Source organism: Ostrinia nubilalis, chromosome 24 (genome assembly GCF_963855985.1).
Source record: "Ostrinia nubilalis chromosome 24, ilOstNubi1.1, whole genome shotgun sequence".
NCBI classification, from domain to species: domain Eukaryota; kingdom Metazoa; phylum Arthropoda; class Insecta; order Lepidoptera; family Crambidae; genus Ostrinia; species Ostrinia nubilalis.
Genome location: NC_087111.1, coordinates 10,746,060 through 10,818,148, shown reverse-complemented (window position 1 = coordinate 10,818,148; position 72,089 = coordinate 10,746,060). Strand labels below are relative to the sequence as shown.

The window sequence follows — 72,089 nt, the reverse complement described above, 5'->3', positions numbered from 1 at the left end:
CAAATGGATTCCCCCAGTAACGCCGAGTGCTAAGTGGCTGTACGGAGCGTGCAATATAAACAGCTTAAGTATACCTTTCCCACTTTGTTTTTCTTGTATACAGTTTAAATGAAAGCCTGACTGTGTATAAAAATGTTTTCTCACTTGAGATGAAAAAACAAATGACAAGGATGCTAACACCAGTCAATTGACATAGGTACTTTTTACTAAAGATATTTTATAGAAAAAACTAACTCGGTTTCCAATGCTAGACAGAGTGCAGAAAACTACACAAAGTAGGTAAACATACACTTTACATGTATGTCCTTTAAAGGAATAGAACCTACCTAAAAAGTGCTCCTCATCATCATCATTTCAGCCATAGGAGGTCCACTGCTGAACATAGGCCTCCCCTAATGATTTCCACAGTTGGTGGCGGCCTGCAACCAGCACCTTCCTGCTACCTTTATGAGGTCGTCGGTGTGCTGAAAAAGCTCTCAACAGAGTCTATCTCAAACCACTCAATGGTCTACGAAGGCATTATAAAACTCATTTTAGTATTAATTAAACTTTTTCAATTTAAAAAGAAATAGCCCTTTGTGTTAAGAAAGGCTTCATTCACACCTGAATAAATTATTAAAAGTGAGATGAGGGAATGAAACATCTAAGAGATTGGAGGTACTTCATCATCATCATCTCAGTCATAGGACGTCCACTGCTGAACATAGGCCTCCCCCAACGCTTTCCATGTTGCCTGGTTGGTAGCTGCGTACAGCGCCTTCCTGCTACCTTTATGATATCGTCGGTCCCACTATGTGCCCTGTCCATTGCCACTTCAGCTTGCTAATCCGTCGGGCTATGTCAGTGACTTTAGTTCGTTTACGAATCTCCTCATTTCTGATTCGATCTCGTAGGGAGGTACTTAGCGCTAAAGTATAATTAGATTTCATCATCATCATCATCATCGTCATTTCAGCCACAGGACGTCCACTACTGATCATAGGCCTCCCCCAATAATTTCCACATCGCCCAGTTGGTAGCGGCCTGCATCCAGCGCCTTCCTGCTACCTTTGTGAGATGCTACAGTGTTTTCAACCGACTTCAAAAAAGGAGGAGGTTCTCAATTCGACCCGTATGTTTTTTTTTATGTTTGTTACGCGATAACTCCCCCAATTATGAACCGATTTGAACAAATCTTTTTTCGGCGTATAGGTAATACCTCAAGGGTGGTCCCATTTAAATTTAATAATAGAAAAAACAACCGCCAAGGGTGGAAAATTGGGGATGAACTTTTTTATACGCAATATCTCCGCCGATTATAAATCAATTTCAACTATTATTTTTTTGTTGAATAGGTATTATCAAAAGGGTGGTTTCATGCGAATTTGAAGAAAATATTTCACCCCCAAGGGTGGAAAATTGGGGATGAACTTTTTTATACGCAATATCTCCGCCCATTATGAACCAATTTGAACGATAATTTTTTTGTTGAATAGGTATTATCAAAAGGGTGGTTTCATGCGAATTTGAAGAAAATATTTCACCCCCAAGGGTAGAACTTTTTTTTAATTTTTAGTTTTTTTTTTGTGTTCACGCATTTGAAGTCGGTTTTATTTTAAAAAAAAGTTAATTATACTTAATAATATTCGTTAAATCAAAGTATTTTTGCACTCTTTTATTTAGTGGCCAGAGGGCTTAGTGTGAGTTTACATCAAACGTCCTTACTAGTGAGCGCGTTAAAAAAATATAATGAACATTGTAGTTCTTGAAAGTCCGCTAGGGGCGCTGTACGATCCGTCATACATTTATTGACATTTTTTTACGCGCTCACTAGTGACGTTTGATGTAAACTCACACTAATCCTCGGTGCTCTACTACCTTATTACACGCAATTTTTCAACCGATCTAACTTGCAAATGTTAAAAATGTTAATAAATGTTTGTTAACTGAACCCTAAAGGATTTTTCCAGACAGTTAATGGGAAATATGGTAATTGCCAGTCGAAGGCAACAGGTTTTATCGCGGAATTGTTCACTATCTCAATATTTTTGAGCTCGTTCTAAAATGGGGCTTATTTGCATATAGTGTTTAGAGTTTATGTTGAAAATATGGAATAATATTTTCGTTTTAGCAATAGTGTCACTCTAAAATAAATTGCAGTTTGTAAATTGGGTTCTAAATAAAGCTTACTCTAGAATGATACTATGTTTATGATGAGACTGGAGACTGTATGTGTACTAATATACTACTTTAGGCACTACCAATAGTAGTAGGTACTTTTGATCTACATGCACAAGTGACTCCCTCTGTCTGCTTATTTGGGTACTATGTACTAAGTAAGGGTATTGTAATAAGTATTAGATCATCATCGTATGGATGCATAAGAGTCATCATCGGGTCATTTAATCTCAACTACCTACAGAAACACGACCCTCTAATTTCATCATCATCATAATTTCAGCCATATGACGTCCACTGCTGAACATAGGCCTCCCCCAATGATTTCCATAATGACCGGTTGGTAGCGGCCTGCATCTAGCGCCTTCCTGCTACCTTTATGAGGTCGTCGCTCCACCTCTAATTTTACTAGAAGCAAATTCAAAGGTTCGGCCTACACTCCCAACGTTAGACCAGGCCTGTTCATCTCCGCGAGTTTACATCGAAAACAAAACACGCACGATGGCCCACCTACAGGATACTATTCGACAAGGCCTCACATTCGAGCGAACATTGACTCACGCACGCGTATTCTTGTGTATGATGGAAGAAAATAAAGAAAATGGTGTACTAAATACTGTGCAGTATTTAACTGCCTAAATAATAATAAAAACACAGAATGTACTTTTTTAAGTTGCCTCAAGACACTAAGAGGTAAATAAGTAGTTAATATTATTCATGATAATTCATGCTAAATCATGTTTTTCCTCCGCCATTTTCCGCAGTTTGGCACCTCACGTCACATCATTTTACCGAAGTCAGCCCTATAGCTTCGGCGCAGTGCCGATCACTGACGTTTGTCAACAAAATGGTGCTTGACTCTTGAGACAGGCTAAATTACACCATATTGTTCATGACATTGAGCATACATTTTTTTAAATACCTTCGCGGAGTAAAACTTCTGTACGTAGTACTTATTATTATTCTGTGGTTAGACCAACACGGGTTGTCAAGGCATGATTTTCGTATAATTCTTCAATACTCACAACTGAAGAAAGCAATATCACTTCGCTGTTATCTTTGTAAACTATTGCTTATAGGAAAGTAACAACTATCAATTTTTGCAGTCCATTGACTCTCATAATACATTTGGGAAGAGGACACAATAAAATTAAGACAACCGGTCGCTTATTTGCAAACTTCAACCATGCAAAACAACAATAAACGAGTAAGAGGGCCCGCGGAGGCTTTGCGAGAAAAAAGGAGAGTTTATTCTTATTTATAAAGTAACAAAGGAACATCGGGGTGGGGAAGTATCGAGAGATTATAATACGCCTATTTACTAAAAATACTTATGTTTAGTAGGTACTCAAAAACACAGCTATCTGAAGTTACCTCTAATTTTTCAGTGATTTGTCTCCTGTTTGGCAACAGGGTCAAGTCAATATTTTAAATATTTCAAACTCCATGTCACAGATGATAATAATTGTATACTTTTGTTACAGGTAAGAACGCTGTATTATCTACAATGAGAAAAATTTGCTGTAAGTAGGGTGATTGCTATAGTAATTAGCCTGTACATAGTTATTGGCCACCTTGACTAAAATAAAAATAAACAAGCATATGTACGTTATTAAGAGTGGAAAAGAGACACACATACTTTCTCTGAGCAATACGCTGTCCAATGTAGTATGTCAGAGTAAGAACAGATGGCACTCTAAACAGCAGAAGCTTTCTTTCGACAACGAGTCGTCCGAGTAGCCGCGTGCTTGTCAAAATTTTAAGGAACATAATTTATGAATATTGTTCGTAATTTAATTGTTTTTCCTTATTATAGTAATTTTTCACTGTTTTTTTGTAAAGAGAGAAATGGTAGCTTATGTAGATAGATTAAGTTACTTTGTTTTGGAATAAAATAACTTCAAAATTATACCGGCCAATAACTATACCACGTTTCAATTTATTTCAGTTATTGGCCATGGGTGGCCAATAATTAAATTTTACTTTTATTGTATTTTTATTCAAGATTAAGTTAATTTAACCCTTAAATATTTGATATTAAAATACTAACGTCCTAACCTATTGGGATCAGTAATTAGCCGGGGGGCCAATTACTGTCACTTATGCACGGCCAATAACTATTTTTATTGATTTACTTTACCTAGATTGTTACAAGATGCCGTAGGTACCACAGTATACTAAGGTTGGTATAAGTAGTTGGAACAGAAACAATCAGTTTAAAAATAAAACAAATAATATCTGAAATGCAAAACAATGAACATTTTTTTATTCTCTATCGTTTGTGGGACTATTATAAGCAAAATTAATTGGAAGCGGAAGTTACAGATGAACCTGAAGCTATAAGTCGGGAGAAAGAATCAACATTGAGTGAAATAGGAGATCTTCAAACTAGAGATAAAGAAAGAGAGACGCTTAGGAGAGACAAAAGACCCTAAAACTGGGACCCAAGAAGATGCGATACTTGTAGACATAGATCGAAATGAACCGTTGGCCCAAGAAAAGGAAATAACAGTTAATGAAGCAGCGTTATCTGAAAATAGAACACAACAAAAAATAAATTTGACGACCTGGAAAAAACTAGGACTACCAATACTTTTACAGCAGAAGTACACCCACTATCGGCTAAATTGACGAAAAAAAAGACAATGATCACCAAAACGTACATTAAGTTGAAAGAAATAGAACGAAACAACTTTGATTTTATAGAAATAGAAAACCAAAACTGTAAAGAAACTTTAGAAGACCTAGATATTCAAGATGAACTTGCATCACGCCAACAGGCAAAAAAAAAAAAACAAGTCTGAAGGACTTTCTACGGATTCCCCCAGAGCCAGCTCGAAAAGGGAAGAGAAATATATCGCGATTACCGTATCACATATCAGGTCAGAATATCAGAGGATTCTGGAAGAAAAAGCTAAAGAAAAAGAAATCCTCGAGAAAGAAAAAAAAGGAACGGAAAATTGAAAGAGAACAAAAAAGAGAGGACAGAAAACGGAAAGCTGAAGAAAAGAAAACTGCTAAAATAAAAGTAAGAATAATGTATCTGTATCCAATCAAATCTGTAATATTTGCAAAAAGCTTATAAAAAATAGACTTTTAGTATGCTCTGAATGTCACCGTGTCTTTCATAAATCTTGTGCAACAGCATATTCCTGAAGAAGAAGGAGACAGTTATCTTTGTCACAATTGTTACAATGTTACTGAATGTACTGACGATGATGAGATAGATGAAGAAATCGATAAGAGTGATACTGATGACGAATTCTTAGCTAATCTTAAGGAAAGACAACATGAGTTAGGATTACAAAGCGTGAAGTTTCAGTGATTTTTATGGGTTTTTTTCGGTGGCTAATAACTGTACTTCTAGGAGCCAATTACTGTGTTTTTGGGGCCAATAGCTAAATTTAATGTGATCTCTGATATTTTTAAAATTATTATTGTAATTCTTATCGTATAACACCAAATAGGTACTAGCTTAAATAGCAGCAATATTGTTTTCTCATAATAAAATATAAAAAGTAAACAAAAGTCGAGTTTTTGTCACATTTTACACAAGTTAACTTACACAACGCTCTTAAAGGGCCAATAACTGTAGCAATCACCCTACGTACCTAGGTAGAGAAAGGGAATTTTATTTTAGCCTATGCATTTTGTCTATGTCTATTAAATTACATTAGAACACACATTGGACAATACCTTTTGCATAATAACACCTATTACAACTCAGAAGATGCTCTATGTGTGTTTTCAACTTTGTTTTGTTATTTAAAATTACCTCCAAAACAACAGCATTCAGTCGAAAATTACTAATCCTTCGAACTCGAGTATGAGCACGCGCGATCCACAACTTAAGATGCGTTACTCACAAGTGTCAAAACAGAACAAATACATTAAGAGTCCCCGCATACTACAAACTTTTAACCGATCAGTAGTTGGTCGACTTCTAATTTGTGTGAGCCTTCCTTATGAATACAATTTATGTGTTTTCATACTTGTAAATCCCGATAATTATTCCGATTAAAATGAGTCGACTCTAATGCCCAGCTTCCACCAAAGCGGAGAGAAGACAGGAGGAGATGTGTGTTTTGTATAACCAAGCTGAGTGGAGAAGAGATTAGTAATAACGAAATCTGATTAGTAATTTAAAACACATCTCCGTTTAGCTCCTCTCCGCTCCGCTAAAGTGGTTTTAACAACTCTAGCTAGGTCTCATCTTAACAGCGACTTTGCAGTATTCCTCAGAGGAACTCGCGGCAAACTTCGGTAGGTATCGGTGCGCTGATATTTTTACATCCTATTATCTGTTCTGTAATTTAATAACTCTTATACACATGACAATAGGACTGCAAATGATACGGCTTTTTGGAGAATTAAACGCGCGATAATCATTCAATTGTTTTGACAACGAATTCTATATAAGGAGGAACATTTTAGACACTTATTCGTTTCAAAACATAATCAAAAATTATGTTCAAAACTCGATTCAAACTCATCATTTTCTGATTAATATCACAAAAATATTATAATGCTTTTTACTAACTTTTTGTCTTCTCATTATAATGTTATAGCATGCTCTTTGAAAATCTGAAAATCTTTGCTTGTCAAGATTAAATTTCGTGGTCGATAAGTCATTTGCCTAAATGATAATAATGATGTAACTTTTAGTTTTCCAACACAAGTCAGTTTCTATCCTTCTCTAGAGGTAAAAGCTACTTATATCTATACCAAAATTAATTTTTAAACCGTAACAAACAAACTTGCTTCCGCATTCATAATATTAGTGAGTAAGTATTAGGGGCTCTCCCAGCTCTATACAAATCCAGCCAAGACCTTACAAACTTGGTCCGAAACTTGGCCGTATTGATGTCTGCTGACGTTTTTACGTCTTTAGGAGTTTCTGAACTTTAATTGGACCTTCGGAGACATACATGGGTCAGGATCGGCGGATTTATTGGCAACCATTTTGGGTTCAAACGTATGAAATACTTGTGAAAGTTTGTGAAGTTAAACTGATGGAATAGACTTGAATATTTTTGGGCAGTTGTTTTTAAAGTAATTTTAATCATGGAGATAAAATTAATGCCTACACTTTTCACATAAAAAACCTACCATTTATGTCAGTAAAAAGAAAACGTAAAGTTGATGCTATACACTCAATGAGGATTAATATTTTAGACGCAGGTAAAAAGATTAATTGAATATTTAAATTAGTTTTATGCATTGCAATAATACAAACATTTTAGTCAAAGCATACATTCCAGTCACTATCCGCAACAAATTGAAAAAGTGCGCTAGATTAATTACGAGTAGGTCATCATCATTTCAGCCATAGGACGTCCACTGCTGAACATAGGCCTTGCCTCCACCAATGCTTTCCATGTTGATCGATTGGTAGCGGGCTACCCTTACGAGTAGGTACCTCGTTGGAATTTGACTCCATAATGAAAACTGTTATACGATTATAAATTTATTAAGCACCAAAATTTATTTTGGATAGGACAAGGTTTTTTTGTATAAAACCTTAAAAGTGACTCACACTCAGAAATCTTTCAGCAATCAGCTGTAGGCCAACTACGAGTAAGAACTTGTCATGGCCTGCTATGTGATTACCAAGGGTAGCGTAATGCTGAGTGAGGTCCCATTACGATGGCCGCCGCGATTGCGACACATTAGTGGCATTGCCTGACTTAGGTGACCTTTTTCTCCATTTTACTTGTGTCACCTGTGTTATTCTAATAAAGTTATTATACGGCATTTACTTTATATTTTTAATATTTATCAAACCATACAAAATTGAATTTGCATTAACTATACATTTTTCTGGGATTTTGGTGTATTTGCTAAAGCCTAGGATAGATATTAATCTTTACCATAGAAACACTTCAATGTTGTTCAAAATAATAAGTAAATAGTCCAAAGGTAAGTGAAAGATATAAGACTCGTGTGGATCAAGAACAATGAATTCATGTTAACATTTTTGCTTACAATACTACTACTATTTTATAGAGGCTAGACTAGTGAAGGGCCGTTATTGTTTTTTCTTTTTAATGGGAATTTTTAAGACAAGTTTTTATTAAAGCACCAAGTTTGCTAGCACAGTTTAGTATTCAATTTTGGATACTCGAAGACTCTCGTTGTTCTCTATTCTTCATTAAAAGGTAATATATTTTCTGCCTAATTGTTTATTATGGGCTTATCAAAACACGTTTTAATTATTCCCGTTGAACACCAAAATGAAGATTCCTTATCCCGCACATAACCTATTCAATGTAGCCATTAAGTAATTCATGCTAACCGCCCAAAGTCTTAATATCCGCCGTCACTCAAAACTGTAATATCACCGGAATTACAGCCATTAACGAACTGAATCACAACGAATTACAATTGTAATCTCATGGTTATTACGCGATTACTCAGGCGACAGGGCTGCCAGATTGTTTAATTTTTTTAACGACAAAATCTTAAGTCGCTAATTTTGTAAAAAAATTAAGATACCAAGTTTTGTAATGATGTGTTTTATTGTATTGGAATGACTAAGCCTAAACGCTGACCACCGATGTTTAGTTGGCCGATAGTTGGGTCGGGCTGTTAATCAGTATGGACACGTATGAAAGTGCACACACGCACATTAAGTACACCGATTAGAGATCGGCCGATTCTTCATACAAAATGAATCGAGTCCAATTTTTCGGCCGACTAAAAGTTAGTGGTCTGCGCCTACGCTAATACACGTTTACACATACACACACATTAAAATGACTGAACAATTATTAATCTACTAGTAATAGCACATAGTTTTCAACAAGACATTTACGAGTACCTAAGTGTCATTTCTAAGACCTTAAGATAAAAGTCACTGAAATTAATCTGACCAATACGACGAGTTTATGTAGTAGGTACTTTATTACTATTTCTATAATGCTGACTAAGTGAAGACATTTTGAAACGACATAGTTACATGTGTGAGACATGGCTCCATAATCATATCGTCAGTGGAAAGGAAAAAAGACTAAAGCGCCAAAACCGTACTTGTGGGAAATGAGGATCAAAGTTTTTTTTTTACGAAAAAAATTCGTATCTCTTTTGATATTAATGTTAAACAGTTCTTTTAAAATGCAATCGTGTTCTTGATTTTTTGCCTAAATTTTAATGAAAACACCAGGTTTGTAGCTCTTTTAGATCGTAAAATAGGTGTCGCTTTAGAAAAAGAGTCATGAAAATTCATTAAATGTTAGTCAGGGTAAAACTGCTAACCTCCATTTATAATCAAATATCCAGCAACCAATAAGTGCTAAATAGTTTGAACAACCTTTTTGATAAAAGAGAAAAAATACTTAGTGAGATACAGCTTAATAAGTAAGTCGAAGATAAATTACTAAACTACAAAATAAGATAGTCGCATGCGCCAGCGAAAAAATGCGTAAAAGCGATATTATCCATGGAGCTTACATGAATATTTGCTTACTTACGCAGACCCTATAGAACGAATATAAGCAAATGTTACTAAACTCTTACTACATTAAACGTTTTAAGCAAAAGTAATGCTTATAGATTGAATAGGTATTATGTTTTATGACAAAAAATGCTTAATTTATCCTAACATCATGCATAATTTGATTGTCATTACTTCTAACCGGGTACGGGAGTAGTAGGTAATTACTATATTTTGAATTATAGTGAACAAACGTAGGGACACTTAACAATTTTAATGACCACCACTAACCACTGGTGGAAACCTTTGGTGGGATGGACATGGTGGGTGGTGACTTACGCGGCCACCACCATGTCCATCCCACCAAAAAAGCCAAACCACACACTGATAGTCTCATCGACGGACTTGAGCATAACCGGCGACAATGTCATAAGACCGTCAGAACCACTTTTGACTTCAAAATCAAAGGTCTAAAGGTGGAAAAGGATGACAATCTAAAGGCCCAAAATAAGAAACTCTACAATGCTATGGATGGAAGTGTCGCCCATTCTCTACAAACGCTTGTTCGAGGCGGGGGCAGTCCACATAGGTCTGGAGATAAGACCGGTAGAAGACCCCACTAGTGAAATGCGCCAAATGCCTCTGTTTTGGACATACAAAAGCCCTATGCAAAGAGGAAGAGGAACTGCAGAGGAACTTACTCAGGGCTAAACTGTCCAGCCTGAAAATAAGGCACACGACAATCGTGGAAAAAATGCGAGGGCGAGAACTGACACATCCAACATCCACCACTACATGGCATTCAGTGATAAAGTGATGAATGCCCAGAAAAACAAAAGTAGGACTACTTACATAGCGCTTTCCAGAACAGCATACTGCTAAGAACATGCAGAGTTCAAATCTCCTAAAAGACCGTGTCCGTGGTCTTTTGGGAGATTTGATTTGATTTGTGAAAGCTCAACATCATCTGAGCTAACCTGAGACGCTCCAAGCAAGCCACTGCCGAACTGCTGCAAGCAGCCGAGGACAAGGATATAACCTTAGCACTCAATCGGCAGAAACCAGTCACTCAGTCTTCGGTGACCGATTGAGTCATTCACGACCCCTAACTGGGGCAGGCAGGCTAAAACTAGGAATTGTGTCCGTGTATTATGAGGGAGACAATCCAATTGAGCTTTAGATATAACGCACAAAGCGGTATGAAAAAGCTAAACACCCAAAACATCATTATAGGGGGAGACGTGAACGCCTAGAACCAATGGTGGGGCAGCGTTTCCGAAAGCTTAGGTGAAGCTTACAGTTTCTTCTTTCAAAAAATATCGACAGGGCAGATTGCGCACAAGCAAAGTGGATGTGTCAGCGTGCAGTAAGCCACTACTGGGTAGGATTAAAGAGAAAGTGGACAGAACGCTAGTCACTTCAGACCACAACGCCATAACCTATTCTCTCTGTCTAGGTGAAAGTGCGGCAACAAGAATACGCACCGAAGACCAGCGAGGCGCAAACAAAGAGTTGGAATGAGTTCTGCTCGACACACGAGAGAGAAAACATGTGGGATGGAATCTATGGAGTCATCGGGAAAGCTCCAGAGAAAAGAGGACATGCTCCTGAATGGTTTTAACGGCAAGACTGGGCAGAGTGCCCAGAATAATCGGCTGATCCAGATTATTCCGTGACAATAGATAAACCACACCACACGCGTCTCCGACAACTGATAGAGAGCGAAACTTTAGAAGAGCAAACAGCAAACGATCCCCTTTTTACCGAGGCAGGAGTGGAGGCCGTGCTTAACGTGCAAAATCTAAAGAAAGCCCCGGGACCGGATGATTTCCCGCCGATATTTATGTACCAGAGCTATTCGTAGCGAAAGGGAGATATTAATGGAAATTGCAAACAAATGCCTATCTATAGCGTATTTCACCAAAAAATGGAAGACGGCTCACTTCATCCTCAAGAAGCCAGGGAAAGACTTATCTTGCCATTAGTTTGGGAAATTTTCTTGATAGAGCAGCATATACTGCAGGCAGGTCAATTTGACGGCGCGGCGCCCATACAATAGTGTTTGTTACCCTTTTTTCTTGGCTTGTGGATCTGAGACGTGGTCGCTTATATAGGCCTCATAAGAAGGCTCAAGGTCGCCCAAAGAGCGATGGAGCGTGCTATGCTCGGAGTTTCCCTGCGTGATCGAATCAGAAATGAGGAGATCCGCAGGGGAACCAAAGTGACTGACATAGCCCGCAGAATCGCTAAAATCTAGTGGCAGTGGGCGGGGCACATAGCTTGCAGAGCTGATGGCTGCAGGGGTAGAAAATTTCTGGAAAAAGAGTAGCAACCACGAGCCGGAAGACGTGGTGTGGGCAGGCCTCCCACTAGGTGCACCGACGATCTGGAGGTGGTGGTTGCAGGAGGTGCCTGGATGCGAGCGCGGGCCCGGTCTTTGTGAAAATCCTTGGGGGAGGCCTGGCCTTGGGGGATCCAGCAGTGGATATCGTTCGGGCTGAAACGAACGAACACTTTTTTTCAATGTGTGAGTGCATTGAATCCACCGGCATAAATGTGTGCCCAGGGAGCAAATTATTTATTTGGATAGTTGCAACATTCTTGCATCTTTGCAGGCACTTGTGAGTGACCCGAGTGAGTAGTGTGTGCTTATAGTCACAAGTGTGTTTGAGATGTCTTTGTTAATAATACTTAACTACTATAGTTTTTGCTTTGATTAATGCTCTCATTTTCGCTAAAATACTTTAAAGCTTATTAAAAAAAGGCTACTTTTTGCTAAAGCGCCAAAATTAATCGAATCTTGTTCACTTACTTTTGCTTACACGCCAAATCATTTTGAACTACAACCATGAATAACTACTAATATACCAATGAACTATAAAACTCAAAAAGCTCGAATTGCTAAAGTAACAAGTCATTCGAGTTCTTAAATAACAAAAAAATACTTAATGTTGTGAAAGCAAAAATATTTTGCCAGCAAAAAAACCCTTACGCGACACTTGTTGCAAAAACACTGAAAACACGTCGTTTCAGCAGCGACGAGGGCGGTGATTTTAGAAATACTTAAAATTTTCAGAGTGCTAAAGCGCCAAAAAAGTCATCGGATTGAGTTGAAACCTAGATAGATCGACGCAGAAAAAAAAATCCTATCCAACAATGTATATAACTCATTTTGGCCAAAATGGCGCTTTAGTCCTTTTTCCTTTCCACTGACGATATCCATTTTTACTAACGGCTTACCAACTCATGCATGGAATTATTTATTTTGTTTCGGGCGGATTAATATTTCATACTAACTATTAATTTTATTTTGTCGGTGTTATTCAAGGAATATTTCTAAATTATAACCCAACATTCTATGTTCAGACGAAATTTCTATTACAATATCGCACTTAATACTATTAGATACTGTAGTATTTGGGTTTAACTGATATTTTTTTGTGATACTTTGGTCATCTAAGTATATGTTGACTAAGGCTGAGTTGTACCATCTTATTTTAACTTTAACAAACGTTAAAAATCTTCAAACTCCATAAGAAAAACACCATTTATCATCATAGTCACGGTAAAAGTTACTCGTATGAGGTGCACAAGGCTGGATTGCACCAACTTACTTTAACAGCAACTATGACAAAAACCGTTGTTTTTTTTTGACAGATTTTTGACGTTTGTCAAATTTAAAGTAAGATAGTGCAACCCAGCCTAAGTGTCACTAAGTTTTTTGACATTGACAACCCTAAAAGCCATTGTACCGTCGGCAGAGGCGCCTTAATGGGCATATTATGTGGTATTATACCGGTAAGAAGTGCTCGGTTTTGCAAACGGTACTTCTAAACTCACTACGACTCATTGAGGTGTTTGAGGTTACTTTTACTGAAGTTGTGGAGTTACACGATATCGAAGATAAAACTAAACTAGTTTGTGGTGCAGATAAGATGGCGGTCGCAGGTTCAACTACCGTAAGGGACAAGTTATTGTGTGATCGTTTCTTTTATTCTTTAGGTACTAGCTGTGCCCGCGACTTCGTACGCGTGATAATAGTTTGAATAATGTTTCCCATTTTTGCAGTATTTTTCTTTACTGTTTCGCCCCTGCTTGGCTGTAGGGTGATGTTGTAATATGTGTAGCCTCAAGCCTTCCTCAATAAATGAGCTATCCAACACAAATTTTCTTTTCAAATGGACCAGTTGTTCCTGAGATTAGCGCGTTCTAACAAACAAACTTTTCAGCTTTATATTATTAGTATAGATAGTACTTTGTATGTTAATACAATGTTTTTAGTAAATTGTTCATCTTGACTTCCCGTCATCTAGACAGACCTTCCTTTAAAATCTGTTGCGTTGTTTTAAAGATCTGAGCATACATAGAGATAGACAGCGGAAAGCGACTTGTTTTATACTAACTATGTAAGTAGTGAGTAGTGATGAAATGTCCTTTAAAATGTTGATATCCAAAACTATTTGTGAAGCCCAACTCCGTCCCAAAATATGTATTACAACACCCGGTAGACGAGGCATAAAGCCGCGCTCTAACGTTTTAATCCCCCAAAAGCGAGATGAGAATGATAATATCACGGAAAATAAATAAAACGTCTGTATATCCCCCCTCCGGGTTACACCACAGTGCAAATATACAGTAGAATGTACAGTCTAGGTCATACTTTACATTTTGTTGCAAACTCGCTCATATCGGGACTATTCCCACCTCTCGTTCCCACCACTGCAACTCCTGTGTAGCTAGGATCTACAGCTTGACCGCCACAAAAACCCAACCAATGAAGGTCAAGTTTGTCCCGGGGGAAAGTTAAATTGTCATTGGACCCGCAACGAACTTAATCAGAAGAACATCGGAGGAGTCGCTCGCTCATATATATATCAAAGTTTGTAAATTTATGTACCATCTCTTAATGTGTTCTATTAACTTCACAGGAATACTTAATTCTAAGAGCCAAAGCATACGATACGTTGCGGCACTGCATCATAAAAATTTCGCCGCACCGCTCATATGCCCGTTACAATATTTCTATGTATGACGAGGCATAGACAACGCTGTGGTATTGCACCACCACCGCAATGCATCGTGTGCCTTGACTTTTACGTATAACTGGGTTGCCTACTAAATATGGAATAATATAATAATAATATGGAGACATACCTAAAACATGGATTATTTTTCTACCAGTTATAATCTTGTAAACTATTTGATATAATGTAATCTGACTTTCTGCGCTGCTTTTTTGCTACCCACATATGGATGGGCCACATCTTTGTGGTGTGTAGACGTGTACTGCTGGACTTGAGCCTTCAAGGATAAATTTTACAACGAATAGTCTGCACTGTTCCCAAGGAAGTACTTCCCTGAACCTTCACTAGATCGTCGGTACCCCACGTGGGATGCTTGCCTTTTTTTTTTTTTTTTTTTTTTTTTTTTAGGTGGTCGGAATGCATTTTGCGCACCGTCTCCCAGTCGCGAGGGGCTGCTGGGAGGTGTGTGGGGCTCGTCCTATTTAGCGGACCCTACCCACTAAACCTATCCACTATAAACCGTGCATCGTGTGTCGAGGAGGAGTGGGAACCCGTTTGGTCGACTTCCACTCCCCCTCCACGCACGACCTGGCAGTTGCCGGGCCTCAGGCAATAAGGCGGAGCATGTTTGCCCCCAGACTGGCGGGACTACAATGTAGGCGTCGGGGCCCCTGACCCAATGCCTACGGTCTCGCTGCCAGAGGTTGATGGAGGAGGGCAGCGTATTGCCTTCTCCGTCTACCTCTTCGCTTTCTGCGGATCGGGTCAGCGAGGGGATCCTCCTCCCTGGCCCGTTCCGAGGCCTCCTTTTGTGACATAATTTCTTCACAAAAAGAGGCCATCTCTTTCCAGGCAGTCTCGTTTTCCAGCATGGCTTTAACTATGCTGGAGAGCGAAAGGTCTACGCCTACCGCTGAAACCAGAGAGCGACGCTGCCGAACCCAAGCCGGACAATCCACGAGGGTATGGTCCACCGTGTCCTCTGCAGCGCCGCACTCATGGCATTCAGGGGTCGGTTCCCTCCTGGCGATGTGATGCAGGTACCAACCAAAGGCCCCATGGCCGGTTAGCATCTGCACCAATCGGTAAGTGAGGTGACCGTGTTTTCTTTCTACCCATTCTTTTAGCACCGGGCGGATTGCGCCAATGGTACGCCGTGCGAGCCTTCCGTACTCACCGGCATCCAGGTGCTCTTGCCTACATTTAGTTTTCCTGACTGTAGTCGTCACTCGAAAACTTTTTTGTTACAAATTATTGACCATTAAGAGCCTAATGCCCATTTTCACCATCAATCCCTTATTTTTAAATGACCCCTACATAAACAAAATTCCTATTATTTGTTACCATAGGGGTCACTTAAAGATTCTCCGGCCATTATCGAGAGAGGAGAGTACTGGCGCTCTGTAGTACTAGCTTCTCGCCTAGTTCAGACTCCAGTTCTCTTACAATCTTATCCTGTTTAAATAGTACATAGCAAGTTGTGTTTCACTGTATTATTGGATTGTGAAAGAAATAAAGAAATGCTTATTTATAAAAAAAAAAAGATTAGGGATTGATGGTGAAAACGGGCATAATTCTGCTTGAACATTACTTACTACATCAACCTTCACTGTGGCAATATATCCGGCACTACATCTGTGTCACGCTGCGTTTGCTATGAGAGGGCACTACATTACTAGTTTTGTACCGTTCTACGTATGTTTGGGGCGGGCAATTATTTCACACAATGTTTATTTAACAATGGGAGCTAAAATGTGTCAGGAGTCTCTACGTGAAGCTGCTCCAAAGTATTATATTAATAATAGAGGAACTGTGAACATGAAGTTACTTGAACTGTAGAGTAAACTAATGTAGAAGTGTCGTTACAGAACTTCTTCGTATAGAAGTGGTTGAGACTAAGCGAAAGTACGCTCTGTCCTTACTTAGTCCTAAGTAAGTATCAAGAATTTGTAAATGGAAATGCTCTTTTATATGAAAATCGAAATGAGAATAAGCAACTACGCGTCCTAACGCTACGCGCTACGATGCGTGGTGTAGCCTGCTAGTGCTACACTGCTACGGAATCGTAGCAATTATATTCTTCGTAGCATCTCGTAGTATACGTAGCAAATGTTGCTCGAAGTTAAATTTGTAATAACGCTTAAAATTAAGCGTTACAAAAACCAAACTTAATCTATGATGATGCCGAATCCATACTGCCCCTTTCCAGTGAAAAACGACCACGGAGTGTGCTCACATCCAGGCCAGCCAATAAGGGCAGAGCAGTAAAGAAAAATGTTGCAAAAACGGAAAATATTATTCAAACTATTTTCACGCGTACGACGTCGCAGGCACATATTAATATGTTTCTAAAATGTTATCTTCCAACTAAAATTTATCCATTCAAAATCTATTCCTAATCCCAAAATAGCTCAATCAATACATTCCAAAGATCATAAGGCCGAGGCGTTAAGCTTAGACGCGTACTTTGCTCGCTCGACTGGAATAATCTGAAGTGATCTCTTATCTCCGATGAGGAAGTAATCGTGTTAAGATACAGATAAATTAATAATTAACTTTTTAAAAAAATAAAACCGACTTCAAATGCGTGAACACAAAAAAAAACTAAAAATTGAAAATATTGCGTATAAAAAAGTTCATCCCCAATTTTCCACCCTTGGGGGTGAAATATTTTCTTCAAATTCGCATGAAACCACCCTTTTGATAATACCTATTCAACAAAAAAATAATCGTTCAAATTGATTTATAATCGGCGGAGATATTGCGTATAAAAAAGTTCATCCCCAATTTTCCACCCTTGGGGATTGTTTTTTCTATTATTAAATTTAAATGGGACCACCCTTGAGGTATTACCTATACGCAGAAAAAAGATTTGTTCAAATCGGTTCATAATTGGCGGAGTTATCGCGTAACAAACATAGAAAAAAAAAACATACGGGTCGAATTGAGAACCTCCTCCTTTTTTGAAGTCGGTTGAAAATATCTTAACGCCTTGAAAATCGGATAAGTTCAGGATGATTTTGAGCTTTTGCGTAATATTGAAATAGAGAAAATATGTGACGTTGAGACCTGTATTTATTTAAGTTGGGATAAATAAATAAATAGATATTATTCTATTTGTAACTCAGAAATTTTTTGACCTCTTTTTTGTCGATGAAAATGAGTCTAGTTTCACCTAATTTGGTATGTGCACTTTATTGTGACTCACACTGTATTTATGTATGTATGTAGCATATTTGTCTTTGTTTTTTCTTTGCACTAGAAGTACCGCCAAACAAATTTCTTTTCTGCTCAACCCAAAGGTAAACTGGTCGAGAACGCTTTAGTGCATTAAGTTCGCCTTATGTACAAAGTTATTTTGGCATTTAAATATTCAAGCAACTGGGATTGCAGCTGTAACTTGATGGGTTTGATGATCATTTTATTTAATGCACGTTTCAAGTTGTTGATCAGGGTTTTGTTATTTAAAGTCTGTATTGAGAAAATACTCCGAAAACTTGATTTATGATGATGTTAGGCCCATATCTTGCCTTGATACGATACTTTATTTTATTTATGCTCTAAATATTGCAGCTTATAATACTAGCTTTCCGCCCGCGGCTTCGCCCGCGTGGAATTTTGTCTGTCACAGAAAAACTTTATCGCGCGCGTCCCTGTTTCAAAAACCGGGATAAAAACTATCCTATGTCCTTTCCCGGGACTCAAACTATCTCTATGCCAAATTTCATCAAAATCGGTTCAGTGGTTTAGGCGTGAAAGCAAGACAGACAGAGTTACTTTCGCATTTATAATATTAAGTATAGATTTCTGTAAGCAAAAAAGGTCTTGTCTTAAAAGCTTTGAGTTGTAAAAGACGCCATATTTATTTACATTACCCACCTTGTATGCTTTCTTCGAAAAGTGAATACGCAATATTTCGTAGAGCAAGAAGTATGCAAATAAAAAGAAATCTAGGCGAAATGTAAAAAGGCTGAATTACAGGTCTAGAGAAAGGCCTTGAAGAAAACACACGTTTTATCTACATATCACGTAGGGCGGTGTGTCTGTATTTTTTAAAATATTCACAAGACAAACTCTAGGTAGGTACTATTTAGGTTTGAAAATATGTAAACGAACAAAGTATACGTACGATTTTATGATTATAGTTCCCTACGTGATGTCGTATTACATATTTTAAGCTAGTTTGCAAAAAAACGCAACCTAACGCTTACATACATTAATCGCATCGTGTAGCATTTACGAGGTAGAGACGTGTAACACTGTCGCCCGTATTCACAAACGATGCTTGCTTAAGTGAGTCAGAAAATCGAACGCACAGCGTTGAATAGAACTCTGTGATTGGTTTGTGTCACCCTCTTGTTGAGAGAGATGATGTTTGTAAATACGGGCGTATGTCGCGTTGATACGTGATGCGAGTAATGATGGATATTAAATTTTTAAAGAAACTTACTCGTTATATCCGGAAAGATTTAACAAATGCGTCAAATGTCTCTGAACATACCTACATTATTATGACTGACTCAATCAGCGAACATTTGAATGACTTTGACTTTTGACTTATGGTCCTATGTCCCCTAGATGGGGCAGAGGGCGTCCACAACAGTCCTCCATCTCGTTCGGTCTTAAGCTTCTCGCTTGAACATTTGAATGGATTGCCTTTAAAAGCAAGTTACTTACAGTGAAGACCATGTTTGTGTCTGTTGCATTACCTTTCAGTTCAGTTACAACAATGTAACGTTTTTACCAGCGTCTATATCAAGTTGAACACTTGATATAGACGCTGGTAAAAACGTTACATTCATCGCCTTGAAACCGTTTTCTGACAGCCCAGTTACAACATATTATGTGTCTGACAGACCAAGCCGTACCAAGCCCTAGTGCATCTAGATGTTATTGAAATTCCACTTCTGTTCCAAGTTCCAAGACCCAAGAGACGCGAGCGTATTTAATACCACGTAACTTGGCTCGTGTGAAATAAATCGTTTTTGTACTGTTTGTTTTGCGAGTTGAAGGTTTTATTGAGATGAAGGATCGGGGAGACGTGGCTGAGTTACTGGGTATTGAGGGATATCAATATGCGTGGGTGAAGTGAAATAGTTCTTACGTGCACTGTATCTATTACGTTTTTAGACAAAATCTTCGGTCTTAGGTCTAGACTTATCTTAGTCAGTGCCTGAGGAATGGGAGCTCAAAAACACCTTTGAGACATCAAACGTCAACGAGACTTCAGATTTCTTTTAAATTTGTATACTCGTACTCTGTCACGTCATAAGTCCGTTTGTTAGTCGTATACCTCGAAATCAAAAAATCCTTGTAGCTTTTCACCTATTCGCATTTCACCGTGATAGCGTTTTTTGTTGCAGCGTGTAATATTGGTAGTACATTTTGTTACTAGCATATATTTTTAACAGATTTTTACAACAGTAGCAAATTTTGATGTAGCATGTATTATCAATAGCCTATTTAAAGCCGCATATATTTTGAATAGATTTTTACAACAGTGGCAATATGTAATAATAAGCAAATCTTTCCTTATTTGCACACCGTTTAGACCTACCCTGGACTACGACAAACATTTTAACACCAAAATCAGCTCAATCGACCCAGCCGTTCTCGAGTTTTAATCAGACTAACGAACAGAATAACGCATTACAAACAAATATCTATCAAGGTGAAAAGCGACTACAGTGAAGACAGGCAGGAAAGTAAATCTACTATGAATTTTTTAGACAATTGTAATTAGCGATCAAAAATTATACTACAAGAATAAAAATCTATTCAGAAATTTTGATATCGCGGCGAAATGCGAATAGGTGAAAAGCTACGGATTTTTTTTTGATTTCGAGGTATACGACTAACAAACGCATAAGTCAATGTTACCTTTGCCGCTCCTATACCTGGCATTGACTCAGTCAAGCGCTACCTTAGAAACACATTTAGGGAGCCTTTAAATTAGAGGCGTGAGAATGCGCTGCGGTGGCACCACTGTAGCACATAACGGTAGTAACGCTGCAACTCATCATCATCAATGATGATGAAATGATGGTATTTCTGCCACAGGACGTCCACTGCACATAGATCTCCCCCAGTGATTTGCATTTTTTTGACCGGTTGGTAGCGGCCTGCATCCAGCGCCGTCTTGCTACCTTTGATGAGGTACATGAGGTACGCTGCAACTGCGCTTCTAGAAATTGTATGAAGAAAACTAGTAGTGGTGCTGCAAGTGCCATAGTGACGCCACGGCAGCGCTTCCTCACGCCTTTAATTTGAAGGCGCCCTAAGACAGTTATTTAACTCCATAGTATTCCATGATCATTCTCTTCAGAGTTAAGATCTTCTATGAGTACTATGCAGACTGAAAAAAGACACGACATCTGACATGGATGAACAATCGCATCGAATTTTTCATGGTCAAATGTTTCAGTAGCCATAGAGAAAGCTTTTTTTTACACCTATAGATCTTGGAAACGTTGTCATATCCCTCATGTCCTACCCTATGCCTCATTACAACATTCTTGAGTTAAATATTTCATACCTCTTATATTTTTTATACTTTTTAAGCCATTTCTATCGGCTTAGGATACGGTTCATTATCGCTTGACAGGTGTTGCTCCATCACTTTCCATAGCACATTGTACTTTAATACCCACTAACAAGGTTCACTTTTGCCTGTCTCGTTAAGGTAACCTGACTCCAAGCACCAGGTGCTCTAGAGTTTATTAAATGGTAGACGTAAAGCCTTCACAATTAAGTTTACTTTCTTTAGAAAAATGTATCAGACTCCTTGGGGAATACAAATTGATTTGATTAAAAGGTTTGCATAATGAATGGGTATATTTTTTCGGGGTTGTATTAAATATTAATAAATTTCAACGAGTAATATTGAGATTTTCTTTGGATATTTCGTAATAAATCTTTAATTTTTAAATCATAGTAGTCCAGTACGCTAACCAAGCCATGCGACCGACCAATATTCTCATATGAAGTTCAGTCATAAGTTGCCACGATATGTGGTCTGTGTACCTACCATGAGTTTACATTAGGTGTGCTCGCTAGCGAATACGTCAAAAATCTCTATGAAGATTTTGTTTCTTGAAAGTAGCCGCTAGGGTCGCTGCACAATATGTCATACAAATAATGTCATTTTTTTACGCAGTCGCTAGCGAGCACACCTAACGTAAACTCATGGTAAGCACACTGGTCGGTATATGTACTCGAAATTGTACAATTTAAATGTACACTGTACAGGACAGTCTGATGTACTATCGATTATACTTACAGTTTATTCTATAAGTTTATAAGTCTATAAACATATTTTACTTTATTTGTCTAGTACCCATAGTACAAGCTTTGCTTAGTTTGGGACTAGAGGCGCAGTGTAAATGTCCAAGGATATTAATTTATAAATTTTTATTTTATTTACCTTAGATGATACAGTAAAATTTAAACTAATATTATTAATGCAAAATAAAGTAACTCGGTCTGCAACTTTTTTACGCTTAAAACTACTGAATCGATTTAGATGAAAGGTATAGATTCTGATATTTTTTGAGGCTAAGGGAAATGCAATAGGATAATTCTTATCTGGTTTTTTAAACAGACATAAAATATTATGCGCGATAGTCTTTCTTATGACAGATTGAACTTCATGCAAGTGAAGTCGTGGGCAAAAGCTAGTAAAATACATTTTATGGCGATTTGATAGGTCATAACAATATGCATGTTTATGGCCTTGCATATATTGGAAGCACTCACGTCGCCTTTGATAAATTAATTTAAAACATCCGGGCAGCCCAGCAAAACACCGTAAGTTACTTTTCTGTGGTTTTTGTAACTCTTTTGTCTGTATTTTACACCTTTCGGAATTAATGAGGTTTGTGCGTTCGCTGTTTACTTTTCATTATAGTCCGCTGCTTGGTGCACTGTCTTTGTTACAGAGTTTTTTCTTTGTCTCTGGATTATTTAAACAGGCAAGAATTATTCTTAAATAAGAGTACGGTGGACATCTTTTATATTTAGAAGAAGTACATTTTTGAGACGTGTTACAATCTAGTTTGAAATTAGAAAGATTTTTGTTTCGCTAATTAGTATTTCAGTAATTAAGGCTGGGTTGCACCATCTTACTTTGACTCTAACAAACGTCAACAATTTCATACATAAAACACCGGTTGTCGTTATAGTTACGGTCAAAGTTAGGTGGTGCAACCCAGCCTAAGCTCTAAGTTTTTTTGTTATTCTTTTACCTTTTATACATATATACTTGGGGAAGGCCTTTGTCCAGCAGTGGTCCGCGTAAGGTTAAAACGAACGAAAATAATATAAGTCCGTCGTCACACCAAATTTCCACACTGGCATCAGCCGACACTCTTTGGCTGTAGGTACCCATTATTAAAAAATATAAGCAGCACTTCTCACTTTCTTCCCACATTATGGGTATCTTATAAAAGAGGAACTAAAATCTTGTGCACGTACCATAGTAAATAACTTACTAACTTGGTAAATAATGTTTCTATTTATTTTATTTCATCTAAAAAGATACAGCAGCCTCCACATTCTAAACCATTAGCTTCGCGCCAAGATTTCTAAACGCGGCCCCGGTTGAAACTCTGATGACGTCATTATTCCAGGCTCGCCTGCAGCGAGAACCACTCGTGGCACTCGTCCCGAGGGCTCAGAGCATGTTTAGGTATGTGTGTTAGTGGGGCAGGATGGGAGCGACAGAAGTGCGATGAGTAGCCTCGCTTAGGCTTAAAGTCCGGCCACCGAGTAGATAGAATTTCGTCCAATGACCCCAAGCTACCCATCCTTATCACTCGCACGTAATTATATTGCTGTCGCGAGTGTGCGACGGACGGCCGCGGCCGCAGTAAGTGTGCGAGCGTGACAGCAATATAATTACATGCGAGCGATAAAGATGGGAAATTCTATCTGCTTGGCGACTGGACTTTAGGGTCTCCTAAGAATAGAGAATCCAGAATACTAAGTTGTACGCGACATATGACGTCAGCGTCAAACGTTCCTTTGATGTTCGTTGTCAATACGCCGACGTCTGAAAGAGACCATAACAGTACTTAAAAACATTTTTATTTATTTATTTTACTTTTCTTAGTACGCATTGTGACGCGGCCTGTGTGACGATGTACGCGGCCTATGGCGTTTAATAGGAGACCACAAACTTCTGATGACGTCATCATTCCTGACGCGCCTGCACTCGTCCCGAGGGCTTGAAGCATGTTTAGGTATGTGTGTTAGTGGTGCAGGGTGGGAGCGAGCGAAGTGCGATGAGTAGCCTCGCTTACTGAAACTTAACCCTCTGTCTAGCGCAGTCGGGTAAAAAAAACCGGCCAAGTGCGAGTCGGGCTCGCACACCGAGGGTTCCGCCGTACAAACGTAGCGGTTTACAATTTATGACGTATTAAATCAAATTACTTACTTGATTCCGTTGCGAGTAGTGGCGAATTTCAAAATATGCGGTATGATTATTTTTCCTATATTTGCATTATAGGTAGGTACCTACCTCAGCGTTTTGAATTTTTGCGTTGATTTAGAATTTCTCACAGTTTAGAGGCAATTAGATTTAAGAAGTGTTTGATATGAATTTCAACTTTAATATCTCTACGCGTTCATGTGAAAAAGGGTAGGTAGTAAGTTTATAATTATTAAAAAAATATTTTATGTCATGTAAGCAAAAATAATATTTTAAATTTTATATAACTTCAAATTTATCATTTTCGCAATTTTTCCTTTATCTGTACTATATAACGTTGCTTCGTGCCGAATTTCAAGATTCTGAGTTCACAGGAAGTACCTTGTAGGTTTTGATTCCCTAGCGTGTGACGGAAATTCGTCTAAGGTGTCGGTATAAACTGCTGTATCTTTTGATCGCGTTAACTTAGAAGTTTGATTTTTTTACTTCTTAAAGGGACAATAGATTTAGGTATTTGGTATAAATTTCAATTTGATACCTTTATTCGTTCGTGAGAAATAAGGTAGTAAGTTTCATTTTATTAAAATATTTTTATTATATTATATAACTAAAAAAATGTAATTTTCGCAATTTTTCCTATATTTGCATTATATGACAATGCTTTATGCCAAATTTCAAGATTCTGAGTTTACGGGAAGTATCCTGTAGGTTTTGATTCCTTTGCGAGTGTCGAAAATTTGTTGAAAATATCGACATAATCGGCTGTATCTTTTGATTGGCTTGGCTTAGAAGATTGATATTTTCACAGCTTAAAGGGACAATAGACCTGAGTATTTCATGTGAATTTCAGCTTGATACGTTCACGCGTTCTTGAGATAAAGGGTCTTGACAGACGGACGGACGGACAACAAAGTGATCCTATAAGGGTTCCGTTTTTTCCTTTTGAGGTACGGAACCCTAAAAAGATCGTTTCAACCAAATGACGCCCAATAATTCCGGACACAGGGTTCCTCCAAAGACTTCGTCAACGACCAGTGCTGCGCTGCCCGCATTCAGGTGCTTCCCATAATTTCTTTGCGGGTCCAATGACAGTTTATTTCCCCCGGGACAAACTTGACCTTCACTAGTTGGGTTTTTATTGGCGCTCAAGCTGTAGATCCTGGCTACACATGCAGGAGTTGCAGCGGTGAGAACAAGAGGTGGAAAAAGTCCCGTATTATGATTTACTGATTACTCGTAATTTCGTTGCGGGTCCAATGACAGTTCAACTTTCCCCCGGGAGTTCAGTGGTCTTCGTTTACTGGACGATTGGTCAACGTGGATGTGACTGAAAAGTTCACCTACAAAAAATATCGAAAAATGGGCCTTCTTCAACAATTTATATTGCGCTGAAAGCCTGAATAGGTAACAGCCTTGTTAAGGAGAACTTCTAAATGTGTCTTTTGAAGTATAGTTTTTTTAGTTCGTGGAGCACTTTAATATTTTTTTCATATTTTCTTTCGAAGTTTTAGGCCTCAGCCTCGAACTTAGCGGGCAGCGGGGCGGGAGCGGCGGCGGCGCTGGAGCGGGGCGGGCAACGCAGACCCGTTCTCGAAACAAGCGGGCAGCTCGCGCGGCGCTTTAGCGGCGAAGTGTTGTGTTCGGGGTTGTGTTGTCGAGATATTTGTTTTTATTCGCAAACGAAATGTCTGAACAACGGCGACAATTTTATTTCGATTCAAATTTATTCCTAACGCTCGATTTATTGTGGGCAAAAGAAGGAGTGCGCTGCCCGCTCGTTGCCCGCTCCCTCGCCGCTGCCCGCTCGTTGCCCGCTCCGGCGCCGCTGCCGCGCCGCTGTTTTCGAGAACCGGTCTATTTGATTTTACGCATAAGATCCTGCCGCTCCCGCGCCGCCGCCGCCGCCGCCCCGCTGCCCGCTAAGTTCGAGGCTGAGGCCTTAGTGGGTCTCAAAGTGCTTAAGGACTAGCTTTTGAAACATACAATACTGCAATGGTTAAAACATGAAATGATTTTGGTACATAATAATTAAACTATGTATTTGTAGTTAAGTTGGTCTTATCTCCTTAGGTCGAAGAGATCACTTCTTATTCCTAGTGATAAGACAGCCTAAAGGACGAAGCACACTTATCAACCCAGAAACGGATCGTAACCGTATCAACTCGAGGCGGTCAGTATTCTTTGTGTAAAACTCCGTACTGCAACGCACACATATCCTCACTGTAACGTAAACGCGATATCTATTAATCCCTTTCAGAGTTGATAGTGTCCCATGACTTTTATAGTTCTCTAAATTATCAGTTTTGTAAGTTGTGCAATAAAGATAATACCAGTTCATACGTCACTTTTTATGAAACCAGTAACTTAATGTTGAAATAAGAAGCACCAAACCTTTTCCCTCTTCCACCTTGACCCACATGCTTCGTCGACCGTTAAAAAAATATGATCAGCGAAACTTCAGCAAATTGCTCTAGAAGAAAGGTGGTCAAATCTCTATGACAAAGTTGCTCAAAGTTACGTCTATAAGTCAATATCAGCTGTAGGTAGGAATCTGTGTCGACGCCTGGACACAAAAGTCTGTCCTCATAAGTTCCCCGCGAAATATAATGTTGGAGGACAATACGGGCAGAGTGGTGCGTGGTGTAATTGATAAGAGACTAAAGCCCGGTCCGTGAGCACGTAGAATTTTGTCCAATGACCCATCCTTATCGCTCGCGCGTAATTATATTGCTGTCGCGACTGTGCGACTGGCACCCGCAGTGAGTGTGCGAGCGCGATAGCAACATAATTACGCGCGAGCAATAAGGATGGGTAGCTTGGGGTCATTGGACAAAATTCTACGTGCTCACGGACCAGACTATAGCTATATACAGTGTGTCCGGGCATGTAGTGATCAAACTTTAAGGGCGTAATCTATGGACAATTTTATCGATGAAAATACTTCAAATTTGGGGCCTGACCCATTTCTCGAAAAATTACATCGATTTAAGTTTTTAATTTTTAGTTTACACCTCTTCTTTAAAAAACAAGTGAAAGCGTGGGTAGCTTAACATTAATAGGCAAATATTTTATATCATTCGATAGCCAATAAAATTATCTAATTAGTAGAAGAAGAAAGCAGACACAAGTTTCATACATTTTATGGAAGTAAGAATGGATTTAATTAGAAAAATACATTACTTTTTTCACTTCTTTTTCAGTTATTTTCCAACACAAGAAAAACCAGGTCGTTAAGGTATGTTTTATTTGCATTGTATTATTAGTATTTGAGCTATTCTATAGCGCACGCGACATGCGAAAATGCACTGCCTGAAAGAATCACACAACCTATTCCGATTACTATGGAAACAGCTGGGAAGGGGTATCTTTGTTCAACAATTACGTCGAAACTAATAGACGTAGACTAAGAAATTTAATTTAATTCCTTTTGTAGAATAGCTCAAATACTAAAAATACAATGCAAATAAAACATACCTTAACGACCTGGTTTTTCTTGTGTTGGAAAATAATTGAAAAAGAAGTGAAAAAAGTAATGTATTTTTCTAATTAAATCCATTCTTACTCCCATAAAATGTATGAAACTTGTGTCTGTTTTCTTCTTCTACTAATAGATAATTTTATTGGCTATCGCATGATATAAAATATTTGCCTATTAATGTTAAGCTACCCACGCTTTCACTTGTTTTTTAAAGAAGTGGTGTAAACTAAAAATTAAAAACTTAAATCGATGTAATTTTTCGAGAAATGGGTCAAGCCCCAAATTTGAAGTATTTTCATCGATAAAATTGTCCATAGATTACGCCTTTAAAGTTTGATCACTACATGCCCGGACACACTGTATAGTGTGGTTTGGTAAAACAACGCCCATCTCCTCAGGGGTGGTAGTATACGACACTGATGCCAAAAAATAAAATAAAACATGGAAAAATTATACTATTAAGCGGACGAGCTATCAGTCAGGCCCCCCGCTCTCTCAGGATGGCGGCCGCATGTACTTAGTAGTGTAGCGGGGTACGCGGGGGTGGTGCGAGCGGTAACAAGCGCGGGCGGTATTAAATTTTTATTTATATTATTTTTTGTGTAATTATTTTCACCACCCCTGAGATGGGCGTTGTTTTACAAAACCACATGCTGTTTATTGAGATGATTTAAAATCACTTTATCGTTTCAACTATCACACTTTTCGCAATAGCGTAAGGAGATGTAGACCAACCTTAAAAATGTGCTGGTGCAATGGCAATGGAATGGTCTTAGAACAATAGTCTAAACTGTAAGGCCCAGAACAGACGGTGAAACGAACTGCAACGAAACTGCAACTGCTAGTTACTTTTGAGTTGCATCTAAGTTTCTGCCATAGCGTCCGCTAAGAGACCACACATGACGTGACCAGTTTGAAACTTCCAGTTTCAGTTTCATTCATCAAAATTATCAGAAAGTTGCAGTTGCGTTGCACCGTCTGTTCTGGGCCTAACTCTTTTGTTTGTAAACTCTGAAATTCTGGTTTAAAAAGTTTGATTTTTTGCCCGCTTTTACATCCTGACTTGCACCAGAACCCAAGAGTACGTTAGCGGAAGAAACTAATTCCTTAACATAGCTCGAAGTTTATTCGTTAAACTTGCGCTGACGTCACGGCGACGGGACGTGCCCTGGCGCTCTTTGTATATTGTACTTTATTCTGGACTCTTTGGAGTTCTTATTTGATTAAAAATACTGAGTCGGTGCAGTAGTAGCTAATACTTTGATTTTCAAGTAGCAGTACCGATTTTTTTTATTTTGGCGCTCGATTTTTTAGAAACGAAGAATTCTATCAAAAATTTGAGAAAAATCTTCTGCACAATGAGCCTAAAAGACTGGGTCAAGGATTTGCATTGTAGCCTAACCTTTTTGAAAAAAAGTAACAGCATGGTGTTTCAGCAGTTAGAGGTAAGATAGCCAGTTCCTCTGTGGTTGAGGACTACTGACTCCACCTTCAGCCTGATAATCACTTTCTATTTAGTGAGATACAGCTTCACTTCTCTGCCTGTCTTTTAATTGACTGAAATAATTATGTGCTTTGCAAGACACGCTCGTACCTAGCCTTTGTAAGTCCGATCATATATAAATAGTTTATTCGTAAAAATAATCGAGCTTTACAAAAGCTTTGCAACAGTAGGTACGAGCTTTTTTCAACTTTTTATGCTAGAGTTTACATAGTCCTTTTAGCCTGAACTAGGTTGATTTAAATAAGACATAAATTCTACTAACTACTACAACTCGTAATCTCAGTTCTTACAAATCGTAGAAGATGTCACATTTTCCAAACTTATTTTAACCAGTAAAAATATGGTAAACAGCCCACAAAATTATGCACAATCCTTATCCTCATTATTCAAAACAAAATGAAAATTCCACGATTTCCCTAATAACAAAAACTGAACATTCTGACCCGAACTCGTGTTTACCCCTAGACGACCCGTTAACTCGAGGGTAGGCGGCGAAATTATTCACTTTAACGTATAATAAAACTGAAATAGCTGCGCCGCTAGAGGGAGCCACCGCGATTTGTCATAGTAAGTGACGCGCGCTCCCCAGGGGGCGCTGCTAACTAGTTGTGTTTATCAACCGACTTCAAAAAAGGAGGAGGTTCTCAATTCGACCCGTATGTTTTTTTTTTTCTATGTTTGTTACGCGATAACTCCGCCAATTATGAACCGATTTGAACAAATCTTTTTTCGGCGTATAGGTAATACCTGAAGGGTGGTCCCATTTAAATTTAATAATAGAAAAAACAACCCCCAAGGGTGGAAAATTGGGGATGAACTTTTTTATACGCAATATCTCCGCCGATTATAAATCAATTTGAACGATTATTTTTTTGTTGAATAGGTATTATCAAAAGGGTGGTTTCATGCGAATTTGAAGAAAATATTTCACCCCCAAGGGTGGAAAATTGGGGATGAACTTTTTTATACGCAATATTTTCAATTTTTAGTTTTTTTTTTGTGTTCACGCATTTGAAGTCGGTTTTATTTTTTTTTAAAGTTAATTATTGCTAGTTTACTACGAGTATAAATCTAGTCCTTAACTCAGTCTGTGCCTGAGGTAAGGGAGCGGTACGGGAGGGGTGACAGAGCGTGACAGAGCATTTAACCGCCTCTGTGGTCTAGTGGTAAACCCACCTGCTTCAGACGCAGAGGTCCCGGGTTCGATTCCCAGAGGGGGCAGATATTTCTGTTCTGTTTGGTTGGTGGTAGGGCTTATTCTAAGTCCGCCTGGCTAGCTACCACCTACTTAAGTCTGTCGCCATAACAACAATGTTGACAGCATTGTTGTGTTCCGGCAGTTAGAGGTAAGATAGCCAGCTCATCCGTGGTTGAGGATTCCGGGTGAAGCTCGCTTTCACATTCGGCCTGATCGTCACTTACCATCAGGTGAGATACAGGTCAAGAGCTTCCTCGTTGTGTATAAAAAAAAAGTCGTACATCGCATGAGACCTCAAGTCATGTCATGCATGGTAGACTTAAAACTGTTGAAGTTTGGCAGAGAAATTAACTGAAAATACTTTTCATAAGTAAGTGGCAAGCTCAGCTAGTAGAAGGACAAAATATATTTCCTCTTGCTTAGTAATGTATTCAAAACTTTTAAAACCAGCGTCATACGGTTCAAAGTCCCACAAACAAACAGACCTCCATAAATTGCAACTGAGTAAATAAAACATTTTATTTCAACAATGCGACGAGTGCACAGAAATAAGTTAATTATTTCAAACCAACTTGTAAAGGCTTTCCACACTGGATGCGGTCTGCGGTCAGGTCAAAGGGAACGCAGCCTGCAATCTGCATCATGTAAGAAGAACATTGTCGGTCAGTGGAACAGTCCGCAGTCTAGGAAAGAATCTGTCTGTCTCAATAGTGACTGAGTTCCTTGCGCTGCTTCTTCTCAGCACTGGCCCATGTATTGTCCCGAAGCAATGGTAGGGTGCGAAACTTATTAAAAACTGCGTTCGCCAACCCGTTTGCCAAGCGTGGTTAGTATCGGCAATGAGGAAAGCAAAGACGTCCTATGGCTGAGATGATGATGATGATGAATGGTAGGGTTAATACTGGGACGTGTAAAAGTGCTTTTTAAAAGCCTATTTGCAAAAATAAATGAGTTTTTTTATGTCAACGGTCGTGACAAGGCAATCTGTCAGTAGTGCGGTTTGCGATCTTTGCTCGTGCCCGCACGGTCAGATCGCATCAATACAAAATGTTTAGAGACCGACAATGTCGTTCATATGTGTTTATATTGACCTCTCGCCCATGGCGACTTTTTGCAGCGATGCAGGTAGCGATTCTGTCGCGCGTTCGCATCGATACGTGTGCCTTTGCCCAGATAAACGCGCTTCTGTCGCAATGTAAACGCAATACTGTCGCAATGCAAACGCGATTCAGTAACCCTCCCTCCGTTCTTTCCCCGATGTCGTCGGACACGGTCGCGCGTTTGCATCGAACAGTCACGCTGCTGTAGCGCGTTAGTAGCGCGTTGGCATCGCTTTTGTAGTGCGTTGTAAATGCGACTAATCCGCGTTAGTAGCGATGAACGAGGGACGTTTACGAAACGTGCGACAGCATCACTACAAAAATTCGCCGTGGGTTAATTCCCTTTGATCTGAACACTGACCGCAGAACGCATGCAGAGTGCCAGATCCTCAACTTTAATCCGAAAAACGGGAAATTCGCTACAAAAGATGGATAGAGTCGACTCGTACACATTATTTCATTAGGGGCTCTACATGAAAGAGTCAAATACATTCGTCCTGAAATAAATCAAATAAGCCAACTTCGCTGCAGTTCGAAGTGTGCGCTATTGTGTAGTGTTTAAGTTGGAATTTAAACTGCTGGGTTGGATGGCCGGTGGACGTGTAGTACTGGAGACTGGGTGGAAATAATGTTTTTTCTTGTCTAATCTTTACACTGCTGGATGAAAGCCCACAGATCTTACAAAGATTTAACCGCCTATGTGGTCTAGTGGTAAGACCACCTGCTTCAGACGCAGAGGTCTCGGGTTCGATTCCCAGTGGGAGCAGATTTTTTTGTTCGGTTTGGTTGGTGGTAGGGCTTGTTCTAAGTCCGCCTGGCTAGCTACCACCATCTTACATAAGTCTGTCGCCATAACAACAATGTTAGCAGCATTGTTGTGTTCCGGCAGGTTAAGGTAAGATAGCCAGTTCCTCCGTGGTTGAGGATTCCGGGTGAAGCTCGCTTCCACCTTCGGCCTGATCATCACTTACCATCAGGTGAGATACAGGCCAAGAACTTCCTCGTTGTGGATAAAAAAAAAAGATCGGTCCTGCGCTGCCAGCACCCAGGTGCTTCTCGCGACCTTCACCGATCGTTGGTCCACTTAGTGGGAGGCATGCCTACACTACGCCTTCCGGCTCGTGGTCGCCACTCAGAAACTTTTCTGCGCCAACGATCATCACCTCTACAAGCTATGTCCCCCCCACTGCCACTTAGTTTTGTCAATTCCGCGGGTTTTTACGTCAGTTATCCTGCGGATCTAATCATTTCTGATTCGATTAAGCATAGGCTTAGCTCCTTAGCATTCGAGAATTTCTTCATCCCTATGTATTAGTATTTCTATTTGCACCCTATCCCCTAGCCCACACGTGTTCACCGCGGAGCAGTGAAACAATAAATGTTGAAAGCCAAACAACTTGTCGGCCGCCGGCCTGCACGACCCATAATGAATATTGCTTGTAGTTTTATTAAACTCGGTTATTGTTAAGCGTGTTTGCATTGATAATGCGATTTTTGGTTCAGTTTTAACTATCTGAAATGTTTAATGGAGAGGGCTATGCTTGGTGTTCCTTTGCGAAATCGAATCAGAAATGAGGAAATCCGTAAACAAACTAAAGTCGCTGACATAGCCCGACGGATTAGCAAGCTGAAGTGGCAATGGGCAGGGCACATAGTACGCAGAACTGACGGCCGATGGGGCAGCAAGGTTCTGGAATGGAGGCCGCGTACCGGTAAACGCAGCATGGGACGTCCACCTACAAGGTGGACCGACGACATCGTTAAGGTAGCGGGGAGGCTACCAATCGATCAACGTGGAAAGCATTGGGGAAGACCTATGTTCAGCAGTGGACGTCCTGTGGCTGAAATGGTGATGATGACGATTAATGTTCTTCCAAAGGAACTCTTCCAAGTAGTGTGGTTCCAGCAGATTAAATTAGAACGACCCACAGTCTTCTTATGGGTGTCGAAAGGGGCGACTAAGGGAGATGTATGCTAATATCAGGCCTGTCCAACTCTATCGAGCATTAGGAGTGTAAGCCAAATCAATCATGCATCCATCAATGTTCGTGAGAACGTAACTGTTACTACGGTTAAGATCCATGCATATAATAATATCTATTGTATCTGCCTGTTTTCTATGTAATCTATGAAGTCCGACTCGTATTATTTTGAAGGAAGAAATTTTTTAGCAAAAAAAAAACTTTAATATTATAAAAATTTAAATAATTCAATAAATTGTTTTTAATTCTAACGGTAACGTTTGATCATAAAGTATGCCTTACATTGTGAACTCAGTTTTTACATCTCACTCGATTACAGTACAAAACACATATAGCGAGAAAATCCAAGGCCAATGGCTGATTTCTCCAAAAAGTTTAGCAAAAAGGCAAAATTCCAGATGTCCTCCATTAATCGGTTTCAAATTTCCAGTGGGGTTTATGGAAAAGAAATCAGAGCTTGGCTAATGGTATCCACAGGTGCGGCGCACCTAGGGTTGCCAGGCGTCCGGCTTTAGCCGGACATGTTTGGCTTTTTAGGGTCTTGTCCGGCCAAATATTGCCTTGTCCGGCCTGTCCGGCTTTTGTTAGGCTTTTTATTTGGTTGCCGCGCCAGGCGAAAGTCAAGCCACAGAATCATATGAAGCGCACGCATCAGGATGTTGGTTAGCAACCGATGATGATAGTACTCACTTATGAGCTGACACTAATTGCACCCCCCCCCCCCCGTCACATGTCCGGCTTTTAGGGTAAAATGTCCGGCCAAATGAAACACAAAGTCCGGCTTTTGTGATTTTGGACCTGGCAACCCTAGGCGCACCTGGCCGCCTTCCAGAACCTGCACTATTCCAGACAACTTTTATGGACGCCTTGTTATAACTATTAGGGGCACAGGGCCTTACCAAGAAATATCGTTCTGCATTTTGGCGCAGATACGAAGGTCTTTGGAATTTTTGGAATAAATACCTATTACCTTCTCTGTTTGAACATTATCTAGCTAAGAAACTACTTGCATCACCTAGTCAAAAGTTGTCACCATCAAACGACACAAAAAACGATATAATAAACACGAAATAAGAAAATGTTTGTAATTTAACAAAGACTCTTTAAATAGTACCTACTTTTTATTTGAAAAATTAAAACGTTTGCTTCAGGTAGGAAATGAGCCCACGGCCTTTCGTTAGCGGGGTGCCTGCTCAGATCGCCAAATTATGGAGACTAGGTAAATCCGGCAATCTAAAGCTCATGAGTTCAACTCCTAAGGCAGTAAATCTTTTCAAGTGAAAATTGATCTTATATAAATCAACATTCTCTCAAAATAAATAAAAAATTAAAACAAATATGCAAATAGCAAATGCAAAAGTCTTTAATCACTCGTATCAGAGGGTGTCTAGAACAAAAAAAAACTCCCATATTATCCATAATAACCCCACGTTTGAGATACAAAAGAAACGTTTTCACTCACATACACGCATTATCCTACAAGCGTTCAATAAATTCAATACCAAAATTATAAGCCACTAAAACGTTCCGCCGCCATGCTCTACAATTTTATTATGAAACCCGACACAGATTTAAATATTCCAAAGCGGGAATCAGACCATTACGCTCAGTGAAAGGCAGTGTAATGGGTATTCTTATTTAGCCGCGTTTTTGCATAGTCCACTTTACGAGCTTGCGCTTTGGGCTGCGGCTCTGTGAACAGCGGGTATAACAAGCTGTTTTAGAAGGAAACTGCATTGTGATTCTTACGTCGACGTCTTTATCCTCTCTGGCGCAACGTCTTATTGCAGAGCAATATTTTAAAAGGTTGCATCTTAGATCTACAGTGGCACGAGGTATCATAAAAATTACTTTTGCTCTTACGCCATAGTTTACCATTTTGGGCGTGGCCTCGCTTAACAAAAACACTGCTAATGGTAGTTATTTAATACCATTGAGTGAAATACCGTCAAACTTTTATAGCGTTAAAAAACACGTAAAATGTATAAAAAAAAACCTCCAAGGATGGGTTCCACTGAAGGCAGCTTATTTCAGTTACTTTTAAATGTAATATTCCAGATAAATTATGTTTTATTTTTATCTTCGCTCCGCTTGTAGCAAAACCACAACCGATCCTAGCTAGACTAGTGTTTGCTTTGACGCTACGTTTAGTGTACTCGCAATTGGGTTTCGGTATCTCTACTTTGCAGGCGGTTTGGTAAATATGCAGCCGAACGATTACAGCTGGACAAAATAATAAAATGTTCCCAGTTTTATATAGCTCTTTATCGCCCGCACTAATATTTATAAATGCAAAAGTAGCTCGATTTAGCTCTTCACGCTTAAACCACTGAACCGATTTTGATGAAATTTGGTATCTATAAAGTTTCGACCCGGGAAATGACATAGGACAGTGTTTATTCCGGTTTTAAAAGGGGAAAATTAAATCAAATCCCATCAAAAACAATACTTGTCAAAAAAACCAAGTCTCGCAACTCAGTTGTTCTACGGTAAAAAGTTGTGAGATCCATGTAATACCAAGTCCAGGCCAGGAAATCTTTAACGTTTTACATAAATTATTGACTTGGCCATCGCACTAAATAATTTAATTTACACGTGTTTTCATGCGATGACCAAGTCAATATATTTATGTAAAACGTTAAAGATTTCCTGACCTGTACTTGGTATTACATGGATCTCACAACTTTTTACCGTAGAACAACTGAGTTGCGAGACTTGGTTTTTTTGACAAGTATTGTTTTTGATGGGATCTCATTTCTTTTTGTATTTTGTAGACAGCAGTTATGTATCTAGAAAACTGGACCGAAATTGAAAAATTTCACTCGACTTGGCGGTTGCACTACCGTGCCCCCAAATATTTTAGTTTTTCCTTGATTCATACACCAAACACTACTTATATTCCAAATTTGAAGCTTCTAGGTCTGCTAGAAGTGCCTTAGAATTTTGATGATCGGTGAGTCAGTCAGTGAGTCAGTGAGTCAGTGAGTGACAAAATTAAGTAACTTTCACCCGTTATAATTCTTAAACTACTGGTTCAAATTGAATGAAATTATAAATATACCGTGTCTTTACAATGCCTGCATAGCTAATGAAAATTCAGCCTTCTAGTTTTATCCACAACGAAGTTACAGGCGGTCGAAAATGGCCTGAATTGCTTCGAGAAAAGGATGGTACGGCCGTGCCGCTTTTTTGCTCGACTTGGTGGGGGCACTGCCGTGCCCCCAGATAAAATTATAGTTAAAATGTTTTATTGCGATCTACTATCTATTGATTTGCACATTGCATGTTCTATCTGGAAATCGAACCCAGAACCTCAGAATTTTGTAACTACATTATTTGCCTGTCGCAAATAAGACTTTTACTTTATTCTTTCGTTAATTGAAAGAAGAAAGAAAGAAAGAAGAAAGAAAAAATGTTTATTTGGTTGGACAATATATTACACCAAACTATCGCAGAAGTTGAGTGTTGTTTATCTTTAAAACAGTAAACGTGGTGTAGCCCCCATTATCTCCTCTCAACCATGCCCTAGGGGGTCGTTGTGGCTCCGAAAGAACTTAAAAGCTCTGTAACATCAACTTTATTACATATTTTATGCAAAAAACAAATTCTTAGCAACACACAGACGTATTTCACTGCGTATATTGTAAGCAGTAATTTATACGAAAATCCTCATCCATCTTCATGTGCGCTTCATCAAAACACAATGGAGGTTGTGCCAGTAATCTTTGTATAGAAGATAATTATATCTCTATAGGTCTTTATTACAAATAGATTTACACCGCGGCTTCGCCCGCGTGAAATTTTATCTGTCACAGAAAAACGTTATCGCGCGCGTCTATGTTTCAAAAACCGGGATTAAAACTATCTTAAATGTCCTTTTAGGGACAAAGAAACTTTGATTACATGGGGGTCACTTAAAAATTAGGGATTGATGGTGAAAACGGGCATAAGTCTTCCTGCCAAGACAGCAATATGGGGGCCCCATTGTAATTTAGAATCTGGAATACCTAGAAAGACAGTTGAGTTTATTAGACGTAATTCCCATGCCCTGGAGTACCTGTGGGTCTAGACAAAGTGCAAATTATAATCGCAAACCAGTCGAAAAGTGGTCGAAAAGCCCCTTTTCAACCGACTTCAAAAAAGGAGGAGGTTCTCAATTCGACCCGTATGTTTTTTTTTTTTTTTTTTTTCTATGTTTGTTACGCGATAACTCCGCCAATTATGAACCGATTTGAACAAATCTTTTTTCGGCGTATAGGTAATACCTCAAGGGTGGTCCCATTTAAATTTAATAATAGAAAAAACAACCCCCAAGGGTGGAAAACTGGGGATGAACTTTTTTATACGCAATATCTCCGCCGATTATAAATCAATTTGAACGATTATTTTTTTGTTGAATAGGTATTATCAAAAGGGTGGTTTCATGCGAATTTGAAGAAAATATTTCACCCCCAAGGGTGGAAAATTGGGGATGAACTTTTTTATACGCAATATTTTTAATTTTTAGTTTTTTTTTGTGTTCACGCATTTGAAGTCGGTTTTATTTTTTTTAAAAGTTATGATTTTTTGTATGGAGTTTTGACGGATTCGATTTTCGATTCGATCAAAAAGTGCGTTTTGTCTAGGGGGGCTGGTGTGACTGAACCGTCACACCCGTGACATTAACAAGGGGCACCACCACAATATGACATTAGCGGAGGGCGTTATATCAATACTGGGTTTAGTTTTTTATTTTTTCCACCTTGACGTTTCAGAATCATGGGACTATAGTCTTACTACATCCAGGTCTATTGTGACAACGTCTAGTTGCACGTTTTGATGTGGTAATAAAAATGTGCCATACGTAACACTGAGAGACTGGTACACGCGGCGGCACATCGGACTGTACATTTCTGTTGGAAAACAGACCCTATTACAACCACATAAGCTACCACAATGGTTACCTTGATGGCTCGTCTGTACAACGAATAATAAATGGCGCACTCCTACACAGTATTTTATTTGTGAATAAAAACATTTTATTAATATTTACTGCAACAAACCCAAGTAGGTTATTCACCTACTCGACACAAGAAACTGGACAATGGACATGCCTGTGTCCAGTTGGTGAAACTGAAAATTATTATTACTTATTTATTATTTATTCGTCATCTGGATTCGACACTTAAGATTTTTACATAAATTAAGTCACTTCTAAGTTTTTGCCAAATACGCGCTAAAAGCAGAGTTTCGCCAACCGGACACACATGTGTCCAGTCTCTTGAGTTGAGTTGGTGAATTATAAACCTATATTTTCTTCATCCGGAATTCCTGATTGACTGTATTCGCATCGTAAGCCTACAGATTTATTTCTGGTCCGTCAGGTCGATTCAAGCTTCTAATTTCTTAACCAAACTAGAAAAATATAGGTATACATAAAGTATTTTCACAATATTTATTCCCTAAAATCGAACTCAGATTCTCTGAGTCGCGTAAATCTCTAACCACTGAACAATTGAGCCGTGACCATCCAATAATCTTAGAAAATGATTAAAATGGAAGTATTTTCAGGAAAAGCTCCAGTTCAGAGTCTTAGGAGCTTATAGAAAGCATTACGAAATAAGCTCCCGCCGTAATAAAAATACGGCTGTGCTGTGAAGGTCTCGAAAGAGTTTGATTTACCTCCGGCTAGTGTTGCACAAATATCGACTGTTTGTCGATAGTGTTTACGGAACTCAACGATTGTTCAACAAACTTAGTTCACTCCAATAGAGTTGGCTGAAAGACAAATTCAAATAATGTTGAAATCACTAAGAATTTTGACACAGTTGAATTCCTTTTTCAACATTTTATCCTAGTTACTATTTAAAATTACAATTTACCATTACGTGTAAATCATCAGATGATTTAGTATCCACTGCAAGAGCACGATGTGATCACTAATTATATGGAGAGAAACATCATTAATATTACTATTAAAACTAGTTTATAACATTACAGGATATTTAACAACACTTCTTATCTACTCTTCTTTTTATCGACTCCATCGATACCCAATCAACATTTCGGCAGCATTACCATCGGCATAATTTATCCAAATTGATTTAGGGATGATGGGAGAAAATTTGATAAACATCGTGATATGAAATATGGATCAGAGTTATGAAAATATTGAAATCAATTATCCTATTACCTCCTCCCCTGTTATTTCGTGCTTCCCTTTCATCTTGAAGCCGCAAGGCTGTATCGGAATAAGGCAAATTAAATTTAGACACATTCGTATGATGGAAATGTGTTTTGCGGGAATCAAAAACCACCGATATCACAGAAATACAAAGGTTTGTATCAGTGAAATACACACATTAGTGAGCATTTTTTACAATAATACGAGTTAAACATATCGATTACTTACGAGTAGTCCAAAAATAAGCAATATTAGGTAGAGATAGTGTGCTTTTAATAAGTGCTATACCTCCTACTAGGTGGACCGACGATCTGGTAAAGGTCGCGGGAAGAGCCTGGATGCGGGCAGCGCAGGACCGTTCATTGTGGAAAACCTTGGAGGAGGCCTTTGTCCAGCAGTGGACGTCATTTGGCTGAAACGAACGAACGAACGATACCTACTAATAATTATAAATGCGAAAGTTTTTATGGATGTTTGGATGTTAAAATGTTTGTTACCCTTTCACATAAAACTACTGAACGGATTGTGATGAAACTTTACAGTATTATTGTTTATAGCCCAGAATAATTTAAGACTAACTAAATTTCACACGGGTGATGCCGTGGGCAAAAGCTAGCAATAAATAGACTCGACTCTATACTCGCAAATCCATAGTTCGAATTTCAGTAAAGATTTTCCAGCTCTTTCTTCTTACTAAATAGAAATTCGTATTTAGATACCACAGGTTTGAAAAATATGAGGGCAGGAATTCAGAAGTTCAGTTCGTTAGATTTCAACCAAATGACGTTAACTGCAGGACAGAGACCTCTAAGAATCTCCACAACGACCAGGCACCGTCACTACAAATTAATACCTTAATACCTTACCAAATAGATTAAGCGAATGTATAGAGACCAGGGATGTTATGGATAGCCATAACCGTAACCGAAACTATCGGATATCCGAAATAAATAAATATCCGTTTCGGATAGTTTCGGATATAGGTGGAGTCAAAATCTTAATATTTTTTAATATTTGTTACTTATCTGGCATTCCCTGGCACCATCAAGCCTATTTTAACTTCATCATAGGTATCGTTATAGTACATAAAGTGGCTATGTGGATCAAGAAGCACCATGTTATAAGAATTTTACATTTTTAAAATTCTAACAAAGAAGAAAGAAAGAAAGAAGAAAGAAAATATTTGTATTTAGTCCAGACATCCTTAGACTACTTACAACATAGTTACTTACATAGTTAAATTTGAACAAAAATGGCAGCCACTCAGCATGTGTTAGACTCTAGGCTAATAAGTATCCGTAACCGAAATTATCCGAAGCTTTCGGATAACCTGAAATGATTTTATATCCGTAACCGAAACCGGAATAATATTATTCTAATATCCGTAACCGTATCCATGACCGAAACTTCATATCCTTAACATCCCTATCATCTAGATAAGCTCGCTCATCGCACAGCTAATAACGTTATAGCACTGATGGGCCCGTAATGAGATGCGATCTGATTACAACTTGATTGATATGGTAATGAGGCCTGTCTATTTATGCGCAGATTCCTCCTGAGCACTAATGGTAATTAGTCTTGTAGCTGTAAGAATTCTAGAATTAATGTCCACTAGGAAATAAAAGGTAGTAGGAAGACGCCAGATGCAGGCCGCCACCAACCGGCCATTCTAAAAATCATTGGGGGAGGCCTTTGTCCAGCAGTGGACGTCTTTCGGCTGAAACGACGAGGATATAAATAAAGTAGACATAAAAATGTTTTGATAATGAACGGTAAATAGTTTTGGCATAAGTACTCGTAGGTACAGTAATATTACAGAGATATTTTAGAAAAAATATCAGTTCACCCTGGACCCTGGACTGGAGACCCCGCAACAACACCCGCGGCAGGGGAAGACCGCCTAAACGGTGGACACGACATCCGGCAGCAGGCTGGTGAAAACTGGATGCGTGTGGCCAGGGACATAAGTCGGTGGAGGGTTGATGAGGAGGCCTATCTTCGAAGGCGAATCCCTTAAAGGCTGCTATAGATAGATAGTTAGATCAGTTCACACGTCACGTACACACACAGGATCACAGTCCTGAATTGAGAACAAAATCCCAAATAGTCAGAAACGCGAAATTGGATGTAACTAATCTTATATGGAAAACTTAGTCTGAATATACAGAACCAATCCCAGATCTTTTTGCAATTCCTGCATAACCAGAATCTAACTTTTTACCCTCTAACCACTGAAAGTTGAGCGAGAAGTTCTGGAGACACCCTACTATCTCGGAACCCACGTCAAAAATCAGAAGAAAATGATAAGTCACATTAAATCAAAATTATCATCTTAGCACACCAAAAGGGGTCTTAGCCTTCTCCCATTTGCAAGACCGTTTAGGCCCAGAATTGAGCGTGTTTTGATTCGATTCAATCCGTGATTATTAACAGCCGTCTGGTTTGGATTCTCATAGCCAAAGACGCCATCTAGTGGACAAAGCTCCACCTAATAGCTCTTACTAAGTCCCGCTTTGTAATTTTAGCCGCTTTGAGGCCCCTCTATCAGATTAGGGTCTCAAACTAGACATATTGGGGCTAGTGCTGCCAAAAACTGTGCTATCGATATCGATAAGTTTTGGGAATTGCTAGACGACAATCACTCATGTGTAAAACTATGGTTGGTCTCCAACTTTTTTTGTAAGAAGGGAAATAGAATCTATACTTCTATACTAATATTATAAATACGAATGTAACTCTGACTGTCTTGCTTTCACGCCTAAACCACTGAACCGATTTTGATGAAAGGCTAGGATATAGTTCGAGTCCCGGGAAAGGACATAGGATAGTTTTTATCCCGGTTTTTGAAACAAGGATGCGCGCTATAAAGTTCTGTGACAAACAAAATTCCGGCGGCGGAAAGCTAGTATAAAACAGTGAGACATAAATCGATCAAATCGACAGCTGTTGCTGTTGATATTTCAAATTTTTACATTTTTACTTTCATATTAAATTATACCTTTACAGCAAGTTTATGAATAGTTTTCTTTTTTATGTGACAAAAAGTACACAAGCAAAACGAGAAATAAAGTTCGTGCAACTGGCTTATGTGCCCTTTTGACAAAGAGGACTCAGCGTCAGCATACATCGACAGCGTAGTATCAGTTTATCGATACAATTTTCGACATCACTATTTCGGATCGTAGACATCTTGAGGTGTTGGGTAGATCATAGCCGGTGAAGGGGTTGAGGCCTTGATTCCGGTTTGTACTGATTTTGATTGGGTTCCATTGATTGATACGATTCCTGAGGCATGATTGAGAATTGAAGCCCACATATTGAAGCTGTTTAATAGATTAAATAGATATCTTTTATTTGCAAGCAATTTGACACATAAGCTAAGGTGTAATGAGCAAACAACATATGACAGAGACAAGCATGCATTAAAATAGTAGGGGTTCATTACAAAAAGTTAAACGGTTTTTGAACACATTGGGTAAATAAAACTGACATTAAGGTTGAGTTGCGCCATCTTACTTTAACTTTGTCAAACTTCATACAAAAAGCACCGATTATTTTAATTGCTACGGATAACATAAGGTGTTGCAACTCAGCCTTAGTATGGGATATCATTTTTAACACGTGTATAATTTTCTTGTAATAACACAGGTATTTTCAACCGACTTCAAAAAAAGGAGGAGGTTCTCAATTCGACCCGTATGTTTTTTTTTTTTTTTTCTATGTTTGTTACGCGATAACTCCGCCAATTATGAACCGATTTGAACAAATCTTTTTTCAGCGTATAGGTAATACTTCAAGGGTGGTCCCATTTAAATTTAATAATAAAAAAAACAACCCCCAAGGGTGGAAAATTGGGGATGAACTTTTTTATAATATACATTAAGAATATATTTAACAATAAGGTAATAATTAGTTAACTAAAAAGTAAGAAATAAGTAAAATTTTATAAAAAAAAAATAAAACCGACTCCAAAAAACCTACACTAAAAAGTAGAAAAATAATTACTAATTACCTACTTATTTATTAGGACGAATTATTAATATTTATGTAGGTATACCATGATTGATACTTTTGGAGTCGGTGCAGGCAAACTTTACATGTTTCATAATCTTGGCACCGACTCCAGAAGTATCAATCATGGTATACCTACATAAATATTAATAATTCGTCCTAATAAATAAGTAGGTAATTAGTAATTATTTTTCTACTTTTTAGTGTAGGTTTTTTGGAGTCGGTTTTTTTTTTTTTTTTAAATATTAGAACGGTGGTGTAGGTACCATAGCGATGCAAAAGGCAAAGATCTCAGTGTTAACACTGCCTTTTAGACTGTGTTTACACAGACAATAAACAGCTGGTTACATTGTCATAAAGTACACGTGTCAAGCTAAACATTGTGGTGTCATAAGTATTTGTAATGGGTGCTATTTCTGCAACAAAAATGCATAATTTGATATGTTGTCGACCATTAAAAAGGACAACAAGTTGCACGATACTTCAAAACGGCGTTACACCAGTTTTTGCATCATCAGCACCCCTCTAACGATCTGAAAACGCGAACGCTACGATACCCCGAGAGTCGTGTGTATCGCGAATGTGCAAAACGCTTTGAAATTTCGACGCTACGAAGCGACAGCGGTCGGTGCAGAGCGATAAAAGTATGGAAATAGTCCTAATAAAGCTTTGAGCTTTTAAATTTATTTATAAACGCAATATTGTTTATGAACAAAACTTGACTTGGCCCGAACATTCGTTTTTTTTTTCATAATTTGTTCAAGAGAGTAAAATAGGAAAAAATGCCCTAAACAAAATATATAAACACCATTTTCCTTTTTCTTATCGTGATGTTTATCAGTTTGAAATGTTTTGGTCAAGTAGAAAGTTAATGAAAAGGTTTCAATAGATATTGTACAGTGGTTACTTTAAAGTAAAAACATAACCCTGGCGCGACTGCGCCAGACTGGTTAAAAAAGCTTGATTAATGTATTTAGCGTGCTAAATGCTGGCATGCTGCGAGCATCTTATAGTAGTAGAGTGCAGTTTTACTCCAAAAATGTGTAGACTGACAGTGAATACACTGTACTGTTATAGTACCTATAACTTAGCTTCTAACATTTTCCTATCCTCAAATCTTCTAAATTTCAAATTTTCGCCAGTTCTACGATTTTCGTTCCCTCAGTATTTCAAAGTCAGCTGCAATTTTTCAACGGCATAACTATTACTGGCCGAGTAAAAAACTAATAAAATGGCAACATTTCTCATGCTCAGCTTGTTTGGGCTGACTGATACTGCAACATATTGGCGGTTGGCAACTATTTGTTTAACAGTTGAGTAAACTAGACTATGAATTTCGTTTGAAGTTTTAAAAGCTTCAAAATTCACGTATGCTGTTGAAATAGAGACTCCATTATTTGCGGTTTAACGTGATGCATGCTGGAGTTAATCATCTTCATGAATGAAAATCACTGATGGCTTTCAAATATTATAGGCGACTGGGCATATAGCTCTATTGATTGTCAGCAAAAGGTGTCCACTTTTGGACGTAGCAATCCCCAAACCAGTCGATCTTTGAGGTCGTCAGTCCATTAAGTCGTTCTATTCCACATTCGCCGAATATGTGATATTCTGTCAGTTTCTTGAGCCATCAAGTCAAGTAGTTCTACACTAACCCTGGGTTACACCATCTTACTCTAAACTTAACAGTTGTTTTTACAGACTTTTGACGTTTGTTATAAACGTCAAAAGTCTGTAAAAACAACTGTTATAATAGTAGTTATAGTTGCGGTTAAAGTTAAGATGATGCAACTCAGCCTAAGTTTACCAAGTACATGATAATGTTGCGCCCGCTTCTTAAGATCATCTGTCCGTCAATTCGTTTACGTTTAAGTACCAAGTATAAATGATGTTCTTTTAGCTTCGTTAACAACCATATTCACAAACGATGCTTGCTTAAGTGAGCAGCAGCAAATCGAACGCACAGCGTTTAACAGACCTCTGTGATTGGTTCGTGTGTGACCCTGTGCATCCACGCGCACTGTGAGACCTCATGTTTGTGAATACGGGCGGAAGTCGTCGGTCCATCAAGCAGGTGGTATGTGATCAAAACAATTAGACTACAAACTTGAAAGTCATAGCATTCAGTTACATAAAACCCTCACCTAACAATCCAGTTCCCAGGTACGGAATGCGAGGCGCGCGGAATGTTGATTACTTGGTGTAGGTAGCTGTGGCATAGGTAGGTAGGTCTGTGGCGACGTAAGAGTAATTTAAATGATGGAAGAATGGAGAATCAATGCTGTAAAAGTGGTCTTTAAGATCAAGAAATAAAAGCACAAGTAAAAAAAGTTTTTATTTCTTAATGATAACAAATGTACAGTTTTAGTCTAGCGGTCTCTGCACTAAGCGAACGTGCTTGTAACGCCGTGGCCAGAATACAAAATTTCCATTAAAATATGACATCAGTCTTGATACCTACGAGTAAATAGAGAGGTTGCACGCCACACGAAACTTTCAGTTTCAAGAAACTTACTTAGACAACATTTACACGACACAATTAAGACGACCTTAACGCTTAGAAACAATCTCTTCCAAACAAATCCGGAGAGAGAAAGGTCTGGTAGTTTTTTTGAAAAAAGAGGATGGGCAGTGCTTTGTAAAAAAAACTCGTTTTTCTAAAAATTTCGTGTAAATAATATATACAAATTGTTAGCGACGTCAACCGAGAAAATACGCTAATTTATTAATTAGAATTGATTAGCAATGTTAACAGACAGAAAATGTTGTAAAATAATCAATTAGAGTCGATTAGATATAAATAACATTCCATCTCTTTCTCACATTATCTGTCATCTCGCTTGCACATCAATTACTCTTCCACGCACTTCTGGAATATTCGAGAGAAAAAGAAACGGGACGGCAACATCGGACCTCTCGCTTCGAACATTCCAGAACTATGGTCCAGAACATGAGAGACAGAGACAGGAATATCGGGAGAGAAAGGGATGGATATAGCCCGGGGCCCTATAAATACGGAGCGAGGCGCTCCGGGAGACAAGTTTAAGTTTAATGTATTGTTTTGTTCAGTTCAGAGAACAAGTGCTCCAAGCAACAAGTGATCTGAAGAAGCAAGAACTGAGAAAAGGAAGCGAATAATAAACGCGAGAAGTCTCAGCAAGTGAAATAGTGGTTTTATTCCTGCAAGTAGCACCTACTACGCCTGACATAGTAAGGGCAAGCTCTCAACGGCAGTCATCATCGTCCGGTCAGCGCTCTCGAACACACACAAACGCATACAGTCCACTGCAGTCCACCACATTTTCCTGGTCCTTCGAGCCGGATCACCACATTTTCCTGGTCCTTCGAGTAGCCGGATTACGGGAATAGCGAAGATGCCTGTCACCAGGTCGGAGAAGCTACGAGGTGCCGCCGCCGCGGCTAGCGCCGCCGCCGCAAGGAGAATTACGTCGCCGCCGGTTCATGGAGGAAGTACTCCGACGGAAACCACGGATACTTCATCAACGCTGACCCCGTATCCCGCCGGGGGCGCGTCCTCACCGCGCATCGCCAGGGACCACGCCGCGCCGGCTGTTAGCACCCGGGTTATGGGAGAGCCCGGCGTGCATTTGGGAAGAGGGGAACCAGCACCGCGCTCCTACACAGAGGAGATAACCGCCGACGTCACGAAGCCACACGAAGCACTAAGGGCCCGTATCGCGGAAGCAGAAAAGAGACGTGCCGCCGCCGCCGCCGCCGCCGCCGCCGCCGCCTCCCGCGACTACGGTGACCACCGTGCCGACTGTTGAAGGACAGTACGCGCCACCCACGCCGCAAGTGCATGAACAAACGCCGCGACTGTCACGAGTGAATCAGGACACGCGCTCCGTCCGCTCGTCAAGAAGAAGGGCAGAAATAGAGGCCAAATTAAGAGTGGCCCGCCAGGAACTGGAAGTTGCCAAAGCGGAATTGGAGTTGGCCCAATTGGATTCCGACATGGAAGAGGATCCAGAAGAAGTGCAGTACAGGCAAATGCAGGTCGAAAATTGGTTGGACCACTCGAACACCATCGCCGAGAGGGTCCCGCCGGAACTACAACCGATACCGCCGCCGCCGCCCGCCGCGCCGCTGCCGCCGCCGCCACAAGTTCTACCGCTGCCGCCGCCACCGCCGCCGCAAGTGTTGCCGCCGCCGCCGCCACAGCCGCTACCTACGGAAGGGAGAACAGACATTCAAGAGTTAGCCATGGCCATCACCAAGCTGTCACAGAGGGCAGAGGGTGGCCTCACAAGACAACTGGTCGACCTCCCAAGTTTCAATGGCGCATGTGAAGAATGGCTCGCGTTCAGAAGGTCATATGAAGACACCGCGCGCTCCTTCACGCCGGCACAGAATTTGGCGCGACTACGAAGGTGTCTCCAGGGGCACGCAAGGGAGGCAGTCAAGAGCCTCCTGTTCACCGCCGAGAACCCGGAAGAGCTGATGAAGAGCCTGGAGGTCCGGTTCGGCAGACCTGGAGCCATAGCCCTGGCGGAGTTAAAGAAGATGGAAAGGCTGCCAAGGGTCAACGAGTCATCAGGGGAGATCTGCATGTTTGCCAGCCGAGTCCGCAATGCCGTGGCCACCATCAGGGCACTCGGCAAGACAGAATATTTGTGCGCACCAGGGGCCGTGGAGTGTCTAATAGAGAAGATGCCGCCGACCATGAAATCTCGGTGGCTGATGTACCAACGCGAGCGCCGGGCAGAGGGAAAACCAGCGCTCGAACTCATGTATGACTTCATGGAAGTTGAAGCAGATATTAACAGTGATTACGCTCCCCCGGAAGTGTCCTGGGACCAGAAGAGAAATATGTTCAAGAGGCCGGTTCACCATGTCCAACAAACAGAAGGACGCCGTGAAGAACCGAAGACTGACGCGAAGAAGTGCCCAGAGTGCCGTGAGGACCACTGGTTGTACGAATGTAAGAAATATAAGGAAGCCAGTGTTGAAGATAAGTGGGAAATGGTGAAGAAGGCAAGAATGTGCTTCAAATGCCTGCGCTTCAAGCACTCAAGGAACACGTGTCGGGCACAACCATGCAAGAAGTGCATGAGATGGCATCACATCAGTCTTCACTCAGAGAAGCCCGCAGCGGCGAAGACTCAAGAGAAGCCCGCCGAAGGAGTTGTATCGTCGGTACACACCACGAGCTGCGGAAAGGCCTACTTGAAGATGACGCCGGTGAACCTCTACGGGCCCAAAGGGACAGCAAAAGTGCTCGCGCTCCTGGACGAAGGGTCCACCGTCACGCTGCTGGACTCATCAGTGGCAAAGAAGATTGGGGCGCAAGGAAAGCCGGAAGCCATCACCATCGAGATGGTCGGGGGGAACGGAATGATGAAGAGCAACTCCCAGAGGATCAACATGAAGATCAAGGGGGTCCATTGTAGAAATAAACTCAGCATGGAAGCGAGAACTATCGACAACTTGAAGCTGACGAAGCAAGGTGTCGAAGAAGGAATGCTTCAAAACTGGAAACACCTGAAGAAAATTAAGAAGAAGCTGGTCTATGACAAAGAAGTACCTAGACTTCTGATTGGGCAAGACAATTGGGGGCTGATAGTCACACGGAGACTACGCAGAGGGAAGGCCTCCGAACCAGTTGCCTCTTTGACCAGCCTTGGATGGGTCCTGCATGGATGCAACACTGGAAGAAGTGGTCCAGTGAAGTTAGTGCACCACAGCAGATTAGTGGAAGATGGAACGGAAGCCTTGGTTCACCAACACTTCGAGAAAGAGGACATCGGAGTGGAACCACGTCGGCCATGCAACGACGCCGACAAACGGGCTCGCAGTGTCGTCCTGAAGAAGACCAGCAGAGGGCATCAGGCACATCAGCGTCTCATCAAGAGGAAGTTGGAAAAAGATCCAGCGTTGAAGACTTTGAAGAAAGATCGCTTCGAGATGAAGGATGAATACACCGGAGAGGAGAAGAATTCTCAAGTTGTTGCCACATTGAAGGTAACACCAGAAGTCACTCCGGACCCGAAGAGATTCTCCGATTGGACTCAACTGCTACCTCATCGGGAAGGCGAACTGAAGGACAGCGCAGCGCTTGACGGACCACTTCTGGCGAAGATGGCAAAAGAGTACCTGCCAACTTTGATGCCGAGGAAGATAGCCGGACGGGAAACAGAAGACCTTCGAGTCAGCGACGTCGTTTTTATAGTCGACGTATCGCTTCCAAGCAACACTTGGCCACGAGGGGAAGTGCAGAGGGTATACCCCGGTCCGGACGGAAGAATACGAGTCCTCGACGTGCGAACACCCAGATGAGTGCTACGGCGACCGACGCGACGAGTGGTAGTCCTGGTTCCTACCAAGACGTCGCATCCAGAAGAGGGAGTGCTTCGCACTGCGGGGGAGATTGTTAGCGACGTCAACCGAGAAAATACGCTAATTTATTAATTAGAATTGATTAGCAATGTTAACAGACAGAAAATGTTGTAAAATAATCAATTAGAGTCGATTAGATATAAATAACATTCCATCTCTTTCTCACATTATCTGTCATCTCGCTTGCACATCAATTACTCTTCCACGCACTTCTGGAATATTCGAGAGAAAAAGAAACGGGACGGCAACATCGGACCTCTCGCTTCGAACATTCCAGAACTATGGTCCAGAACATGAGAGACAGAGACAGGAATATCGGGAGAGAAAGGGATGGATATAGCCCGGGGCCCTATAAATACGGAGCGAGGCGCTCCGGGAGACAAGTTTAAGTTTAATGTATTGTTTTGTTCAGTTCAGAGAACAAGTGCTCCAAGCAACAAGTGATCTGAAGAAGCAAGAACTGAGAAAAGGAAGCGAATAATAAACGCGAGAAGTCTCAGCAAGTGAAATAGTGGTTTTATTCCTGCAAGTAGCACCTACTACGCCTGACATAGTAAGGGCAAGCTCTCAACGGCAGTCATCATCGTCCGGTCAGCGCTCTCGAACACACACAAACGCATACAGTCCACTGCAGTCCACCACATTTTCCTGGTCCTTCGAGCCGGATCACCACACAAATCGATCTTAGATACCTCAAACAAGAATGATACACACTAGAAAAAAATACAGCCTCTATTCTTTCTTTGTTAGGTTACACCAATTCATCATTTCAATAGAATTACACTAAAGCTGATGGATGTGAGCTTATTGATAACTTTTCTTTCATAAAAAACTGATAGAGTTATCTTAGTTACAATTCTTTCCTCAAAATCCACGGTAAAGTGATCTAAAGGCACTATACTAAAACGCAGTTACTTAACAACCATTTCGGTGTATCATGTTCAAAACAATTGCCAGAAATAACAATAAAATAAGCGACAAACAATATAAATGTTAATAACTTCGAACTAGCGCTATCAGAAACACGCATCCGCCGGCCGATGTAGTTTAAAATTAATATATTGTGCTAGCTTGGGGCTAGTTAGGATGGGGGCTGTTGCGTATTGATGGCAAGTGGATAGCGAGTGAAGAGAAATCGCTTTCATTCGAAATAGAAATATCTCATAGAATATTCATCATCATCTCAGCCATAGGACGTCCACTGCTGAATATAGGCCTCCCCCAATGCTTTCCATGTTGCCCGGTCGGTAGCGGCCTACGTCCAGCGCTTTCCTGCTACCTTTATGATGTCGTCGGTCCACCATGTGGGTGGACGTCCCACGCTGCGTTTTCCGGTACGCGGCCTCCCCTCCAGAACCTTGCTGCCCCATCGGCCGTCAGTTCTGCGAATAAGTTCTGTTCAGTGATGAGAATATTGTCATGTCAAAACATTCAACCAAATCTTTTTCTAAAGATGCAGGTTTTGAGCAAAAATATATTTTTTATGCACAACAAGGCAGGTATTTGACCGCAATCGCACCTGGTGTTAAGTGAGATGCAGCCAGGATGGTGCAAATCTACCCTATAAGTGTCTATTAACTCTGGCCTTGAAAAGGCCCGGTTTATAGTGTTCAGGAAAGACAGCAGCATTGATTGATAATATTTATGCTATTAAAACAAATAAAAACATAGGTACGAGTATACCAATCATCATTTTAACCACAGGACGTCCATTGCTGAAAATGGGCCCAAATGACTTTCAGATAAGCTGATGGGAAGCGGCCTGCATCCAGATCTTTCCTACAACCTTGTGCCTAAATAGTGCTTTTTTGAACTTATACCTATTTATTTCCAAATACGACCAGTCGCCATAAGGATTCCTAATACATCCCCAGTGTGGGTTATTTAGGATCCATGTTCGGTTGATATTTACGTGTACGGTGACGATCGCTTATAAATTGTTGCAGTGATACGAGGATATTTGATGGAAATGCCATTATGTTGAACGATTTTGATCCCTCAATGGTTTGTTTTGGGCTTGTTTGATCTTCATTTCGCTGGAATTCATTTAGCACATGAATGCTGTGATTTATATAGGATTTGGAGCTAACGTTGATTATCTAACTAATATTAGTTATAGTAGGTAGTGTGCAATTAAGAATACAAAAGATATCTTTTGTATTCTTAATTGCACACTACCTACTAGGTGTAGTTATAATAGGTGGTGAGCTAGTAAGTTATTTTACGTAAAAACTCATTAGGTATCTAAGTTACTAAATATTTCTATATAAGTAACTTGTTTTGCATTTGGTATCCTTAAGGCTTGGTATTTCTGCTAAAGTAGGTATTTCGCGCTGTCAAAATCTGCGCGCGCAATACTTCGCCGAAGACAGCGCGCCAAAGAGCTCTCGCGGCTACACAGTATAGAAATACGCAGTTTAGAAATACGCAGTTTAGAAATACGCAGTTGGTTAGGTTAGGTTGACTTCCTTCCGTTCAAGCGTCACACTCACAGCACTTTTTAATACAAATCATTTATCCAAGTGATACAAGTTAAAACAACTTTCAAAATTTTTGGGAATATATTTTAGAATCGAATAAATTATAGAATATAACTGCCAAAGTAAACACGGTTCAAAGAGGCGTGGCGTCACCCGACCTTCCGGAAGTTCCGCGCTGGCTAAAAGAATTTCAAGATTACGTCACCCGACCTATCGGTAGATCCTCGGGAGCTTGAGCGATAGGAAAAACATTTTATGATCAGTTACTCGTAGTAGCGATTATTTAGAGCTTGCATAATAAATTATAGTTGTTGCAAAGCTTAATTACATTAATCAGTACACGCATCAATTTTGTTCAGTCTTTTTGTTTATTAATAAATAAAAATATCATACTAAAATTGCATACATATTTGTTTGTATTGGTCTGGGTGTTTTCTTTCCATAATTTATGTATAACGTATGTACGGGGCTTTGTATCGAAAATCACTATGAGCAATAAGCATCACACACGGTTACCTGGAGTGCATTACCGCAGCAAAAAGCTTGCCATCTTAAATGAACGGTATAATATCGAGGTTTCGTCAGTACAGTTGCGAACAAAGGTGTTTGTGTAGTGTAGTTGAGTTGAGAGGTCAGATTATCTACACTAATATTATAAAGAGGAAAACTTTGTTTGTTTGTTTGTTTGTTTGTTTGTTTGTTTGTTTAGTTGTAATGGATAGGCTCAAAAACTACTGGACCGATTTTAAAAATTCTTTCACCGTTCGAAAGCTACATAACTCACGAGTAACATAGGCTAAATTTTATTTTGGAAAAAAGTAGGGTCCGTAAAATATTTGGGATTTTCATAAGACGTGGAAAAGCGCCATCTATCGTCATTGGTTAAAATCTTCTTGCGCCTGACAAAAATTTTTGAGGTACCTAAATATTCATGAAGGCAAAGCTGTCAAACGCCATCTATCGACATCATTAGTAAATTAGTAACTAAATATTACATGTACTATGAATAACGCTGTTCGTAAATAATATTGAAAATTTAATAAATAAAAATATTTTATGTATCTGAACCATTCACTGTATGTACCTATTTGAATCATTCACTGTGTTTAAACGAGCAAATCAAAGTGTTAATCAGTGACTTTTTACAAACTTCCTTGCAAATTCTTATTAAGTGCCGCCATCTACCGAGATGAATATTAGGGTACGGTGCAGCGGCGGACAAATGGGATGGGCGCGTGGGCGATTGTAGTTAAATAGGATAAGAATTACTTTGTTTTTGTTTTCTGTATGTAATTTGTTAATTTTTTGGTAGGGTCTTTATTTTAATTACTTAGGTTGGTAGGTACTTACTTATTTGATTTTAATGATAATTACTATAGGTACGTATAATTTTAGTAGAAAGAAAGGTCATTGAATGACTAAGTGACTCACTCACTCATCACGAAGTCTCAGAAACTACAAGTCTCAAAAGAGTTCTCATAGGGGCTAATGGTCTATTCCACCTGGCTTTGATCACCAAGATGATCAAAGTGGACTCCAGTTAAATAATTTTTTTTTAGTGTTCATTGATCACCTATAAATAAATCATACCTCTGAATTGTCACATACATGTCCAATTTGTTTATTGCGGTTTTTAGAAAATATCAAAAATGTTACAAAACAAAATATGTAGTACAACAATTGGACATGTGACTATTCAGAGGAGGTGTGATTTGTTTGTAGATGATCAAAGGACACTAAAATAATAATTTAACTAGAGTCCACTTGGCTCACCCAGGACATCGTATCCGTGGGTGCTCAAAGGCACAGAATATATTCAAAGGACACTAAATTGTCGCTGTAAGTCCACTTTGATCACCTGGCTGATCAAAGCCAGGTGATCAAAGTGGAATACACCTCTTTTTAGAACGTAGGTAGTCACTAAGACGAAATTTTGCAAAATTCAACTCTTATGGGAGTTAAAAAGGGGGTTAGAAGTTTGTATTGCAGTCCTCGGTTTTAAAAGTAAGAGACTTTAACTTTCAAGTTAAAATGTATGCTCACTATGATCTCTAGATATTGTGGAGGTGTACATAATAATATACTGTTCGGTACACTGTGGTACTGTGTACACATCGGTTTGCCGACGATATTGTGGTCATCGGTGGAATCTTTTGAAGATCTTGGCACAATGCTCGAAGACCTTAATCGATTTTCCCAACAGGTAGGCCTGAGGATGAACATGGACAAAACGAAGCTTATGTCGAATGTCCATGTTGCGCCCTACCCAGTTTCAGTTGGGAGCTCAATTCTCGAGATTGTCGACAAGTAGGTAATAGGTATGTCTACCTCGGACAAACGATCCAGCTAGGTAGGTCCAATTTCGAGAAGGAGGTTAATCGTCGAATCCAACTCGGCTGGGCAGCGTTCGGGAAACTACGCAACATCTTTCCGTTCAAAATACCTCAATGCCTGAAGACTAGAGTGTATAACCAATGTGTGTTACCAGTGATAACTTATGGCTCGGAAACGTGGCCTCTCACTAAGTTACAAAAGCTCAGTTGCACAGCGTGCTATGAAGAGGGCTATGCTTGGTGTTTCTTTGCGAGATCGAATCAGAAATGAGGAGATCCGTAAACGAACCAAAGTCGCTGACATAGCCCGACGGATTAGCAAGCTGAAGTGGCAATGGGCAGGGCACATAGTACGCAGAACTGATGGCCGATGGGGCAGAATAGTTCTGGAATGGAGGCCGCGTACCGGAAAACGTAGCGTGGGACTTCCACCTACAAGGTGGACCGACGACATCGTAAAGGTAGCAGGGAAGCGCTGGACGCAGGCCGCTTCCAATCGATCAACATGGAAAGCATTGGGGGAGGCCTATGTTCAGCAGTGGACGTTCTATGGCTGAAATGGTGGTGGTGGTGGTGGTGGTGGTACATATACTGAAAATGTATCATTAGAAATCAACTACGGGGGCTAAGGAGATAAAAGGAGGGTTGGAAGTTTATATTATGAAAGTCATAGGACTTTCATAATGTTTAAGTAAGAGAGTTGAAATTTAAAATGTATGCGCTATAGATGCTACGAGCGGATTTTACGAAACTCCTCCCCTAATGGAGTAAAACGAGGTCCACGCGTACGAAGTCGCGGGCGGCCGCTAGTTGAAATAATAAAACGAACATTTTCTTTTTTAGATACATTTTAAAAATAATTTACATTACAGGTAACAATGAGAGGATGACATTGCAAGGTGGTGCCAGTCCAGTCTTAAATCCGTTGATACATGCTGCATCTGCCATGTTTTTGGCTAAAAGATTCTTCTATCTTGCAGTTTAGACTTTTATTACAGACCTCAGACAGTATTTTTGGAAAACTTTTACGCATGGTGGAGGAAGGGACGCTCTAGAGACTCAAGTCTAGAAGGAGTCACAATATGAACTCCAAGTTTTAAATCCGTTGACATCTGCTGCATCTGCCATGTTTTTGGCTATAAGATTCTTCTATCTTACGGCGTAGACCTTTAGCTACAGGCCTTAGACAGTATTTTTGTGAAAATTCTTACGCATTCTCACGAGGAAGGGACGCTCTAGACACTCAAGTCTACAAGGAGTCACATCAACTCCAGTTTTAAATCCGTTGACATCTGCTGCATCTGCCATCTTTTTGGTTAGAAGATTCTTCCATCTTGCAGCGTAGACCTTTAGCTACAGACCTTAGACAGTATTTTTGTGAAAATTCTTACGCATGGTGGAGGAAGGGACGCTCTAGACACTCAAGTCTACAAGGAGTCACATGAACTTCAGTTTTAAATCCGTTGACATCTGCTGCATCTGCCATCTTTTTGGCTAGAAGATTCTTCTATCTTGCAGCTTAGACCTTTAGCTACAGACCTTAGACAGTATTTTTGTGAAAATTCTTACGCACGGTGGAGGAAGGGACGCTCTAGAGACTCAAGTCTACAAGGAGTCATATGAACTCCAGTTTTAAATGCGTTGACATATGCTGCATCTGCCATCTTTTTGGCTAGAAGATTCTTCTATCTTACAGCTTAGACCTTTAGCTACAGACCTTAGACAGTATTTTTTATTATTTATTTGTGTCAGTGTGCTCTTCTAAAAAGTGTAAGGCGATTGTATGTAGGTACTATTAAAATGTAATTTTAACTCATTGGTTTTGTCTCATATTTGAGGAATGTACTATGTATCATGAGTAGAGTCTTCGTTTAAAATGATGCGAACGATTTAAATTTCAATAGGTAGACAAAATTGATAATTTTTAATTATCAAAAATTTAAGCTTTCTCCAGTAACACTGATATTATTATACTGTGACTCATCAAAGTCATCATTGTCAAAAATATTGACAAATCGCGAACTGTCACGGCCAAAAAACTGACACGCGTCCGTCCTCCGTAAGCGCCACCGCGCGACTGATTGAGATTGTCCAAGCCGTCATGGACGATTTTTTCCACATTTTTTAACATAGTAACTAAATAAGACGCAATATAAAAATTTCATCCGTTAAAAGCCCTCAAGTTATTTCTGAACTTTAGTTTTGTAAAAGATTTAGAATCTCAAATCGCTTATTTTAAAAATAAAACCATAAATAGAAAACGAATAGAGGTAACTTTGGGAATTTATTCTATCGAATCAACTTCATCAAATCGTGTTTCCATCCGTTAATAGCCCTAGAAAATATCCTCAACTATGCCCAATAAAAATCTTAGCCTTTTATTTTACTGTTTAGTACCTCAAAAATGAAAAATGAAAACCTCATTTTCGCCATTTTCTCTGCTACCCGGCCTTAAGTTCATCTACTAAATTGACTCTAGAAATAAAGCTCGGTCTAAAACTTGCATATCGCGATTCAATCTACACACAGCGCCATCTACCGGTAACTAGAAACACTACATAATAAGAAGCTTAACATTGAACACTTATAAAAGTACGTATTTTTAATACTAAACTAAACATCGAAAGGGTAGATGGGAGACTATAAGGACGATTCGGTTTTTCTGTCACAAACTGTAAATAAGTAAGTGAAATATTATGTACTTTCAGAAAGAAAAACAAGAGAAAAAGCGAATGTGTCTATCATTTGTTACCCCTCACAATATTGTCGTTGCTAAAAGCTTAAAGCCATCCTTCACGTTAAATAGGAGTTCCAAAACACAAACAAATTACATTACAAGTGTGGCAACACCTTGAAGTTGTTCGAAGTTCGAAGCATTATGCCTTGAGTGACGTTAAAATTTTCTTCCAGGAATAAGTCGAATGTGAACGGAAAAGTGCGGAAAATTTTAAATTGTCGTGGGATTCCTCTGCATAATTATTATGGAATTTGTTATTTGTTTCAATACTTCAATTACTAGCAATCCCAGTTTTATTTACATAAAATTATTATCACACTGTTAGCATATTTTTGAATGATTTTCATTTGACTCTAATCTACTTAGGTAATTGCTATCTTATTGTTTTCTTCTTGTTTCTTATTATATTGATGGAATACATTTACTTATCTATACATAGTATGTCTCTAAATGATTTAAGTAATTATTATTATTTATTACTTCTACAATTAATTTTTAGTCTGTACTCTGAATTCATTTTAACTGTGGAAACTTCGCTGATTTTTGTCCTATTTTTGGTGTGATTATTTGTCTGTAATATCAAAATTGTTTTTTTCCCTAAAAAAAACCATATTTTTTGTTTGTTTCAGGTATGTATTTAACCCATTGTTGTCAATATCAGCAGTATCATGGTAAGTTGTATTTTGTGCTAAAACACGAGTTTATAATAAAAAAAAAGTTCAAGATCTTTTTTAAATAATCATCAGTGTTTTGTTTCATCTGTTTTCATTTGTCGGATTACTTTTAGAATTCAACTGTCAAACTCAATTTGGTTACAGGCCAGTGCTGACCAACACTGGCCACTAGAAAAATGCTTTCTGACTCATATTCCGTAGGGTTTGTTCGAAAAAATCCATTTGGCTCGGAAAAAAGAGGCATTTGTGTTGTGTCACTCGAAAAACCGACACCGTGTACACGAAACTAAAAAACGAAGAGAAAATTAGAGTTGAACGGGAGAAGAGTGGTTCCGTAATCGCTGCCTTAGGGTGAGTATAAACTAGAGCATTTCTATGTAATGTAACATTCTTACGAATGGTACAATACAGGTAAAATATACAACGTTTGGTTCGTGAAAGGGTGATACACTATCATAGAGCGCGAGCGGCTCGTTGTTATACAGGTAAATGCTCTAATCTATACTCACCTTTAAATACAGTGTGAGTCACGTTAAAGTGTACATATGAAAATAGATGAAACTAGACCTATTTTTATCGACAAAAAAGAGGTAAAAAAATTTTTGAGATTTTTTTTAAATTTTTTATAGAATTTTTTTTCTTCAAATTACTTATTGTAAAGAAAACGTAATAACTTTTAAACTAAGCGGTATATCCTGATAAAATAAAAACAGTAACAATGCTAAATAACAGGCGATACTAAAAAAATACATAAAGTACACAAAAAAGGCCAACAAATTGTAAAAAATGATACTTTTTGAAAAAAATCTGCTTTTAAATTCGTGTATTTTTTGTTATTTGATAAATTTCTCCAAAAAATGCCCCCCTAAAACAGGTGGTTTTTATTACTTTGTATTATTCTCTATCGTATTACCTTCGTATAACCAAAAATCGCATGTCTCTATCCCTATCACACCGTTTGCAATGATCGTTTGAACTAAGCCTCTCCGGGCGCGCCATTCAACGCTTCGTTAACAACGAAACTGAAAATGGCTCTAGATTTGTAATTTTGATAAAGACAAGTTAGATTTCAAATAAAAACAAAAGATTTCGAAGTAAAATAAGCATTTTAGTTAAAATTAAAATTGTCTCTACCTGTAGCGGAGAATAATGTGGTGACAGGCCTTTGTTCAAACGATCATAGCAAATGTTGTGATAGGGATAGAGACGTGCGATTTTTGGTTTTACAAAGATAATACGATAGAGAATAATACAAAGTAATAAAAACCACCTGTTATAGGGGCATTTTTTGGAGAAATTTATCAAATAACCAAAAAAAACACGAATTTAAAAACAGATTTTTTTCAAAAAGTATCATTTTTTATTATTTGTTGGCATTTTTTGTGTATTTTATGTATTTTTTTAGTATCGCCTGTTATTTAGCATTATTACTGTTTTTATTTTATCAGGATATACCGCTTAGTTTAAAAGTTATTACGTTTTCTTTACAATAAGTAATTGGAAGAAAAAAAATTCTATACAAAATTAAAAAAAAATCTCAAAAATTTTTTACCTCTTTTTTGTCGATAAAAATAGGTCTAGTTTCATCTATTTTCATATGTACACTTTAACGTGACTCACACTGTATATGATACACATTATATCTATAGACATCAAATTATATACCTAAGATATTGAAAGCTTTATCGTAATACGATAGTTTTTATCAAGATGATATTTTCTGACTTAAATTATTTTCATAAAGTTGTATTCCTAAACCAGCTGGATATTAGGAAATCTGACAACTGCTAGGTATCTTAACAGCATATATACCCAAGTACTTTTCTGATATTATATTTTTGGGATATAAATAAAAAAGTATACATAGCTATGTCTAAAATGTAATGTCTGTGTTGTTACAGATATTATTGTTTGCTAGAAAAAAATATTTTGTAATTTAGTTAACCGACAAAAAATATGGGTACGGTACCCCAAAAAAGGAAAAAAATGCATAACGCATACAGTCGTGCGATCTAGTGGCCATCCGCAATTGTTAATTTAATCCAGTCTGAACCCATCCTGTTCCAGAGTTCCCGGAATTTTATCCAGTCGTAGCACGCTTGTAGGTTTGTAAGTACATAATCGAGTATTCGTTAGTGAAGTAAAATAAGAGAGAAATCGAGTATTTGTTGATATTGAAATAATTGAGCGGAATTAATTGACGGTTGTGTACGTGAATGCTCAATGAAGATATATTTTTTGTCTACATTTTGTGATTCAGACGACATTTTAAAAACTGGCCAAGTACGAGTCAAGTACTGCAAATCTATCAATGAGCTCTGTGTATTGGACAGTACATTACACTATCAATTAACAAAATTAACTACATAAATACCCCAGTGTTTATTTTGATGCAATGTCGTCTGCACTTCATACCATCAGGTCATTCATCATTGATCTTCAACAAGTTATCTGTCTGCTCGTTTGCCTCCTGTCCCATAAAAAAGAAATACCTCCTACATATTTCACGTCTCATAAAATCACAGAAGCCGAAATTACATTGTGCATTAATTTGGACATCCCATTTTTGTGACACTAAAATATATTTAAGAATCAAGCTTCTATTATTCATTTTACATTATAGACAGAAGATTTTAAAGATTTTGATAACATTTTACATCCAGAAAATTCCTAGTAAGTATCCACTCAGATTTTTTTTCGCTCGATCAGTCGCATTCTCTGTAAACATTGTAAATGCGTTTTTTTGCCACCATTTGCATTTTCCGTTTGTTCAGGGCATCTGATAATAACATCTGCCTTCCAAATACAGTGTTTTGTGGAGGCAGAGTAATAGCACCATTTGCAGACCCGTCTCTGGACAGCATTTTCTGGACCAGTTCCTTTTGCGTATAATTTATATGACACAGGCAAATAATTCTTACTATACTAGTGGATAGAATGAAGTACGGAATGAAAATTGTGCCACAGAAAGTGCACCTGTTACCTAAAATAAATTCAACGTAAACTGGTGACAATGTTTTATCACAATGTTATTTTGTCACTTACAACTTTCGCGGGCCTTACTCACTCGTGAGAGACTAAAATGAGTCTTAATTCAGGACAGTAACAAAAATGAAAAGAAAAAAGACTTCTAAAACGTTTTTCTCAAGTTCAAGTACCAGTGAATCGAGAAGCAATAGAAATCAAATGCAACTGTAGTCTCATGCGACTACTTAGAACTCCACGGGAACTAGCTCGTTTTATTTTGGCTGTATATAACTTAAAATGAAACAAAAAGGAATTTAAAAAAGGAAGCTTTTTATTTTTAAACTACAAAAAGCCTTTTACTTCACTGGCACACAATTAAACCGTTACTGCACCACTCAATAAACCGGAGGCGAAAAAAATTAAATTTGATAAAACCGTCGCGAGCGATCGGCGTTTCAACAAGCAATTTCGATAACTCCCGTTTCAATTATGTGAAACATGCAACGGCGATTAAAATTTTAAAATATCGCCTTGCAGTACCTCCGGCGGGCTTAAAACATGGAGGCGATTTCGTCCAGATTGGAATTAATCAGTGGATTGTTACGGGGAACATTCAAATTGAATAATTGGGATTGGAATAAATTTTAATGGGAAATTCAATCATGATTGGCATTCAATCAAGTTTTGTAAGAATTTGTTGAGTCAAATATTGATGTGAAATAATGGGCTAGTTTAAAATAGCGAAATATCAAATAAAACAAAACAATACTTACGATTATTTAATGAAACTAAAATTGCATTAAAAAACTAAACTTACCAAGAAATATTATCACTCACACAACCTCCGTCACTGTGTACTAGTTTCACAATATTCTTTTCGTCTGACATTATGAAGTTATTGTCTTTATCAAAGGCCAAACCATAAATGCCTTTTAGATCTAAAACTTTTGTAAACTCATTACCACCACGTAGTAATATACCGAAATTGGTACACACATACAAACGGCCATCGTTATCTTCAACTATTTGCCTAACAGTAACCAGCTCGTTCACAGTTTCAATAGTAAGTTTTAAATTGTCAAAGAAATATAAACCAGTTTTGTTTGCGAAATAGATGTCATTATTCGGCATCACGTGAAAATTGTCGACTTCGAAGTGTTCAAACTCACTAACTCTGATGAATTTTCCATCTACGTCAATGTACAACTTTTGATCTGGGTAGCTGATGTAAAATAAATTTGCTCTGAAGTATAAAGACCAGATATTTCTTCCCTTTTCTTTGTAATTGTCGGCTAGTTTCGTCAGCATATTGTATTTGTAGATGCCGTCACTTCCTCCCAAATAAATTTCGTCGTTACCTTGATCTATAGCAACAGTACACCCACCTCTAATCCCAGCGATGATTTCACTTTCTCTTGTATCTAAGTCTATGTAAGCCAGTTGGAAATCCACATCTGAGTAAGTATCTGGCAGCGAGTAACTGAAGAACAGTGTGTTTGAAGATTTGTGCACATTCAAATTGTATGGTCGTCCAATGTTATTTAATATGATCTCTCTTTCGTACCAAGTGTTGTTCATTCGAACTCTATTGCAAGCCTTCTTTGGCACACTTTTTACTGAATATGATATCGCAAACATGACCAACATTTGGGAGAACATTTGATCCAATCACAAATATTTTTACTTTACAATTAACTGAGGAGGGTCCACGGATTAATTGGATATGAATTTTCGATTGTATTTTCGGAGAGCTGCCTCTACCATGATATCAGATTTAACAATGAGATAATTGTTAGTCATGGACCTTTGTTAACAATGGTGTTTGTTCAAACAGTTCGCAATGTAATAACAGTAGTCATTGTGTTTCATCAATTAATAGGAGCGCTTGATGAGTCTTTGATTCGATTGTTTAGATTTAAAAACATCGTCCGACTTCCTTGTTGAGGATGAAGTATAAAGTTCTATTTAGTCTTAATAATAGCTACTTTTGCATTAATTTTAACTAATAAGAGTATCTTTAATTCTTTCCAAATCTTCTCTTTCAGCAGGGTTAGTTAAAACCTCATAACATAACGGACCAACTTTACTTGGTTTTAATCTATAAATTGCATTTCGATCGGAATACACTATCTGATCATGCTCATCGAAAGTCAGGCCAAAAGCTTGGACTATGTGCGCCACTTTTTTGATTCTATGGTACGGTTTATCTTCAATGTATATGCCATCGCTGGTACAAAAATATGTGTCACCATAGCTGTCTTCAACTATTTGTCGAATCACTACTTCATCGCTTAAAACTATAGCTTCTTTCTTCGGCTTTTCAACTTTGTACAAAGCTGTTCTGTTGGAGAAATAAATATCCATGTGTTTCGAAATGAAGAAATGGTCGACTTCTATATTAATAGCCTCAGCAACAGGCAAGAACTCATCGTCTTGGTACACTCTAAGTTTTTGCGTTGGGTACTCGATGTAGTAGAAATTTCTTCTGACGAATAATCCCCATATGCTTTTGCCTTCTTCGGCGAAGAAGTCCGCTGATTTGGTGAGAAAGTTATACTTGTAGATGCCGTCGTGGCCTCCTAAGTATATGTCGTCGTTGCCGGCGTCGTAAGCGATGGCATATCCTCCGGGAACTCCGCTCACGTTGGAACAAGTACGCTTATCGATGTGGCAGGTTGTGATCAGGAAGTCTGCGTGGGTCCCGTTTTGCACCTGGAAAATATAAATTGGGATATTTTACATTACGTCATGTAGTCTCAAATTAGGTAAAGGTTAGTCCTATGATCTGTGTGAATTCTGGTATATTATGCTTTAGTTTCAAAAACAGAACATAAACAACTACATGCCAACGGTGAAGGTGCCGGACTGGCCGACTCGAGCTCCAAGGAACGCGGGTTTGAACCCCGGCACCGCTGGACTATTGTGGTGGACCACTCGTAACACAAATTAGCTTTATCATCATTATCATCACCATTTCAGCCATAGGACGTCCACTGCTGAACATAGGCCTCCCCCAATGATTTTCATATTAATCGACTGGTAGCGGCGGCCTGCGTCCAGCGCCCTCCTGCTACCTTTATGATGTCGTCGGTTCACGTGTCGTGGAACTTAGCTTATAATTTTTTCCCGTCATTATAAAATTTTAAGCACTGCAAAATAAGCTAACAAAGAAAGATCCTTAGAAACTGGCAGTAATTAATAGAAACATTATAAAAGGTACTCGTATGTTGCCTGACTTCTAATGCTGCAACATGATATATTGCCCAGGTCATAAATAAAGCGTGTACTACGGAATCGGACTTCTCTTATCACCGTATGAGGGAAAGTGCTGTTACTGACCTAGTTTAAGTGGGACATTATTAGTGTCCGACCGAAACTAGTTTTACGACCGAAACCGAAACCGAAAACGAATTTCGGCAACGGTGTCTATTTCGGCCGAAACCGAAACCGAAACTTCCTTACAAGGCTCATATTTTGAGGGAAAAATAAAGAAAACGTTATTATAATCAATAATCAGTCAGTTTTAATTGTTTTCTCTTTAAATTGCATTAAAATTGAACTTATAAAGCGCCTTTTTACTCTAAAAGGTATCAAATTATGTATTAAAAAAGAAAAAGAGGGATTAATATTTAGTCTACATTTTTTTTAATTACTGGCAATATTCAGGACATCTACATAACCCGTCCCATGGTCAGGTCTTTTACCTTAATAATTTCTCAAAACAAAACTGGTAGTACGTAAGTTAGTATCTACTGTACTTGCCACTTGGATACCTTGGTGATAAATACTAAAATGAACTTTGAAACTCTGAATCCATAATATTATCACCATGAAATGCACTATAGTAATTACTAACTACCTAACTAATGTTTGTTTACGTATAGCATTTGCGAACCAAAAAAAAATTTATAGGTTAGATTAAACTTTATTATACTTTTATGCACATTCGGTTTCGGTTGTACTTTCGGCAAGTTTGCCGCCGAAAACGAAACTAAACCGAAACTCGTGTTTTTACCGAAACTCAACCGAAAACGAAACCGAAACCGAACATTCGGTCGGACACTAGACATTATAATTGTAGAAAAATTGTAAAGTACGTCACGGTCTTTGTAATTTGCATATTCCAAAGCTGTAATCGGCCACAAGATGAACCGATAACCTTATAAAGGTAGCGGGAAGGCGCTAGATGCAGGCCGCCACCAACCGGCCATTGTGGAAATCATTGGGGGAGGCCTATGTTCAGTAGTGGAAGTCCTATGGCTGAAAATTTATTATTATGATGATGATGAAATCTTGGAGCTGTATGAAAAAAATTTTGAGAATTTTGGTCAATAGTTATTAAAATATTCAATAATAGGTAAGTTATTAAAATAATTTGTTCAATGTGCTCAACATTATCTTTGTGTTTTAACACAATGTCTGTTAACTTTCTTATTTGGCTTTGAAATCATTAGGTTTTCATTCTTATTAATTCTATGCTCCATCCTTATGTGTGATTTCCTAAATATCCTTTACTATTTTTTGCCATCTTTCAGTTAATAAATTGATTTTGAAATATTTTATCCAACCAAAAAACTCCGATTGTCCCACTAAAATTCGTCCCTATTCTCTCAGCCTGTCCCGTTACAACCAAACATCACAGCACTACACTACTACCGTAGAATAACATGTAATGTTTTATGCACGTAAAAACGCAAGCTGCATTTTATTGCAGCGAGAAAATAGCAAAAGAGATTAGCTTTTTTACGTCATAAATCTTTCTTATGACTAGCGCTGGCGGTCTTGAACATAGTATGCAGTCGTTATAAAAAGGATCAAGGCAATTACGATATAGTTATTTACAAAAATAAATGAGTTTTATAAAGTTCAGGTAAACTATAACTTATTGTTTTCAGTTCTCGGAACACATCTGACAGAAAAGTTTAGTTTTCGATGATCATCAACATCTAAACTCCTATATTCGTAAGGTCATTCGAAACTGTTAAATTATGAACACAAAAATATTTTATTCCCAAGTAATTCTGGGCTGCAATAAGTTTTCTATGACTCTACAATTCTACATTTAGAAAGCTAAACTCACCGTGTGGCTAAAAAACAACAGCCCCGAGAACTTGTGCATGACCAGGTTGTATGGTCTCCCGAGGTTGTTCACGAGGAGTTCCCTGTCAAAATACACGTGGTTGAAGATGATGCCATCGCAGACCACCTTCTCAGCTTGGAGACCGTGGAAGAGCGTCAGGATGAGCAGAACTGATGAGCTGAACGCCATGATTGCGGCTGCAAGATATTGTGGTTGATTAACGAACGACATTATGATAATGCCCGCAGAATCGCTAAAATCAAGACGTGGCAGTGGGCGGGGCACATAGCTCGCAGATCTGATGGCCGCTAGGGCAGAAAAGTTCTTGAGTGGCGACCACGAGCCAGAAGGCAGGGGCAGGGAATTTGGCCTCCCACTAGGTGGACCGACGATCTGGTGAAGGGCGCGGGAGGTGCCTGGATGCGGGCGGCGTAGGACCGTCTTTGTGGAAATCCTTAGTGGAGGCCTTTGCCCAGCAGTGGACGTCATTCGGCTAAAACGAACGAACGATTATGACAATGATCAAAAGCCTACCTATTAATTAATTAAATAAATATGACTAAAGTTAGTACCTACTTTGCTTCCTTCCCACTTTAATTCGAAAAACTCTCCTCTTTTCACGATTAACTCAAAATTTAAGATCATTTTAGTTCACGTAGAAAACTTTTGAGCTAAAAATATAATGTCTACGAGTACACCTCCCAAACTTAGGGTTAAACGAGTTAGTAGTTCTATTACTGACTCGTTAAAATTACTATTCACATTGAAATGTTTTTAAAAGCAGTAAATTATTCTGAATTTGAACTCTGATAAATTGTATGACCCAAAAATTTCGCGTTAAAACAAATGGTATCGAAAAATCAGAACTAGAAAATCGTATTTTAGATTTGGGAGTTTTAAATCGTGATAACAAGTTTTATTGACGTAGTTTATTGAGTTAAATAAAAGCCAGAAATAAAATAAAATATTTGAATACGAGTGGTTTGAATTCAACGAATAGAAACTGGAAAAAAATGGCGAATGTAAACCAGACTGGGTATGAAAAATCAGTCAGTTTATTCGATTTCAAATTGAAGTCAATGGATGAAATTGTAATTGTTTTAGTTAGTTTTAGATGAACTATTGATATCAAAGGAAGAAAATGGTATCTAATAGATCCACGAGAACAAAGAGATTGTAAAAATGTCCATCGGTTCAACCAAATGACGTCCACTGTTGGCAAAGGCCTTCTAAAGATTTCCACAATGACTAGTACTTCCCGCGACCTTCAACAGATCGTCGATCTACCTAGTAACTAGTGACCTAATACGAATTTTAAAATTTACTATAATCATTTAAGTAGTTGTCCGTAAACTTTTTTAATTATAAAAATATAAGTACAGTACCACTAGTTACTCTTTTGGAGTTAAAAAAAGAAACGTATTTTACTAACCATATTCTAAACTGTATTAAAGAAACTTACTTGTGCAAAAGATTTCGCTTAACTTAAAAGATTCGTGCTCAACTTTTCTTATGTTTTTCTGTAGACATTTTATACTTTTTGAGACCAAAACCCACTGGTTTGTGAGCAGAAACAAACCAAACTGTCAACTGAGCTAACTCTCCTGTGGTTGTTTGTTTTAAACAATAAATAAGTCAATGACAAAGAGGTAGAGAATGATACTGTATCTTTGTTTGAGTAGAATGTTTATTGTTTTTTGAAATCCAGATAGTTTTGTCACGATCTTAGGCTGAGCTCCACCATCTTACTTTAACTTCGACAAACATCAAAAATCTGTCAAACTCCATACAAAAAGCACCGGTTATCGTTGTAGTTTCCGTTAAAGGTAGGTGGTGCAACTCAGCATTAAAGTGAGACGCTTGAAATTTGGCATGCAGGTACCTTAGTAAACTTAAAGCTTAGTTACAACAGGATATTGCAAAATTCCCACGGGGACGGGAGTTAGCGGGAAAAATCATTTGTATGAAAAAATCTAAACCGCGTAAGATATACGCTTGAAATTTGGCATGCAGGTACCTTAGTAAACTTAAAGCTTAGTTACAACAGGATATTGAAACATTCCCACGGGAACTGGAGTTAGCGGGAAAAAACATTTATATGAAAAAATCTAAACCGCGTAAGATAGATGAAGGGGGTAAAATGGGATTCACGCGTACGAAGTCGCGGGCGGCCGCTAGTAAGTTAATATTAGTAGTAGTTTTAATATTTTTTAAAATTCCACCCCTGAAAGGTTGGCATTTAAATACATACATTTACAATAATAAATAATGGAAATACATAATTTATAATTGAGTTTGTATGTATTTATCCTAAATTTACGCGAACGAAGCTACTGATAAAAGCCAGTTTCACTATAAAATTATCATTTCAGATAAACATGTGACCGAAGTTCTAAACAGCAATAGCCCGTTAAGTGACATGGCAAATGCAATAAATCCATGTTAAATATTTTCTTTTCCACTAGCAAACTGGAACGTACATTATTCCTCTTCTCCTGCTAGATACGGAAGACACATTAATATAAGCTAAACACTGAACCTTATTCAGTTGTGATAAGTGTTATTTTGCAACTAAAATGTACTTCAATACCTATACTTCAATGTACAGACCGCTCCAGCACATATTACCTAAGTTGTGTAATTGCCACGTTATTTCTGTGCTTCATAAAGTGGTTTAGTGACATAAACAAAGAAGATCAGCCAAGTTTTTGTTCTTCCCTAATGTTCCTGAGATAAAATTTTGGAAAAATTAATTAGAGACTTAGGTAGAAAAACACTGCAAGAATATCTGGGTCAGATATCGGTTGAACACGATTGCACGTCATCTCTTTAGAAAGCTACCAAAATGAACTTCTTCTTTTTGTCGTGTCGACAACAAACCTATACAGTGTCAGCCCAAAACTCCGGTACAAGAGTAGCGTTGTCAGTAGCATTCATTAACTCTACCTGCGTGCAGATGTTTGGGCACGCAGGGCACGATATCATGTGCTTCATCGACTGGGGAACAAAACCGCACCTGCACTCCAAGTTTGAGCCATCCAAGAATCCCTACCTGAACAGATTATCCTTACTACGGCCGACCTACGTCCGAAATAAGTAGCTTGTAGTCTATAAATTGGTAAAAAATAAAATGGATAGGTACTGTTAGGGTCCTAACGAATATTAGTAGAAATGAAATAGCGGACTGTATAAAAATAGGTGCTGTATTCTCGCCAGCCTAATTACAGGAAAACTATCTTAGACTACGCGGTATTCGTGTGACGACGGTGGTGTCCCAAAGGCGAGTGTGTGACCCGAGCGCAGCCGATGATGACGCTGTCGGCCCGAGGTGACGTTAGTCATTGTACGCCGCCCGCACGTCTCCTCCCGCGCGTTGTTGGGTTCCCAACAGGTACTTATGTATTTGGGCTGTGTCAAAGTATTTAAATAAACAAGCTGTTTTGCTTAAATTGCAAGACTGAAATGCATGCAGGTTTGTGTTCACGTGAAAATAACCAAAACCATAAGCCGGACAGTTTTGACTCTAATCTAGTAAATTAGTTTAAAGCGTAATACGAATTATGAATTTTGGACAACACATGAAGCTTCTAAATTCAGCAAGATGATTCGTTTCCCAAAGTGATGGTAAAGGAAAATTAGTAGGCACCTACAAATGTGGCTTGAGAGCAATTGTATGTCAAAAGCTCTATGTATAAGAAACTAGCTTTCCGCCCGCAACTTCGCCCGCGTGGAATTTTGTCTGTTACAGAAAAACTTTATCGCACGCGTCCCTGTTTCAAAAACCGGGATAAAAACTATCCTATGTCCTTTTCCGGGACTGAAACTATCTCTATGCCAAATTTCAACAAAATCGGTTCAGTGGTTTAGGCGTGAAAGCAAGACAGTCAGACAGACAGACAGAGTTACTTTCGCGTTTATAATATTAGTATAAATATTATGGTGCCCTGCAAAATATTTGATCGATAAAAAGTAAAAGCTACTTACTTTTAATTAAATCTTAATACCATTAAAAGCTTTCATTTTTCCGAAATAAACCGTATTGTTTCTTTAAAGACTTAAGATAAAACTCTGTTTACGGAAATGGGATCCGTTTTGTTGAACAAAGTCGGAATCTCCGGAAGTTCGCCGGGTCAACTGTTGTTCAAAGATGATTTCAGGGTCTCAAGTTCCCGAATTAAAGGTTTAAGATGATTCCCTTTGTGTACGTTTGGGGAAATTCAATTGCGTTTCGGTGTCCTTGTTATGATTTGGTTTTTTTGAGACTGATAAGAATTGGGTTTTATTTTTGTTACTTGGGACTTTAATTATCTTTATAGGAACCACTCATGTGAAAATAGGCCTTGTGGAAAAACAGTAGTAATCCTACTAATATTATAAATGCGAAAGTAACTCTGTTTGTCTGTCTGTCTGTCTGTCTTGCTTTCACGCCTAAAGTACTGAACCGATTTTGATGTTTGGCATAGAGATAGTTTAGAGTCCCGGAAAAGGACATAGGAAACAGGGACGCGCGCGAAAAAGTTTTTCTGTGACAGACAAAATTCCACGCGGGCGAAGCCGCGGGCGAAAAGCTAGTAGGCTAAAATTTATGACGATCCGTGGCAAACTAAATTTCACGCGGGTGAAGCCGCGGGCAAAAGCTTAATAAATTTTTGGACAGTCATTCGTTTCAACCAAATGACGGCCGTTGCTGGACCAAGGCCTCTCCTAAGGATTTTCATAACGACCGATTCTGGCGCCGCCTGCATTTAGGCACCTTTTGCGACCTTCACCAGATCGTCGGTCCTCCTAGTGGGGGGTTGCCCTCACTACGTCTTCCGGCCCGTGGTCGCCACTCGAGAACTTTTGAACCATAGTATAATAAATATTGACTCGATTACGTACAGTTAACACTACCTCACTGCAGTCAAAGTTAAGTTTACTCAAATCTTTTTTTTTTATCCACAACGAGGAAGCTCTTGGATTGTATCTCACCTGATGGTAAGTGATAATCAGGCCGCAGGTGGAAGCGAAATTCACCCGGAATCCTCAACCACGGAGAAATTGGCTATCCTACCTGACTGCCGGAATACAACAATGCTGTTAACATTGTAGGGAATCAATATTATTCGTCTTTATTTGTTAGTAAAATCAGGCCTGTTCATCTCCGCGAGTTTACATCGAAAACAAAACACGCACGATGGCCCACCTACAGGATACTATTCGACAAGGCCTCACATACGAGCGAACATTGACTCACGCACGCGTATTCTTGTGTATGATGGAAGAAAATAAAGAAAATGGTGTACTAAATAATTAGCAAACATTTAATATTATGTAAGCGGTGTTTACCTTAATATAGCTATACATTTACATTATTGAATTGTCAAAGTGTCTGTGCAAATATTGATGTAATAGTTGATGGTGAACCTAAATAAATAAATAAATACTGTGCAGTATTTAACTGCCTAAATAATAATAAAAACACAGAATGTACTTTTTTAAGTTGCCTCAAGACACTGAGAGGTAAAAAAGTAGTTAATATTATTCATGATAATTCATGCTAAATCATGTATTTCCTCCGCCATTTTCCGCAGTTTGGCACCTCACGTCACATCATTTTACCGAAGTCAGCCCTATAGCTTCGGCGCAGTGCCGATCACTGACGTTTGTCAACAAAATGGTGCTTGACTCTTGAGACAGGCTAAATTACACCATATTGTTAATGACATTGAGCATACATTTTTTTAAATACCTTCGCGAAGTAAAACTTCTGTACGTAGTACTTATTATTATTCTGTGGTAAAATTGACAATTTCTGTCAGGGTGGCCTTAGTCTTTGATTTAGGCTGGGTTGCACCATTTTACTTTAACTTTGACAAACGTCAAAAATCGGTCAAACTCCATACAAAACGCACCGGTTATCGTCATAGTTACCGTTATAGTTAGATGGTGCAACTCAGCCTAAGTAGAGTTTTTTCTATAAAAGATCTACATTTATGTAGA

The 72,089-nt window shown here is 38.9% G+C and overlaps 2 protein-coding genes across 2 annotated transcripts; one reads left to right on the top strand and one right to left on the bottom strand.

The window, feature by feature from the left end:
* Positions 1–15,483: 15,483 nt before the first annotated feature.
* LOC135083669 (uncharacterized) lies at positions 15,484–49,776 on the top strand. Its single transcript, XM_063978378.1, has 2 exons — positions 15,484–15,576; positions 47,188–49,776. The coding sequence occupies exons 1-2, from the start codon at positions 15,484–15,486 to the stop codon at positions 49,774–49,776; spliced, it is 2,682 nt and encodes an 893-aa protein (XP_063834448.1).
* Positions 49,777–63,025: 13,249 nt separating this feature from the next.
* LOC135083668 (ommochrome-binding protein-like) lies at positions 63,026–66,296 on the bottom strand. The gene is made up of 2 exons (XM_063978377.1): positions 66,108–66,296; positions 63,026–63,739 (listed from the first exon to the last, which is right to left on the bottom strand). The coding sequence occupies exons 1-2, from the start codon at positions 66,294–66,296 to the stop codon at positions 63,026–63,028; spliced, it is 903 nt and encodes a 300-aa protein (XP_063834447.1).
* Between the last annotated feature and the right edge of the window lie 5,793 nt (positions 66,297–72,089).

Excerpts from the sequence above, each read along its gene's own strand:
- LOC135083668 (XM_063978377.1), bottom strand. The coding sequence starts at position 66,296 with ATGGCGTTCAGCTCATCAGTTCTGCTCATCCTGACGCTCTTCCACGGT. Across the intron at positions 63,740-66,107 it reads TGTTGTTTTTTAGCCACACG|GTGCAAAACGGGACCCACGC; the intron begins GTGAGTTTAGCT and ends TATATTTTCCAG.
- LOC135083669 (XM_063978378.1), top strand. The coding sequence starts at position 15,484 with ATGGCTTTAACTATGCTGGAGAGCGAAAGGTCTACGCCTACCGCTGAA. Across the intron at positions 15,577-47,187 it reads AAGCCGGACAATCCACGAGG|AAAAGAGACGTGCCGCCGCC; the intron begins GTATGGTCCACC and ends TCGCGGAAGCAG.